The sequence below is a fragment of the Pan paniscus genome, chromosome 7 (genome assembly GCF_029289425.2).
Source record: "Pan paniscus chromosome 7, NHGRI_mPanPan1-v2.0_pri, whole genome shotgun sequence".
NCBI classification, from domain to species: domain Eukaryota; kingdom Metazoa; phylum Chordata; class Mammalia; order Primates; family Hominidae; genus Pan; species Pan paniscus.
The window spans coordinates 154,256,894-154,328,982 of record NC_073256.2 but is presented as its reverse complement, the minus strand read 5'-3'; positions in this window follow the sequence as shown (position 1 = coordinate 154,328,982).

The following is a 72,089-nucleotide window of genomic DNA, read 5'->3' as shown; positions in this document are numbered from 1 at the left end:
ATTCAACATTGCAATGAAAAGTCCGAGGGACAGAGAATAGATGGATATTGCAAAGTCAAAGCCATATTCCTGTGCTTTTGAGACACAAGAAAGAACTTGACCAGCTCCTGTGGGCGATCCAAGGAGCACCGACCCTGTGATTATTATCATCTTTCTTTTGTCCCAGTGTTAGCAAAGTCTGAGAAATAACTGACAAATATTTCATTGCATTTGTGGAATTACTGTTCTTTTTTATCTTTGTGTCTGGTAAAGCAGATTCTTGCATCTTGGCTATAGTGCAACAGTCTGTAAATCTGCCCCTGCCCTTCAGTTAATTAAGGCTGTGGTCACTTAAGTTGGCGTGGCTCAAAGTAGGTGCTCCATAAATGTTAGGTGAATGAACAAATACGAATGAATATTGTGGCTGAGGCTGCTCTATCATAGCTCTATTTGTGATAATAATAGTTGACCTGTGAAGTTGCAATCAATACAAACTCTTAGGGGCATCATATATAGATCTCTTCTCTTCTCTTCTTGAATTTATATGTTCTAAAACAGGGACTAGAAAGTTTTATTTATGTCGGTCACTAATTCATGAGGGAAAAACATCCATTGAAGTGTGAAATGACAAAACAACTTGTTATACTTAGTTTTTAAAGAGAAATATGGAGTTTCCTACTCACCTGCTTTTTTAATATAAAATAATTCAACAACTGGGCAGACATCTATTGATCATATATTGCATGCACGGAGCTATGCTATTCCAGGCTACTAGAACCAATGAGAATAGCTAAAGGAGACACATTGCTATTAGAAATTAATCCTTGTTCTAATTCTTTTGTATATGTACATGCATATATATATATATGTATGAAGGATGAAGTGATCAATGACTAAGTAAGAACATTCTTTTTTTTATAATTCACAATTCACATAAAGGAAGAAAAAGTTCAAAATCATTAGCAAAATCTCATCTAAATCTATAATTTTTTTTGCAATTCTCTCTTTCTTATTCCATACTCGAGGCATTGTGAGTCACATTACATGACAAGATCTGTACTTTGAACCTCGTTCTATGTAGTTAACTGGATATTGTTATTTAACTCACCACATAGAGAAATGCTCTATTAGACATGTACACATTCAGATCCAAATTGTGTCTACCTTCATGTGTGGTTTCAAATGTTTAGAGTATCCTTGTTTTGCTTTTTTTAAAAAAATCTTGCCAGAAACTCTTCGAACTGAGAAATGGTATCCAATTTAGTTTATACCCTCAAGCACTTACCAGTTTGATGGAACAAAAGCACAGGCTGATTAATATTTGATGAATAATTGGGAGTATAAACACAATGTCACACTTCTGTATCTCTCTCTACATAATACTATGCATATGTGTGATTTTATTTTTCTAGTCAAATCTCAATATTTATTAATATGAAAACATTAAGGGGAATAGTATTACATATTGGAAGAACAAGGTATTGAGGTGTCAAAGTTAGACACAAAGAGGTATAAGTAGAACATTTCAGGTTCTCTACTGAATAGTTTCATCCCTCACACTTCTGCCAGAATAGACTTTATAGAAGGCAAACACAATATCTGTGCAACTGCCAATAGTCTCCATGTGTTCCTGTCACTCCATGTTCTTTCCAGTATCGTTTGTCCAGCATGAGCTTAAATATATATTTTATTTATTTCTTGGTATAAATGTATTTCCCTATGATACCAAATTGTGTTTTCCTAAGTAGTAATGTTAAACCTCTTTCGGTTTTTCCATTTTTTTTTTTTTTTTTTGAGACAGAATCTCACTCTGTCACCCAGGCTGGAGTGCAGCGGAGCGATCTCACTGCAACCTCTGCCTCCCAGGTTCTAAGGAATTCTCCTGCCTCAGCCTCCACAGTAGCTGGCATTACAGGCACACGCCACCACACCCAGCTAATTTTTGTGTTTTTAGCAGAGACGGGGGTTTCACCAGGTTGGCCAGGCTGGTCTCCAACTCCTGATCTCAGGTGATCCACCCGCCTCGGCCTCCCAAAGTGCTGGGATTACAAGCATGAGCCACTGCTCCTGGCTGCTTTTTCCATTTATTTTTAATTTAAAAATATAACATACACATAGAAAAGATAAAAAATGCTGAATTAAATGCATAGAAATGAAGTGGGTGCTATGTAGCCACCACTGAGAGGGAGTAGGAGTATATTAGTAGTGCCCAGTATCCCTCCATGTGTCCCTTCTGATCACATTCCCTTCCTTATCCTGTAATATGTACATGCATATCTATATTAATATTGATATAGGTAAATATTTACAATTAAATATTATGTATAAGTAAATAAACATATTCATATATTGAAGTATGCATTACTTCAAGGCACTGATTTTATATTTATATGTATGTATGTGATTTTATTTTTATTTTTTAACCTTACATAAATGAAATAAAGTATGTGTTCTCTTGATTCTTGCCTCTTTTAGACAGCCTCATGTTTATAAAATCTGCCTAGATTTTTTAATGTAGTGCAGTTCATTCTTTTATATCACTGGATGATAGCTCATTGCATAAATACGTAAGAGTTTGTCTTTTCTACTGGTGATGGACATTGGGTTATTTCTAGTTTGGTGTTATTACATACTAATAATTCCATGTGGGCACCCATTCGCTGAATATTTATCTAGAAGTGGAATCAACTTATCACAGACTATGCAAACCTTCCCATTCTGTAGATAATGCCATTTTATTAAGTGACTATATGAAACTACATTCCCAGAGGCATTATATGAGAGTTTCTATTACTACACATTCTGAGCAATACATGGTAGTATAAGACTGTTTTAACTTTTGCAAGTATGCTGAGAAGATAATTTTATCTTATTGTGGTTCTAATTTGCAGTTCCCTGATTAATAATGAAGCTGAACAGCTTTTCATGTTTATTGATTATTTGGATAAAATATCTGCTAAAGATGTTTGCCTATTTTTCTATTGGTTTTTCCGCCTTTCTTTGTATTGATTAATAAAATAATGTATATAATTATGAAACCAGTCCTTTGCCATTACAAATATATGCAGTATATAACCCAGTAGATTTTCTCTTTTTTCAGCTTTATTAAGGTATGCCTGATAGATAGGAATTGTATATATTTAAGATGTACCAACTGATGTTTTAATGCATGTATACATTGGGAAATGATCACCCAATCAAGCTAATTAACATATCCATCACCTCACATAGTTGTTTCTCTGATAGTTTTGCCACACAAACATAACTTGGGGTATGGGATAATTTGTTGTTCCAGCTCCATTTATTGTAAAGACCATTCTTTCCCCTGATGCTCTATGATGACACTTCTGTAATACATGAGAGGTGCACATACATGCATAAATTGAATCTGTTTCTAGCATCTCCTTTACCTTCAATTACTTTGTTTATTTCTACCTGTGCAAAAACTTCACTATCCTAATGATATGGTTTTTGGCTCTGTTTCCCCACCCAAATCTCACGTTGAATTGTAATCCCCAGTGTTGGGGCAGGGACTGGTAGGAGGTGATTGGATCATAGTGGAAGATTCCCCCCTTTCTGTCTTCATGATAGTGAGTGAGTTCTCACGAGATCTGGTTGTTTAAAAGTGTGTACCACTTCCCCCTTCACTCTTTCTTTCCTGCCTGGCCATGTGAAGACATGCTTGCTTCCCCTTTGCTTTCTGCCATGTTTGTAAGTTTCCCGAGGCCTCCCAGTCATGCTTCCTGTATAGCCTGCAGAACTGTTAGCCAATTAACCCTCTTTTCTTCATAAATTACCCAGTCTCAGGTAGTTCTTTATAGCAGTGTTAGAACAGACTAATACACCTAATTAATATAATCTTTTAAATCTTGAGGGTATCTTTTAATTTTTTTTTTTTGAGACAGAGTTTTGCTTTTGTCCAGGCTGGAGTGCAATGGCTTAATCTCGGCTCACTGCAACGTCCACCTCCCAGGTTCAAGCGATTCTACTGCCTTAGCCTCCTGAGTAGCTGAGGTTACAGGTGCCCACCACCATGCTCAGCTAATTTTTTTGTAGTTTTAGTAGACACGGGGTTCACCATATTGGCCAGGCTGGTTTTGAACTCCTGACCTCAGGTGATCTGCCTGCCTCAGCCTCCCACAGTGCTGGGATTACAGGTGTGAGCCACCAACCCGGCCCTAAATTTTTATTCACAGATAATTTTCTCTGTGAGGGTTTTACTTGTCTTTTATTCCTATGTACCATTTTTATGAGATTGCAATTTTTTAAATTGTTTTATAATTATTGCTACCATGTGAATAAATATTTAATTTTTAATTATCTATCAGTCTTGCTAGATTATTAAGAATTGTAATGTTTAAATTGAAATAAAATTTATATAGAAAAATATGTTCTTTCATAATTATTATTTATTCAATTTGCTATTATTTTCCAACTCTATTTTTACAGTGATTTTAAACATCATCCAACAAATAATTACCAATCACTGACTATTCAGCAGGCACTTGGCTGCATCATGCTACAAAACAGACAAAGCTTCCTATCCTTGTGGAGCTTACATTCTAATGTGTGTAGGAAAGAATATGTACAAAAAAAACCAGGAAATAAAATATCATAAAGAATACTGGAAGGTAAAGAGGGCTATGCAATTTATAGACAAGGGCATGTGGGATTTAGATGGTATGGTACAAAGGTTTGAATTCTAAAAAGGGTGGCCATAGGAGGTTTCTAATTAGGTTGTCAAATTATTGAAAACTTTGCTGATATTTTAATAGAGAGAGAACTGATGCATCTATACCAGGGTGAAAGATATTTTAACACTATATCCAATCCAAAATCTTGGCATGTTTATCACTTCACTTGGGTTTTCCTTTTGCCCATAAATTAAGTACTAGAATTTTCTCTATGAGTGTCTCATTTGTCTCTTATTTCTTCATACTCTTTTATGAAATTGTAATTTTTAAAATTTGTTTTTTAATTATTACTACTGTGTGAATAGATATTTAATTTTTAGTTATCTATTAGTCTGCTAGATTGATAATAATACATGTTTAAATTGAAATTAAAATCTATATAGAAATCATATACTCTGTAATAGTTATTTATACCATCAGAAATGGTAACAATTCTTATACCATTTGTTTATTCACTCATTTATGATTTCCCATTTTACCTAGGACCAAAGATTTCAATATTTCACATTTAAATATAACATTTTGTGTTTAACTATAAATCTCACACACACACACACACACACACACACATATATACATATATATATATATATAGAGAGAGAGAGAGAGAGAGAGAGACAGAGAGAGAGAGGGAGACAGAGAGAAACAGTGAGAGAGAAATAGATTTTAAATAATTAACCCATGTGATTCTGAGGCTTGGTGATTCCAATAGGGCAGACCCACAGGCTAGAGACCCAGGAAAGAGTTGATGCTGTATTTCAAGTCTGGAGGCAAAATTTTCTCTCCACTGTGGGACTTCAGCCTTTTTCTCTTAAGACCTGCTACTGATTGGATGAGCTCCATCCACATTATAGAGGGTACGCTTTACTCAAATTTTACTGATGTGAATGTTAATCACATCTAAAATAAACAAACAACCTTTACAGCAACATCTAGACCTGTTTTTGACCGAACTTCCAGACACCATAGCTTAGGTAAATTGACACTTAATCTTCACATCTTCATTCCTAGTTAGCTAATAATTTTTAATATGAGTCATTGTTGAATTTTTAAAAATTTTTTTTCTGCAACTATTGAGATAAAATTATGTTTTTGCATTAATCTGCATCTGTAGGAATTGTGTTAATAGATTTTTCTAATGCTAAATCAAACTTGGATTTTGGGGTAAACCCTCATTATTATTAATTGGACCAATAGATAGTAGACAGATGAATACTTTGATTTGTCTTATCAACATTTTATTTTGGATTTTTGCCTGTAGGTTAAATGGTAACTTTGATCAGTAAAATTTCATTTTTCTTGTTCTTATGGGGTTTGGTATAAAGGCAATGTATAAATAATGTAAATTGAGATAAGAAATATTATCCCACTGAAAATGTTTATATGAACCTATAAGTATTTTTAAATTTTTGATAGAATTTCTGACAAAAATATGCAGGCTTTGAGTTTTCTACCTGGCAAAACTTTCAACTGTTCATTCAGGTTTTTTCCAAAGATTATCATGCTAAGACTGTATATTAATTTTTGAGTTGAAATTGAAATGTTATCATTTATATTATACTGTTTTAAGGTAATTTCTTTCATATATCTTCTAATTTATTGATGTAATGGTTTTATAATATTCTTTAAATATATTAATTATGTCTGTGTTATTTATAGCAATGAGAAATTTAATAATGACTAGATCCACTCGATTGCTTTACATTATTTATTGGGGAGAAGAAAGGACAGGGAGAGAATGCTTGACTTCAGGCACAGTATGCCTGGAAGTACATTTTACTAATGCTGTGTTCCGACCTTCTGTCAGAGTCCTCTGGTAATAAAAGCTGAACTTGCCCCGACACTTAGTTGTTTCCTCCTCCAGAGGAACTCACTGGTTGACCATGAGTTTATTTGATAAACTCGGTGGGTTGAAAGAACATACATTTGGGGAACAGTAATGGATGAAGCAGTTTCTTTCCTCTGAAACTTATTTCAAAGTCAACCATAACATCTCCTAACTTTTTTTTTTCTTTTTGTGGAGTATAAGAAATCCCTGAAATTTTCTGTACTGGTAGACATGAAAGGCAAACATCCGTTGAGACCTGGTTCTCTATGAAGTGGGGATGAGTATTCCAACCTCCTCTGAATCTCCTTGAAGAGCAGAACTTTAAACGGGGCAGGCTCTCATTTTGTATTCTCTGAACCTGTTTCCATACAGTGGGCATGGTGGGGTCACAGCATGAATTCTACTTATTGAATTCATATTGTAGGTTCATCTGAAGTCTAGGCCAATACCTTTAAGAAGAGAGGGTCTATAACAGCATGGTTGATTTTGTCTCTTTTGTGGTATAAATAGTACCTAGGTAGTCGCAGGCACATAGGAGACACTCAAGAAATATTGGAAGAAAATTTTAATAAACAAATATGCTGCTGACACAACATTTACGATGTATGGCCCCAAAGTTGTGGATCTGGGGAGTGATGCAAGAAGTCTATTTTGGTCTTGGATGTAATCCTTATTCTGTAATCCAGATTTGTCAGGGTAAAACAGATAGAAGGTTTAATTCCTATCAGTCTCCAGTGTATATTTCTAAAAGGATTCAAAATCTAGAGAAAGATTGATTGATGTCCAAAAATATCAATAAAAATTCCAGACTAGGCATGAAACTTATAAAAAATGAGGTTAATCCATAATATCCAGAATATGTAGTCTGTGTGAAATGTAGAGCAATAATCATTACCTCAAGAGAAAAAATCTTTCTCAAATACATAAGTGCCTTTCCTGATATTAAAACAGATACCTAGAGATATTAGTGCCATAATTGTTTTAGGTCACAGAGCTATGCAATATAAGATTTGAGACAAAAAGTTACTACAACTTACTACTACTTTATTTATCTACTTTATATTTATACTATATTTATGTTGTATGAGCTTTCACAGGATTTTTAAAACAACACATATAGACTTGTAAAAAAAAGTAGCTCAAAAGGATCCCATTTTGTTCTCAAGAAATGAAACATAACCCTATTCAAATATCTACGAAGCAGCATTAATGGCCATGGTGACAAAACCAGTCTCTGGTCTGCAGTACAATTATAAACTGAGGTATTTAGTGATATCTGGCATCAAACAGATATTTAATGATATCTGGATGTGAAACTTGAGACAAGTTATTTAATCTCTCTGAGCCTCAGTTTTCTCATTTGTAAATGGTTGTAATATTGCTTACCTTCCAGATAATGGTATAACATTCTAGGTAATGAGGTAGCATACATTCAGAATGTCAGACACACAAAGGGAGAACTTGATAGGTCAACGTTATCTCAATAAGATTCACATGAATTGTAATTAGATGTTTGCATTTTACCTTCTTTCTGTTTGCAAGAAGGACTAAACATTGGAGCATTAAAAGTGAAGGGAGCAGTCAACTGGATAAGAGAGGGCTACAAGAAGTTTATATTTTACCTGCCTAGTATTTTTCCAAATGTAGTTTATATACCACTTCCATCAATTAGAACTACCTTGGGGTTGCTTCAATAGGTATATTACTTTATTTTCTTTGTATCCATCAATCCACCCACATGGAAAAGCCTATTACATTCAGGGAAGTATTCATTCTGACTGGAGCAGGTTCTCACTGGAGCATAGAATATGATGATGGGGACATGAAAGAGTTAAACTGAAAAAAATGCAGGTAGAGCCTACTATATCATAATAGAGGAGAAGCTTTTTATCATACAAAAAAATGGAGAGTTAATTAAGGAGTTTCTAAAGTAAGGGAGTACAGGATTATATTCATAAGATCATTCAGAATTGAGCAAAAGCATATTTAATATTTCTGCCCAATCATAGTAGAGTGACAAGTCACTTATATTACAAAGACAAGAAGCACAAATGCACAGAGACACCAATGGCAAATGAAGTCCCTTGTGTCGATGCTTATGTCCTGCATTTGTATTATTTTTAGTTATGGCATGCAGGGCTCATTTGCTCAGTTAAACATACAGACCTGTATTGAATTCCACCAGGCAGCAGTTTCTCTTCTTGGCAGTGGAAATTGGAAAATTGAATTTTCCTCTGCATTCTAATCTGATTCAAAATTTATTTTGTATTTAGACCCTTTATGTAATTATTGCCATCATCATTATTTAGCAGCTTTTGCTTAATCTATTAATGAAAAATGGGTATTTTCAATTTGGGTGCTCTGCAAGGTCTATTAGGGGTAGTTATTGCTAGAAAAATGTGTAGGCGTAATAAGTAGAACTTAGGAACTGCAGCATAGTCACACGTACTGTTCTTAGCAGCCAAGGCAAGGAGTGAGAGGTGGAAAAAAAACTCCATGGAGGAGCAAAAAGAAAATTGGATCAGTATACTGAAGGTCTGACTGTTCAACCCCAGCTTTTCATTTAACTGGCTGTACGATTTTAGAAAAGAAAATTTCTGAACTTAGTTATCACATCTGCAATATAAGGAATTGGGAGAAAACAAAATATATGTTGACAGTCTCTTTCAGCTTAGGTCCTCATGAACTTAACCAAACAGAACAGCATTTTGAAGATCGTGAAACTGCCCTGGCATATACTTTCTTCCTGTTTGTGACTTGTGGCACTCTGAGGACCCACCCTGCTGCTTAATTATGCCAGCCCTAACTACTTCAGATCCCTAACTTTATAGAATCAAAAGACATTATAGAGACCTTTCGATCCAGTGCCATAAAATATAATTCTCAGTACCATTAAAGTTTCTTCTGGTGTTTCCAATTAAAAAAAAAAAGAACACTAATAAGATCTCATTATCCATGATATGATTATTTCACATTGCATGCCTGTATCAAAACCTCTCATGCACCCTGCAAATATATGCACCTACTATGTATCCACAAAAATTAAAAATTACAAAATTACAAAAAATAAGGAAAATAAATTTAGAGAATCATCTGAAGGGTGAAACTGAGGGGACATTGGGGGAACAGTTATTCTCCATTCAGCGTTGTCAGATTTAAGAAATAAAAATGCAAGATGCCCAGTTTAAATTTGAATTTCAGATAAGCCACATTTTATTAAGAATAAGTATGCCCCAAGTATAGCATAGTCAATCTCAGCTTTTATTGTACTCCACTCATCCTGTTTCTAAATTGAGCAATTCCCATTACAATAACACCCTGGGCTTCTTTCTCTCTCTCCACTCATTTCACTATAGGAACAAAAAGTGATTCATTTTACTTGGGGCTTGGGACAAGGAACAGGGGATAAGTGACGCTCAGTCCTTTCTAGTGTCTCTTATAAGCTCCTGACTGCTGATGTTCCCTATTCCATTCTAATCCATGTGGTTATCTCAGCAATAAAGACCCTGACATGATTGTGAATCTCCACTGACTAGGAGAGAATAGAGAAGTCTCTACATCTAGGATGCAGTTATATGGAAGCCTTTTTTTTGCTGCTTCGAAGGCACATTCTCCATTGGCTCAGTTAATAATAAAACATGCCATTTTTATTTCTATATGTTTACTTTTTTGTATCTCTCAATTGGTTCAGAAATTAGGTTGGAAAACCAAGAAGAATCACACACTATGAAGAAAAAAAAAACATACTTATCCCTTGAATCCTATCATCCTGCATGACAATAAGGAGGTTCATTGAGAAAGCTGTTGTGAAAATACAAATACTATAATTTTCTGAGAATAAGGTACACAGAAGAATTCAAAAATTTTAATTCATTCTTCTTGATGAGTTATTTGGAGACTGAGATTATATGAAACTTCACAAACTGAAATTGACAAGCTAAATGTATTGAATTATCTTTCAATTTTTGTTATTTTTGGATGCTATGCTTATTTAGGTAAATGCAAGGAATACCATTTCCTAAAACAGTTCACATAAAACAACAAAATAGAATGTGCTGTTATAGAGTATAAATTATGGGGCTAAATTGAAACAATATGTGCACAGATATAGCAGATGACATAGTCGAGTAACACACCTGACTTTCTGATACAAAAAGTTGATAATTCTTATGATCTATCATAAAAATATTTAAAATAAGACACTAATTCTTTCCTTTTGGGGATGCAGCTAATTAAAAACAAAATTAAAAATTAAAAACAAAAGCTAATTAAAAACAAAAAACATTTTATTTAGCTAAATCACTCTAATAGAACAGAGTTACACAGATAATTTACCTTGTGGCTACTCACAATTAGGTGAATGAGCTCACTTTGGCAAGGCATGGCCTCCATGTTCCTGTCTCTATAACTGTGAATACAGGCTAGGGCTAGGTTATAGCAAGCCAGGCACCAAGCAGACAGAATTTAAGGAGGCTATCACTCTCAGCTGCTGACCTGTGCACACAAAACACTGAGAGCGAGTGTCTCCTTAAGCACCTGGCTTGACTCATTCTAGTCCCAGCATTGCTCTGTGTGGATTAAGGTGTTAATAATAGAATAAAATTGTCAATTTTTACTCAACTTTTAACTTAAAATATGCAAAACAAAACAAACATACATCAAGAAATTCAAATAAAAGTAAATATTTGATAAAGACATCTTCAAATCGCTGATATTTTGTTTTAATTTCACTGTTGAACAGTTCACAGCATTAAACACTATCTGAAAAATGTTTTAAAGGAAACAACAAACATTTAAACTGACCATGGAAACTATTCATTAGCTTTATTCAATATTTATACTGGCTTTATGATTTGAAGAGTTTTTATATATTATTGATCATTCAAATTTAAAATAAAGGCCTACCTCATCCAAGCACCTAGAGCACTTATAAAGCAACTTTTTACAAGCAAAAATACTTGTAAGCATTTTTAATACTTCGAGCTACTTATCTACACAAAAAAAGAGAAAGAAATTATAGGATTTTTTAAGACAGAGCTGTATTATTTATAATCATCCATTGGTATATTTTTATTTAAAAAGATACCCTTTTTATTGTTTTTTAAAATTAATATTTTGACCGTATATTTATTAAATATCTCTACTTTGCAAATAGTATTGTACTGAGTGTGGTCCCTGTATATAACACTTGCACTGAGACACAGTGGGAATTAGACAATAAGGTCTATGTCCCCATAGAGTTTGCATTCTAGGGATACAAAAAGATTATAAGCAAAACAAAAAATACATGCACATTTTTATTTGTGATAAATGCTATAAAAAGCATAAACATAATAATGTGACAGAGAAGACTTGTAAAAAGTCAAATGTAAAGTCAACTCAAAAAGCCCATCTGTGGAGGTATCCTTTGAAGGAAACCTGAAGGATGAGAATAATTCAGCCACTGGACAAGCCCAGGGGAGATAATTCCAGGAAGACAGAAAATCAAATGAGCCTCATGTGTGCAAGGTCTTATTCACTACCAGTGAAGCTAGCTAGCAGTCAGTGAGTCAGAGTTGCATGACATTGGCAATGGGTAAGAAACAATTCATAAAATAGTTTGAGCACATTACAAGGAGTTTAAGTTTTATGTTATTTATTAAATTGAAAAGCCCTTTAAATGCTTTAGGTAGAAAGCAACACTATTAAATTTGCATTTATCAAGAATAACCAGAATAAATCAGATGGTAACAGAAGAGGAAAAGGAAGAGTTAGGAGACTCATGCAATATTCCTGGTGAGGGATGTGGCAGCATGAACTGCATGGTGGCAGATAAAAGAAAGGATAAAGAGAGGCAGAGGCACTCTTCTGATTTCCCCCATTCACAGATGAGTCACTCAAGGATAAAGAGTTTAGTTTCAGTGGCCTGATGACAACCTGAGCTCCCAAATGCCAGGCTGGAATTCTTGCAGGATTCTGAATCATAAAGAACAAATTTCTCTTTTTCTTTCTTAGTTATAATACTTTATGTCACATACTTTTAAATACAAGTAGAAACTCATGCATTTTTACCAATAAATGCATTTAATAAATTAAGGGACACATGAGAAATGAATGGAAGAGTTTGAAAACTTTACAACACAGCATATGATATATTTTCCTTCCACTTAACCTAAAAAGATCATTAGACAAAGTACTATGCTTCACAGATACCTTCTGGTTAAAATTTGTATTCTTTTTCATCTGAGTAACTAACTTCTGGATACATACATGTCTTTAGAGAATTCCTTTTAGAATTTTGTTTTTACTTTAAAATTCATCTTTGTAGAGCAACAAAATTACAGAGCTTCTGAATTAGAAGGAGCTGTAGAGATTACTAACCTATCCCACCCTTTATTTTACCAATGAGGAGCTTGACAGAAAATGTGCTATAGAGAAGTGTACTGAATAGTTTGAGGTCATTCTTCACTCAGCCAGTGACAGAAAGAGGAAGAAATTCCTTCCTAGTAAATACTGTGAGCACATGGAAATCTGCATAGTTTATTATAAATAATGTATCCCAGGGAGAAATAAGCTTTTCCACTCTCCTTAGCTACTTGAACTTGCAGAAGTGTAGAATAATAAATTTAAGATAAGTGCCTAGGAAAAAGTGACTTTCCAAGGCAGGCCAACATTGCAGGAAAAGAAAATAATAAAATATGAAAGAAGATGACTTTGGAATTTGGTTTTCTTAATTCTTCTTCTTTTAGAAGTTATATAAACACAAATTGAAAGTTTAAATTATTAACATATTCTTTATTGTTTTCTGGTTATTGCACACATTTATGATGATGTTAACATATAATAAAAATCTGCATACCTTGTATTCCATAATAAGTATCCAGTCATTTCTTATGCATTTTATTATTCTTATTAAATCTGGAGGTAAAAGAAAATCATGCTACTTCAGGTGCTGTTCTGGGTAAATATCTAGGCTGTGTATATAATATCTATCACAGATGACATCTGGTGCGGGATAGTAAACAGACATCTTACTATATGCAATTTTAACAAGGCCAATATCTTCCTGGGATATATTTCATACGTTAAAAGCAGTGTGAAGCAGACATGGGATAAGAGGATGGGTGCTGAGCCGAGTGTGGATTTTGTTAGAGTCTACAGTCAGCTATTAGGCAATAAAATAATAGCCACTCATTCACTTTTACCACCTTGGAGTAATTCCAAAGCAGTGAATCTAATAGAACCCCGTGCACTGATGGTTTCAGTGGTTTCATTTGGTAACGAAGAATTAGGTTGAAGAAATATGAGTTAATGGTGTTTCCTAACTCCACCAATAAAAACTCAATAGCTTTATTTTCTTCTGTGGAGAATCTGATATTCAATTTATATTCATGGGTTTCAAAGGAAAAAGAGTGAAAGTGAGGACAATCTGATATAAAAATGCTAAAAAGATTTCTTCTAGTATATCATTGAATTTTCAATGCTTCTGTCAGTCTGAGAACAGTCAGAACAAAAATATAATAATAACAAATAGCATGTCAGATGCTCAGCTGCTTTTTCCATCACAGGTGTGCCAGCCAGCTGGTGATGTTACAAAGAGCAGGTTCAGATGGTGGAGCGATTTTCAAAAAAGAAGACAGAAGGAGTAGCCAGCATTTTTTCAAACAATGGCTGCAAATTTTAATTGCTTAGGTAAATTTTTAAAAGATATGTATGTCCAAATTTCCAGAGAATCTGATTAAATAGTCTGCAAGTGGGAAATGAGTATCCTTTAAACTTTCCAAAATAATTATCTAATATATAGTTAAAGGGAGAAGAAAATATTCATATAGGAAGATGCAGATGAAAGATGTCAATTATGTTCCATTTTAAAGAAAAACTAAATTAGACATTTAAAATAATTGTAAACTCTATGTAGATCTCCTGACTGATATGAAGTAAACATGTTGGTGCAAATTAATTTACATCATTTAAAATGGCAAAATTGACAGAAAAAAATGACAAACAAATATGCCAAGAGCTTTCACATACATTGTGATGACTTGCTTGGCTTTTCAGTGTGTAGTGGATACCTACAATTCCATAATTATTTCCTATTTAAACACATTAGCAGGATAATTAAAGATGGGTTATAACAACAGTGACTGTTGTTGCTATTTTACTGACTTCTTACAACTTGAAATCATACATCCTCTCATCTCAAACTTTTAAATGTCTCAAATACTCGATTAACCTATATTAATGTCAAAACATGTGGCTGGATACATATGACGATCCAGACTGATAGGAATCTGTTATAACAAGGGGAATGTTTTGGAATGGATCCAGTTAGCCATGGAGAATCAAAGGTGAGAACATACAGGAAGCAGTGGGAAATGAGTGGGAGAAGATAATGTGGATATACAAGAAATATGTGGTCGTCCAGGCAAAAGACAATCAGGGCCTGGACTAGTTAAGTCAGGCAAGAATAAGAATGAAAGACCATGTTTAGAATAGGCTTTTGAAGTACAATTTCTAAAAAACAAAATGGTGATATCAAATATAAAGACCAAATTAAGAGGTAAGAATAATTCTAAAGGTTTTGGTGAATGCTGAAGACATTTTCCAAAATAAAAAACAGAGATTGTGATATAAGGTCATTTGTAAGACAGTGGCACAGAAAAGAGAGGGAACACAGAGAACTAGCCTACAGAGATGAGCAAAAATACAAGTCCATCCCTCATCAAACAAGGATGAGAAAGCATCCACCATGCTAAGATGCGACAAGGTCAAAGCATGAACAATATATCATTAATAAGTATATATATCCATCGTGGCTCTAGACCCAAAGTACTTTACAATGAGTTGTTATCATTCTATGATCTGTTGTTTGCAGACAGCATAGCAAGAGAAAACATTAAAGCCATAAGCAAAGAGGTCCACAGTTACAGTGTGTTTTTGGCATACTTGCGATTTTTGGGTGAACCATGAGTGACACAAACATAAAAGGTCTGTGGTGAGTTTCATTTTGAGTACCAATGTTAAGTTTGGACTAAATGTAGAATCTGTAAAATCTGTGGAAACTTATCCTATGGCAAGAACCATTAACAGAAGAAAGGATGAAAATGATACATGAAAAAAAAAACCTGCATAATTGTTGAAAAGATTCAAATTGGTTTCTGAGTAAAGAATCCCCCCAAAATTTGTAGTAATAAGCATTACAAATAATCAAATAATATAAATAAAAATATTTCTGTTAAATTCAGGAACAAGCAAGAATGCCCATTGCCAGTAAAACTCTTCAGAGTTTATCCTGGAGACCACGGATAAAGTAACAAGATGAAGAAAAAAAAAAAGGAAAGTATAAAACAATCAATTTTGGTTAAAATTAAACTTGTTAATGCATGTAAATCTTAAAATAAGCTTGTTCAGAGGGTGGCCTGTGGGTCACATGTGACCTAGGACTGCTTTGAATGCACCCCAACACAAATTCATAAACTTTTTAAAAACGTTATGAGATTTATTTGTGATTTTTAAAAATAGCGCATCAGCTATCATTAGTGTTAAGTCTATTTTATGTGCGGTCCAAGACAATTCTTCCAGTGTGACTCAGAGAAGCCAAAATATTGAACACCACTGTCTTAGAGGATTAATTCAAGAAGGACAATACATAAAAAGTGTTCAAAATTTGGATTTCTTCAAAAGCAGACACCAAAAAGAACTAGTATTTTGGTAGTTTAATTAGAGATTGATCCTAAGAAACAAGAAAAATAGCCCTTGAAGAACAAGACAGAGAAGGAAGGAAACTCAATACAGAAGCATCAGGTAGGCTGCTGCTGAGTTTGGTGGGGGCTCTATTCCACACAACCTCGGGAGGATTGTATAGAATTGATACCAAAAGAGTACACCACGAGCACAGGTGTTGGGAGCATTCATTATCAATCCCCATTCCTCAGTGGCTGAGAGCTGCTTCTGATGGTGTCATGTCCACACACTTACAAGCCAGGCACGAATCTAGGCTGTCCAAGTTCCCGTTGGCACTGTGACACTGGCAGATTCCCTAGCAAGAAGTGAAAATGCTTAAGATGGATGAAGCCTGAAGTAGGCATCATGAAGTGAGGCTGTTCCCACAAGGGACCATCCCCTCAGTGCAGGTGGAATCAGAAGTAGGGTCAAGGAGTCAGAGGCAGAGCTCCAGAGGAGTTGGGTACTATCAACAAACAAGCACCATGACTCTCCTTTACATCAGCAATACCAGTTAGAAAGTGTAGAGAACAAAGGGGAGACTTCATTGCTGTTAGCAGATGATTTATCTAAGAATAAAGATTGTATTTGCTATTGTGGTTTCCTATAAATGTCTCTTTTCTTCCTTGTTTTCCTAACCATGCTTTGAGTAATGCAATAGATTCATTTACATGGGGCATTTTTCTCACCAGTCTACACTGCCCTCCTGCCCCTCAGCACCAAAACTTTTGTCAGGACAAATTTTAAAATCCTATCCATGCTTTAAGGCTCAAGACAGAACATCTGCTTTAGGACATATTCATGATTCCCCAGTTAAAATTCATTCTCATGTTGTCTTCTCTGATAAAAGTGGTCTAGCTTAACTCACTACAGTGTATTTCTTTTCTTTTCTTTTTTTATTTTTTATTTTTGAGATGGAGTCTCACTCTGTTCTCCAGGCGGGAGCACGGTGGTGCGATCTCAGATAACTGCCATCTCTGCCTCCAGGCTTCAAGCCATTCTCATGCCTCACCTCCCAAGTAGCTGGGACTATAGGTGTGCACCACCACTCCCAGGTAATTTTTATGTGTTTTGTAGAGATGAGGTTTCACCATGTTGCCCAGGCTGGCCTCAAAATCCTGGCCTCAAGTGACCTGCCCACTTCGGCTTCCCAAAGTGCTGGGATTACAGGCGTGAGCCACTGTGCCCAGCCATGCACTGTATTTCTTTTACAGTCAGACCATCAACAACTTTAAAAGGAGTCTCATCTACATTACTTTTATACAGTGCTGGCTACATAATAATAGGGTGCAGCACAAAATGAAAATGCAGAGCTCCTTGTTCAAAAATTAGGAAAACAGAGCTGCAAAAGATACTAAGATATGAAGTTTTTCATTCCTTTCATGGTCTCTCTTGACTTGTCGTGGTGCATTTTACTTGCTATTTGATATCATTTTAAGTTTGTGAAAATAAAATTTTAAATTATTAGCCAAAATTGTAGACTCCTCTTTACATATTGTGAAAGTATAGTTTGAAAACCAAATGTAAGAACATTTGACTCATATGTGGAATCATTAAAATTACATAATTTATATTTCATAGCTTACACATACACATGTATTTTATTCTCACTAGAATAATGTAAACACTGTGCAAAATAAAATCAACTGTTTTTGTTGTATTTGATATGCACCTTTTCTGGCAACACCTCGTACTTGTGGTTTAATAATGTGGAAGACAGAACTGAAAAGAAAAGTATAGTTTGCCCTTTTCTTCTACATCATCACTTCAGCTACAGTGATTGGCTAATACAGAAAAGGAACGTGAGTAACAAAGAATAAAAAAGTTCCCTGGTCACTTCATGCTCTTAGAACACCATCGCCTTCTTTCTGCAAGTTCAGGGTTGAATAGAAAGCTAGGCTTCTTGGTGTCATCAGCAACCTGCATAGTCCTACATGGAACACATGCTTGTCTTGTACTTGCTTTGAGTCCGGTTAAACTCCTTCATGTCTTGGAGCCATTGGCATTCCATGATCAAGGTGCATTGCAAGGTAAAGCTTAACTCTGTGTTTACACACTTGCTCCCTGGACCTATGGGACTTTATTTAAGAAATGTAAGTTCAAAGATAAAATAAAAATTGTAATACAGCTACAGCAAAGCACAAACCAATTATGGAGCCTGCTGAGCACAGGGCCAGTGTGACCACACGTGCCACCTGCTCATCTGTAGAGCCAGTGCTGCTTCCATGCATGGTTCTGTAGCAGAGGCCCATTTTCCTAAAATGTCTGTTCCCTGACCCTGAGAGCAGGAGGTTGAAGAAATCCATTACATGGCCCAGCATTTTAGAGGAAAGCTTTGTCTCCGGAAAATACAAAGCAAACAACAACAACAACAACAAAACTCAAGTTGCAGATGCTGAGTTTCTGCCTAGAGTCTCCACGAATTAACGGCCAATTTGCCGAAGGCACTATTTGACCTGGGGCTACAGCTCCAGTCTCTGCCTTGATTAGTGAATGTTTTTCTCTGTTATGGTGAGTTAAACTGGACACTTGCCTTTTTCTTCTTGTTTTTCATTTGTAAGTAATTGGTATTCAAGTAGCTACTTAAATTCCTTTTGGTCAACTATTGATAGAAATTGCCAAATCTCATTAAGAAAGTCATCATTTTGCTAGATTTTCCCAAACACTTTGCTCAACTGAATACAGACCTTTCTGAGCCTTTTTTTGTGCATTTGTGTGTTCTGAGATTTTTAGTTCAAAGTGTGTTGGAGACTTTCTACGTAATAATATAAAATTGAATTCACTTCACTTCCACTTAATTAAAAATTTAAAAAGTGAGGGCCTACAATATGCTAAGTTGCCTTAGATTTGTAAGTCTTGATCATTTTCTATGAATAATGAGGATCTAATATTTAACAGAATTACCATGATAATTACTAAAAACTCAAACTATAAAAGCACCTAACACAATTGCTGACTCATGGTAAATACACACCTGAAAGGCGTGTGCAGAGGTCATAGGGCAATGCAGAGTGGATGAAGGCACTACCTCTAGTCTTGAGTGGCTTCCAATTTCAAATCTGGTCAGTGAAAAATATGGCATGATAGTGTAGTGGTATCGAGCAAATGTAACTTCATAACTTTATATGAAGGTCTGCCACTGAAAGTAGCTAAGGCTCATTTTATACATGCATGCTTACATACATGCATATATACTTCTAGTTGACCCTTGAACAATGCAAGGGTTAGAGGTGTCAACCCCCAGTGCAATTGACAATCCTCATATTGTTACAGGACCCCACCACTTACCCAAAGTTGGTGGTTTCCTCACTATAGTCCCTTCTGTGCTCACCAGAAATATGTTACAGGATCCTACCACTTACCCAAATGTAGCTGCTGGGTCGAGGTTTCTGCACTATAGTCCCTTCTGTAGTCATCAGAAATATGTTACAGGAAAGGGGTCCTGATCCAGACCTCAAGAGAGGGTTCTTGGATCTCAGGCAAGAAAGAATTCAGGGCAAGTCCACAGTGCAAAACAAAAGCAAGTTCATTAAGAAAGCAAAGTGGTGAAAGGACAGCTACTCCATAGACAGAGTAGGACGTTCCCAAAAGTAAGAAGAGGAACACACCCTCCCTAGGTACAATGCTTGTATATATGGGGAGATGTGCTCTGTTACAAGGGTTTGTGATAAAGGATTAATTTTCTTATTTACTATATTTTGCAAGAATCAATATTATTATCTTTAAAGCAAAATTAGGAATGCCTTTGTTCTCTGGATATCGGGATATCTGGACACTCCCAAGTCTGGGTCAGTTTAGTAAACATTATTAATTTGTTCCTTTACCTGTAAACATCTAGAGGCTCAGAATGCTTAACTTTCTGGGAATGCAGCCCAGCAAGTCCCAGACTAATTTTCCTAGCCCTCACTCAAAATGGAGTCACTCTGGTTTGAGCACCTCTGATAATATTACCTTTGACTTTCCAAAAAACTAAACTACTAATTGCCTACCATTGACCAGAAACCTTACAGATAACAAGGCAGCTGATTAGATACATAAGAATACATATGATACATATAAATATGTTATATTTATATGTCATATGTACTAGATACTATCTTCTTATAATAAAAATGAGCTAGAGAAAATATAATGTTGTTAAGAAAATCCTAAGGAAACATATTTACCACACATTATGTGAAAGTGAAGCAATGTTAAGGTCTTCATCCTTATCTTCACACTAAGTGGGCTGAGGAGATGGAGAAAGAAGAGAAGGTGGCAGAGGAGGAAGAAAATCCTCCTATACTTGGACCTGCACGGATCAAACCCGTGTTGTTCAAGTGTCAGAGGCATTCGAACCAGAGTGACCACATTTTGAGTGAGGGCTAGGAAAATGAGTCTGGGACTTGCTGGGCTGCATTCCCAGAAAGTTAGGCATACCTACCTCTAGATGTTTATGGTTAAGGGAACAAATTAATAATGTTTTGTTTTGTTTGAGATGAAGTTTTGCTCTTGTTGCCCAGGCTGGAGTGCAATGGCGTGATCTTGGCTCACTACAACCTCCACCTCCCAGGTTCAAGCAATTCTCCTGCCTCAGCCTCCCAAGTAGTTGGGATTACAGGCATGCACCACCATGCTTGGCTAATTTTGTGTTTTCAGTAGAGATGGGGTTTCTCCATGTTGGTCAGGATGGTCTCAAACTCCTGACCTCAGGTGATCGGCCCGCCTTGGCCTCCCAAAGTGCTAGGATTACAGGCATGAGCCACTGTGCCCAGCCTAATGTTTGCTAAATAGATGCAGACTTGCGAGTGTCCAGATATCCTGATATCTGGAGAAAAAAGGCATTCCTAATTTTGATTTATAGATAAAAATATTTATTCTTGCAAAATATAGTAAATAAGAAAATTAATCCTTTATCACAAACCCTTGTAACAGAGCACATCTCCCCATATATACAAGCATTGTACCTAGGGAGGGTGTGTTCCTCTTCTTACTTTTGGGAACGTCCTACTCTGTCTATGGAGTAGCTGTCCTTTCACCACTTTGCTTTCTTAATAAACTTGCTTTTGTTTTGCACTGTGGACTTGCCCTGAATTCTTTCTTGCCTGAGATCCAAGAACCCTCTCTTGGGGTCTGGATCAGGACCCCTTTCCTGTAACACAAGGGCCAACTGTGTATACATATAACATACACACACCCTTTTGTACCAGGCACTGTGCTAGGCATTGGGGATACACTAATAAACTAGAGAAACAAAATTGCTGCCTTCATGTACAATAAACATGTTTTTGCAATTATATTTCTCATCTGTAAAACTGATAGAATAATATGTACCACTCTCAGTTTCACTGTGCAGTTAAAACAAGAGGACTTGGGCAAAAACTTTACAAAGTGTTTTTCTTTCAAATACTCATTGATTATTTATTGTGTGTCAGTCATTATTTTAGAGACTGAGAATGCAAAACAGTAAAATATGCAACCCTTTAAGAGCTAAAACCCTAGGAAGAGAATGGGTAGATATGAAAAAAATAACTCCTATAGAATGAGATAATCAAAAGCACAGAATGCATTGACAGGTAATATGAATGTTTAGTGCTGTGTAATAGGATTTGTATTCCGAAATGCTTGACAAAGGTGTTTGATATTTGAACAGAGCTTGAAGAAAGGTTTGCCTGAGGGATCAAGGGAGAACAAGTACTACAGATAGAGGAAACATTACAAATAATCTCGTGTGTGTGTGTGTGTGTGTGTGTGTATGTGTGTACAGAAGGTCCTAGATACCTAGACAGAGTGAAAGAGTTAAAAAAGAGAACTTTTTTTTTAAAAAAGACATTAATCTCTTGTTAAATTTAAAACCTATCAGTCTCATGGATTCATTATAATGGGCATAATGTTTCCTTGTGCAACTATCTCCCTATGAAACAAGGTTGGTCTCTATTTTCTCCTATGATCAACACATATTGAGTGTCTAAGATGTCAGATGTCTTGTCAAGTGTTTGGTTACAGAGATAAGTAAGACATTGTCTTCAGTCATTCTGCCATCCAGTGGTGAGAACAATAAATAATTGATATAGAACAGTATATTTTTCAATATTGTTTTACAATTGCAAGAGAGATAATTTCAGCTCATATTAGCCTTAGCAAAACAAAAACAAAAAACAAAACAAACAAACAAAAACACAGAAAGTGTAAGTCACATGAAAGGGCAGAGTGAGGGTATCTTCAGAGAAAACTGTATCCAGGGTCTTGAAGATCAGGAATTTCTTTCTTTTTTTTTTTTTTTTTTTTTTTTGAGAGTCATCTTAATTCTCTCTAACTGCCATGGAACAAGACTATAGGAAGAAAGGCTGATACTTTCATCAAGCTCCAGTGTGGAAAGCCCAGGGAATATCTCTGATTAGCTGAATCTGAGTACATGCACAGATCATATTTATCAACCACTGCGTCCAAGGGAGATGCTTTCTCCTGGATCAAAAGCCTACCACACAGATGCTGGAAGAAGCTTCAGAATTTTTCCATATTAAAGGGATTCAGGCATAGATCCACTTAGAATCATGGTTAGAAAGAGACTGTCTTGGGAGAGGCGAGGTTAAGGGAAGTGGCTTTGCAACTCAGCATTAAGATTATGCAAGACTTAAGCAAGGGAGGTGGGGCAGAATGATGAGATTTAGGAGGTTAGGGCAGTTTGTACAGAAGTACCTAGAAATATACACCATAGGAGCTCCAACAATTGATCATAGACTGGGAATAAGATGAAAAAACTGCACCCTTGAAAAAAATGAGTAATACTATAATAAAGTTAGTAGTGCATTATTAATGTGTCTCTCCCAAATGCAGACTGAAGCTAAGACAGTATTATTAATGATATAGTTTATTAATAATCAACATTTGAAATATGCACATTCTAAATACTTTACATAATAAACTCTTCAACTTTTAATTATATTTAATGGCAATGTATGGATTTTAAATAGCAAAATTAACAACAAAAGAAAACTTAGTAATATTAATAGTGCTTTGATGTAGACTTTGTCTGCATATGATTACAGATTTGATCAGGAGTTTTCAAATCCAAATCCCATTCAAATTCTATTCAACTTCTCTGCATCACAGTAGGGTCAGAGCATAGTATTGGCAATAATTTATGAAGATACTTCCAACTGTATTGATGTTAGACAACAGCCAGGCATTCAGTTTGGAATTTCTTCCTTCTTATCCAGTCACTCTGACTCATTTTTCAGATTCAACTCAAGTAGTACCTATGCTGTAATTCTATTTTTAATCCTTTTATGCATTTTTCAACCCTCAGAACAGATGACTTTGCCTATTCTACACTTTCAAGGTAGTACTTAATGCAATAATTTCTAATTTCTTACTTACTGCATTTTATTGTCAATCTGTTGTAGCCCAATTGGTTCTTCTTGCCTACTGACCCCAAAAGCCAATACAATGAGAATAGCTGGTGTTGCAGCAAAGAAAGAGTTTAATAATATCACGGCCAGCCAAGTGAAAGGATGAGAGTTAATTCTCAAATCTACCTCCCCAAGAATTCAGAGGCTACAATTTTTCAAGGACAGTTTGGTGGGCAATGAAATAGGGAAGGTGAATGCTGATTGGTTGGGTTAGGGATGAAATCATAGGGGTCTGAAGCTGTCTTCTTGTGCTGAGTCACTTCCTGGGTTGGTTATTGGTCCTGGTGGCACCAGTTGGTCTATCAGAATGAAAGGTCTAAAAGATACCTCAAATATCAGCCTTAGGTTTTACAATAGTGGTGCTATCTGTAAGAGCAAGTGGGGAGGTTAAAAATCTTGTGACTTTTGACTACATTAATCCTGAACACTAATTCTAACCTTGTGACTAATGTGTTAGTTTTACAAAGGCAGTTTCAGTTCCTGAGCAAAGAGGTTATTCATTTTGGGAAAATAGTATTATCATCTTTGTTTTAAAGTTAAACTATAATCTAAATTCTTCCTATAGTTAGCTTGGCCTGTGCCCAGGAATGAGCAAGGAAAGCTTGCAATGTTAGAAACAAGATGGAGTCAACTGTGTTAAACTCCTCTCATTGTCATAATTTTTGCAAAGGGTTTTGAGACTAGCACTTCCTGGACATGCAATCAACTTATTTATCTCTGGATCTTATGACATAGGACAGCACCTGAAATACATTTATATAATAAATACATGTCTACAAATTCACAAATGAACAAATGAATCAGTTTTGTTCTGATTTACATGCTTTAGAGAAAAAGATATTTTTCATTGAGATAGGTTCTGCTCCCTTTCCCTCCACTACTAACACCTCCACTGTAGCTGGTATACAGAAGGGTCAGGACAGAAATTATGAGAAATAATATTATAGTTCCTAATCTAGAAGAAGAAGGTAAAATATCTACATTAGAAGGCTTTCCTGAGAGCTTTGAGTTAGTAAAATCATCAGTGAGTACCCACAGTTTCCTATGATGGACAAACAGAATGAAGTAACTGACACCTTCATCCAAGCAGAGACTGAATTGGTAGAACTTAATTTGCGGTTTTGTAAAGCTATGTCTACCTCTAGTCTCCCTAACCCTGGAGCATAGCACTTTAGGTCTTTCAACTGAAAGGATTACTAGGATCCCCCTACCCCACTCCAATCAGAGTTGGAGGAAATTCTTTGTATATTCTAGCTCTCTGAGCTTTAAACATTGTCACACCTGCCTGGACCTTCTGCCAAACATTCTACACCCCTCTCTGTCTTAGGGCAGCCTCCCTGTGCTGGTGGAAGCCCAGATACACAGTTTCTTACTTCCTCCACATGCAGCATTGGCCAATGTCTCCAGTCACAAGTCTTCTTCTAATTACAGCTTTGTCTATACTCTTCACAAGTTTAGTCATTGCTTGTGTAGCCTTCTGATATTTTTAAATGGATTTTTAAAATCCTATCCAATTTTCTGGGTGTACTCGGGTAGAGCATTTTTTATGTTGCAAGCTACTCTACCCTACCTTGAATGAGAAGCTCTCAGGTGACAGTTCATAAGTTTTTATGAAATGTCTTCAGAAGGAAGACAGCTTTCATGATACTTTAATTTTACCCCAGTGAGACCTATTTCAGGTTTCTGAACTCCAGAAGAATAAGGTAACAAATCTGCATTGTTTTCAGCAACTAAGTTTGAGGTAGTTCGTTACAGCAGCAAGTGGAAATTAATACAGGCAGACTGCATTTTCCAAAGATAATGGCAACAATTTCTCCTAAACCATGTGCTAATCTTCCAGTGATATTTCAAATCTCTTCCCATCAAAAGTTAAGTTTTCTGTACCCTCACCACTATAGTGGAAGTGATATTATACATATGAATTAACAGGCTAGGTCTTCAGAGGTGATGTAGCCTCCTCTTGGTTCTCTTGGGGACGTTTACTTTTGTTGCCCAGCTGCTATACTGTGAGGAAAGCCAAATTTACCCATATAAGGACATCAAGTGCATAGGCCATGTATAGATGCTCCAGCTGACAGTTCAGCTGAGGATCTAGAGTGCAGGTGAAATCAACTGTAATCACATGAGGGAAAACACCTCCAGATGTCTCCAGCCCGGGCTGCTGATTCACTTGCAGTCTTCACTCTCCTCAGCTGAGGACCCAGGCATGGTGACACAGAGACCCATCCTCCCTAAAATCCATGCCTAAATTTCTAAACCACTGAATCCATAAGAATAATAAAATGCTCTTTTATACCACTGCATTTTGTGAGGGTACGTTACAGAGCAACAGTAACTAATACACAAGAGAGATGATGCAAACGTGGAGAAAAAAGTAGGTACACTACAACAAAAAAATATTTTCGCGCAAATTAACAACTAGAAGATACAATTGAGGGATCACAAATAATAGTCTATCATACCTGCATCATTTAGGCATTTGGGGGTCAGAACAGACAACAGCTATGATGTCAGTTAAATCATCCCAAGCCTGGGTTCTTATTAGAAAATACAACTTGGGCCAAAGGTCCAATAATATTGTCATGCAAAAGACCACTAGGATAGCTAGAGAGTAGAAAGGAGAGCTTTTGGTGATATCAGTTTCCAAAAATGGGAAGAGACAGTCTCCATCAGGTGCTGAAAGTGCTCTCTCTTCAATAAGTGAAAGGACAGGTTGGGTTTTATGCCACATGGAACCTGCATCATATTACAGAGTAATACATAAGCAACAGGTTTAGGGAGAAAGCTATACATATTTTTAGGGAGACGCAACACATGTACAAGGGGTAAACATATACATAACATACATCACATGTTCACATTGGGGTGGGGTTTTAGCATTAAAATGAGGAGAAATTTGGCTCTTTACATCAAAAGGAGAACTATAGCACAAAAGGACCATTTGTGCACAGCCTCTATAAACTGATTGAAGCAGGCTTAACGTCTGCAGTTGCTTATCAGAAAATAATGTCTGTAAGGCTGGTCCTCTCTCCAGTCATAATTGTAGTGGTCTGGGTTGCAAATTGCAGCTAGGAGGGGTTTGATAATTTGTCTAATAGTTCCTACTGTGAGGGAGTTTAGCAAGAGTGTGATTTTTCTTATAGCCATAGGAACTTAAGAAGTTGCCATGCCAGCAACTCTGAACCTTGAACTTACAGGTGTCATTTTTGTCCTCTTAACCTTAGGGTGTGTTTTAGTGGATAAAGGGTGTCTATTTTGGTCATCTCTCAAATTACAATATGGAAAAGGCCATAGTCAGGAGATGAAACAAAGAGCTGCCACAGATTATGAATAAAGCATAAAGAAAGGCAAAGGAAATATGCTAAGACTGAAACACGACAAGGGTGCCAGTTCCTTTGGATAGAGATTTTAAGATAAAGAGAATCAAAGCTGAACAGCAGCTCTTCTACAGGAAGGATTATGTTTGTGTGCTTTTCTAAATCCACCATGTTATTCTCAGCCTTCATATTCTTAAAGATGTTTTAAGGCAGTGCTACCATCCTAGTCCACAAAGAAAGCAGTTTGTTTCCTACAAGATACAAATTAAATAAGTGAATTACTGCAAGCTCATCAAATTATTTTAAGCCACTTCTTCAAATGTCCCTTCTACCATATCCCCTCTACTTTGTGGCCATGGAGGGATTCTCATAGTATCTCATATTCTCTCTATAAGATCACAGATAATTTATTTTCACTTTCCTACAGATGTATATGTCCTATGGATGTAGGAATTTTTTCTTCACTGCTCATCTTATGCAGAGTCCTCAAGTCCTATTTTCTACATCTACCTGTCATATGGGTTCTCCCCAAAGCATTCTATACCATAACTAGATTACATACCACCTTAAGTAAAAAAGTGAGATGTGAATGGTCATTGTTTTCCCCTCCAAAAGTAAGTATCTGGGTCCCTGTAGGACCATGGAATCAATCATAAACCAATTTTGCAAAGCTAAGATAATATTCTGAAATACGGTATTTGAAACTTAGCAAAGTACCTTGCATATAGTAAGTGCTCAATGAATAATAGATAGCACTACTGATTTTTATTTTTATTACTGCTGGAACCATTGCAACCCTAAAAGTAGTCTGTCTTCACAGCTAGACTGTGAAAAGGAATCCTGTCTCATTCATCGTTAGATCTGCCTCAGAGCTCAGCACAGGGCCTGATGCGTACTCAATGGATGTTTGCTAAATATGTATCCTCAAGACATCCTGCTCTGGGCATATGTGAAAGATCTCCTTTGTACAACATGCTCACATCCACCTACAGGCAACAATCAGTAGAACAATAGCCTGGATGCAGCAGGCTGTTAAAGATCTGTCTCCAAGGAAATACTGCCCAGTACTAAAATGACTCACCACCGAAAGGTGCGTTTTATGGTGTCATTTTTCCTCTGTAATATTTTGTGCCACATTAAATTTTATCCATATCAATTGATATTCTAAATCCAAGCTTAAAGGCAGAAGGCCAGGGAGGGGGTTATCATTACCGTAATACTGGGAGCAATGATTGCATTCAGCAGTGAAATAAGGATACAGCTTCAGTGTTAACATGTGGTAATTAACTGGGGGAAAGCTGTCTCCTAGCCCCAGGTGAAACAGTTAAATTCCGAGTCAAGATGCCGGGCTGGAGAGAAGATAGAATAAAGATGCTTCTAACTCTCTTATCTATCACGTTAGCGAGTGCTCTCTGTGGAAAAAAAGTTAGAGATCATTCTTTGAGGAGCTGGAGGAGGGATTTGTTGTACTTCCTTTTTGGTTCATTCATTCATTAAATCATTTTATCTACATAGAGATGAGTATCCCCACATTAAATTTATCTCCTACCCTTGCCTATTCCCCAAAGTTTTCCCTTGAGTGCCCTGTAATGTACCACACATAACACATAACCAGCAAACTCCATTCCATTCTTCTTTTCACTTGTAAATGAAAAGCAAACACCTGGATCACTCCTGAGGACTCCACTTCTCCTATAGCCCTGGTCTGCAGAAGGGACAGGTGATTTCTTCCCTGTTAGAAATTCCAGAAGATCCCCCCTCTCCCCTAAGAAACATTCTGAAGTTGTAAATTATTTCACTCACTACCCCTCTTGGTCCCCCTCATTTATATATTTGTTGCAAATATTGCAGCTATTTCAATACTTGAGGCAAATTCTCAATTCCTTGAAGATTTCAGCATCTGCAATGATGTTCCTCCTCCCATACTGTTTTTGTCCATAATGCACAGTGATTTCAGTATCCCCATCAACAATTACTTCAGTACTTTGGCTTTTCGCTTCTTGATCTGTCGTGCAATGATCTTGCTCTCCAACTAACTACTACCCAATCCCATGGTCACACCTCAGAACTTGTTATTGCCAATAAGTGCCTAACTTCAGCTCTCCTAAATTTAGAGAGGCAGTTCTAATTCTCTCACTCTTCAACCTGCCTAAAACAATTACTTGATCATGAAGGAAATTTCCTTGAACCTACCACATTTCTGTTGTCTGTCCTTTATCATTATGTTCTCCCTTGACTCTGTATTCAGAACTTATATTTTATTTATTTTATATGATATTTGTTAGAGTAGGAAGATAGACATGAGCAGGAGCCCCTGAGAAAAGAAGGTCTGGAAAGTCTCACATCCCACAGACCAGCCAAAACATGCATACTAGATAGGAGCAGAGAGGAGGGGAAGTACCTACGCAGAAAGGAATGCCCCCAAATGCCTGATAAGATGCCCAGTAATTGCTCACCCTGTAAAACCTGTCAGAATGCAGCTAGCTACATGGTCATAAGAATAAAAGAGGACAAAGGGGAAATTCCTAAGAGATATACAGTACATAAAGTACAGATTTAACCACTATATGACCATCCAGGGGTGGTGGTAATGAGCAAAGTCACCATTAGGTAGGATTCACATCCAGCATGGGGCCTACATGTCCCATCAACTGACAGTAAGAGTGAATCCCAGGAACCTGGGACAGGACTAGGTAGGGACTAGGCAGAAACTTAGGACAGAAGTGGTAAACTGACACCAACAAAGGCAGAGACTTGAGACAGAGGCAGGAACTTCAAGACTCCAACAAAACAAAAACCTCAGTGCAGAACTCTCACGGCTGCTGGCTGGCTCTTTTCCCAGCAGGCTGCTCTGCCTCATCTTTAAGTGTACTCTCTCTGTGTCTCTTTGAATAAACTCAGCTACTACTTAACCCTTGCTGCTACTGCTGTTCCCAGCAGGGCCAGCCCACTCCTCTCTTGGAGCGGACTCTTATCACCTTAATGAGTCTTTGCTTACTTTCATAATGGGTCTCTTGGCCATATCTTTTCTCCCAAGAAGACTAGCACCAAGGACTTCACACTTCTTGGTACATACATAATCACATTTTTGAAATACATCTTTTTTTTTGAGACAGAGTCTCGCTCTGTCTCCCAGGCTGGAGTGCAGTGGCATGCAACCTCCGCCTCCCGGGTTCAAGTGATTATCCTACCTCAGCCTCCAGAGCAGCTGGGACTATAGGCGCACACCACCATGCCCAGATAGTTTTTGTATTTTTAGTAGAGACAGGGTTTCAACATATTAGCCAGGCTGGTCTCAAACTCCTGACCTCGTGATCCACCCGCCTCGGCCTCCCAAAGTGCTGGGATTACAGGCATGAGCCATCGTGCCTGGCCTGAAATACATCTTTAACACTTTTGTTGCTTCCCCTTTATCTGACTTAAGTAAGCTAATTTTTGGCCCTTGCCAAATTCAACTGTGCCTCCTCTGGATCTGCATCTGGACAACAGAATGTGGACTGAAAAAACAATCCTTAAAATCATGTTGAGTGCACCCAAATTAAAATCATGACCTCTACATAAGTAAATAAAGGTGGAGATAAAGCTATTGAAGAGGCAAATTGAATGCAGTGCTAGAATAGATCATTAACAGTCACACAAGGCATTGTCATGCTGGAACACTATTGACTCCAAAAGGGATGACATCATGTCCAAGAGGCCAAAGAAGATACCCAGAGACAGCAAACAAGACATAGCATTTATTGACAGGACTTACATTCAAGGGCAGTCCAGCAGAGGTGTGCTGGACAGGAGAACCACATTCACTTGTGAAAAGCATGCAGTTTACATCACATTTTTACTCGGCATCCTCCAACTAGAAACCTCCATTTAACTCAGAACAAAGGGCCTCGATTCCCTGTAGGGACTGGGTTCCAAGAGATGGGCCAAGAGCTCAGATGTCCTTCGTAGATACGGAGTGAATCTTCAGGTTGGCCTCTTAGCTAGGAATTCCTTAGCTCAGAATTCAAAACACGCAGTCTTCATAGACCCTGAGGTCATTCTCAAGGTATGCTTAAGTTATTGCTGTCCAGTTTGTTTGCCATATAGGCATTATGTATCAGGCATTTATTCTAATTGATTTATACATATTCACTTTTTAAATTAATACATTCACCTTATAGATAAGGAAACAGGTAAAGACCTACTCTCTGACAACAGACAGAGGAATCAAGATAGGAGCCTATAACAGAAAACACAAGTTAAAAATAAGAAACTTCATTCTCTCTGTTGTTAATAAAAATACTTCCTCCTCCCTCTCTTTTCTCAGAATATTTACTTTCGAAAATATATGTTATTTTTCTGTGACTTTGAAATGTACATCACTGTTATGAAATGGTAAGTAAACCTCTTGTCAGTGTCAAACCCCAGGAATGTCTTTCTTAAGGACCACAAAACCACCTCTTTAAAATGACATTTTCAAGGAACATAGCAGCATTATATCCCAGAGGGTGCCTCTCTTTAAGGCACAGAACTACCTTCTCTCACAAAGATGCGAGAAGTTTATATTTCCTTTGGATAATGCCAATTAACTAACAAAAATTGGCCACCCCAATTACCAAGAGAATCTAATATAAACATGTGTGACAAATGGCACCTCAAGTTTCCTTACTTGACTACTAGTTATTGCTTGAGAACATGTATGTAATAGATTCTATTTGCTGGGCTGTATAAAAGAACAAGATTTAGTTTTGGTCTTCGCAGTCTCTAAGCAGATTGCCTGTGATGTGCATTACATTCTGGTTTATTGCTTATTCAACAATAAAATTGTTTCCCATTTCTTCTCTCTTCCTGAAAAGATTTTATGGATTGGAAGAATATTTTGTTTTTAATTACATTTTCAAAAGAAAAACATTTAAAATGGGATATGATAGAATGAACAAGATTGGTAGTAAATATTCGAACCTCATTCTATATTTTTCACCATGGCTACCCCCTAAAAAATGCAGGAAATGAGAAGAGTTGTAACTTTAACTTTTGACTTTATATATCTGTCAACTGATTGATTTCTTGCAATGAGATTGATTATTTGCAGAATCCAAGATATAGAATCAATGCAAGCGTTCATCAGCAAATGTGTGGATAAAGAAAATGTGCTATATATACAGCATGATAACCATAGTTAATAATATTGCATTATATACTTGAAATTTGCTAAGTCAGTATTAAATGGTTTAACTACACACATACACATGCACACACACACATACACACACACAAACACAAAGGTAACTATGTAAGGTAATGGATATGTTATCTAGGTAGTTAATAGCAATCATTTCACAATATATATGTGTATCAAAACAACATGTTTTATACCTTAAATATATACATTTTTATATGTCACTTATAAAATTGAGGTAGTGGGGAAGGAGATCTACCAGTCAGCACAGTGAACAAACATGAAATAGCTCAAAGGCTATTTCATATTTGTGAAATATGAAAGTGCTAATTACTTTGATTGAATAACTTGTTTATTTCTATAACACTTTCTGATTTAGCTCTTATCATCTTAGTTTTATAGACAAAGATATAGACGTTTAACTGCTTGAATTATAGCCAAATAAATCAAAACTAGCAAGTGAATTTGAGCATATACCTACTGACTTCAAGTCATATTTTCTCCAGATTGCAATTAATTCCATATAATGAATATGTTGTATAAAAAAGGCAGAAAAAGTTGACTGAAAAGTCACCTAGATACAACGAAAAAGTAATATTTCATCTAGGTTTTTTAGAAGATTATAATTTATAAAACATTGGCTTCGTCAGACACTAAGTTTTTTTGGTAAAATAATATCTTAATCTTCACAAGAACTTAAAAAGGCAACTCTTGTTAATGGTTGTTTTTGTGTTGTTTTTAATATGTGAAGAAAAGTCCATAGTGGTCACCTCCTAAAGGGATTCTGGAACTGGAATTGGGAATTAGGTTCCAGGCTACAAAGCCCATGTTCATTCCATTATGCATAAATTGCACAAGCAATGATGGTGGCACAGGCAGCTCAGTCAGCATAAAAGAACACAGTGAGTCATGAAAGTATAGTTATAATCAAGGTGTATGAGGAGTTTTACTGGAAGGACCACAGAGATTTGGAGCATAAAGGAAAAAATGCAAAAAAAATTAAACTTGGAATTAGGAAATGCAAAGGTCCTAGCCTTTTGTTTTTCACCAGGTACTTATTAATTATTTGTGGGTTTTTTTTTGATCTTCAAATTTCTTATTTATTGAACTCTCCAGGCACTGAAAATACAAATGTGAACAAGACAATATGGTCCCTGGTCTTTTGAAACTTACATCCTACTTGGAGAAACAACGTTAATACTAATAAAGAGACTCACGGTCAAAACAGTTATAGATTGTACCAACGATCATGAAGGCAGCATATAAAGTGAAGACAGGAGTGGGAGAATACTTCTGTAGGATTGCAGAAAGGACTTTCTGACATTGGAGCTGGAATGTTTATTAATTTCATATTGCTGCTTTAGAATATACACTCTAAACTTAATGCTTCAAACAACAACAACAAGACAACAAACACATTATCTTGCAGCTCTGGAGGTCAAATGTATGAAATGGGTTAGCAGGGCTATACTCATAATATGGTTTGGATCTGTGTCCCTACCCACATCTTATGTTGGTGATCTTCATTATTGAATGAGGGGCCTAGTAGGAGGTGATTGAATCATGGGAGTGGACTTTGCTTTTTCTATTTTCATCAGAATTTTCACAAGATCTGGTTGTTTGAAATTGTGTGGTGCTTCCCACTTTGTACTCTCTCTCTCTCTCCTGCTCTTCATGCTAAGGTGTGCTTGCCCCTCTTCACCTTCTGACATAATTGTAAATTTTCAGAGTCCTCCCAGTCATACTTTCTGTACAGCCTGTGAAACTGTGAGTCAATTAAATATCTTTTCTTCAGAAATTACCCAGCCTCAGGTGGTTCTTCATAGCAGTATGAGAAGAAACTAATGCAATGCTCTTCTGGAAGCTTGAGAGGAGAATGTGTTTCCTTGTCTTTCCAGCTTCTGGAGGCTGCTCAAACTTCATGGTCTGTGTTCCCTTCCTCCATCTTCAAAGACAACAGTATAGTATCTTCAAATATTTTTCTCTCTATGATCTCTGCTTCAATCATTGATAGTGGCAGGAGGCAAACAAATCCCAAGGCAGATAGGGGCAGGTCCCTGGTGAAACCCTACCCTGAAGCCTGAAGACTGGATGTTGGTTCCAGAAGAAGCCTGCAACCCAGAGTGAGAACTTCTAATCCTGTTTGCCTAGTATTTCCTGATTGGTTTTTGCTGAATAATGCTTTTTAATCATCAAATGTTGCCTTTTTCAATGCTATCTATGGCCCACACCTCCCCAATTCTGTGCCTATGAAAAACCCCAAACTCAGCTACACTTGAGAGCTACCCAACTTCAGATAGTGGGTTGCCCAGTACAGGTCCTCTCTCTGCTGAGAACTATTCCATTGCTCAAGAAAACTCTACATCCTGCTCACCCTCTGGTTGTCAGTGTAACCTCATTCTTCTTGGACATGGGACAAGAACTCAGGACCCACCAAAGGTGGATATGAAAAAGCCTGTAACACTGTAGCCCTGTGCCAGCACCGGACTGCTGCTTCATGTAACAGGAAGCAATGGCAGGGCCAGGCCAGCCCAGGAGCCATGAGCCACAGTGGGACAGTGAGATTGAACAAGCTGTAATGCAAATGGACTGAAATATGCCCCTTTCCCCCTATTCACTGAGCTGTGAGTGGTAGGAAGGAAAGAAGACCTATGACTCTTCTGGGGCCCCAGACCTCGGGGCTCCCTGAGACAGAGCTGTGACACACTGTAACACCCTTTTTGGAGTTCCACGGTTTCTGACGTGTCTTGAGTTTTTTGGGCACTTCCTTATTCCATTTGTCCAGATGCTGGTTCCCAAGGCAGAAGCAGGTCATGGCATCCCCAGCCCAGCCATAGACTGAATATGGATTCCACAAGGAGTGTGGGATCTGGGACAGGGCACAAGCCAATGGCAACCTGCTGGACAAGTGGGCAGGGTAACTTGAGCAGTGAGACCAGAGCCAAGCAAGGCCCTGGGCAGAGGCATTGCTGGTTTCAGAGGTCTGCAGCTGGTGAAGCAACACCCCCAAAATCCTGCATTACTTTTGGGGGCTTGTCCAGGATCTGTGGAAGGGTGAGTAAGTGTGAACCTAAAACACTTTCACTTTAATTTCTAAGGCGTCTTGTCCTCAGACTTTTTTCTGAAGGCAGATAAAGCACCAGATCTCTGTCAGCCAATTAAGGCTGAATGATGCAGCTGCAGAGGACAGGCTTGCTGGGGAGAATTTTGTTAACCCCCCACACCCCCATCAACCCTGGCTATTGGGGATAATGGCTTCGTTTCAATCCAGTCTCCTTTTGAAGGAGGTCTAGCTGTCATGTTGGAATGGAAGGAGGTCCTGGGGCAACTGAGGGTATCTGGTATCTTGCCGAGGCTACATCTCCATGTTATCCATAGGCACATCAACTGACTCCAGTCCCCAATCACCCATTAGGGTGTCAGCATCAAGACCCCCAGTGTTTTCTATCACACTTTCCAACTTGTTTTTGTGTGGCTGTCATGCTTTCCATCTCTTCTTTACATACAATGTTAAGGGTGGTGTTGCAAACCACAGAGATAATATTACTGGTGAAAATGAGTACTTGGCTCAGTCATCAGGGATGAAATCCCCAACAATGTGGTTTACGTATATTTTTAGAAGACAGAAGAATATAACAATCAAGAGCTTTCTTTTTCCTCTTGAAAGAATCTATTTGCAAACCATAAAAACCCTAGAAGAAAACCTAGGCATTACCATTCAGGACATAGGCATGGGCAAGGACTTCATGTCTAAAACACCAAAACCAATGGCAACAAAAGACAAAATTGACAAATGGGATCTAATTAAACTAAAGAGCTTCTGCACAGCAAAAGAAACTACCATCAGAGTGAACAGGCAACCTACAAAATGGGAGAAAATTTTTGCAACCTACTCATCTGACAAAGGGCCAATATCCAGAATCTACAATGAACTCAACAAATTTACAAGAAAAAAACAAACAACCCCATCAAAAAGTGGGCAAAGGACATGAACAGACACTTCTCAAAAGAAGACATTTATGCAGCCAAAAAACACATGAAAAAATGCTCATCATCACTGGCCATCGGAGAAATGCAAATCAAAACCACAATGAGATACCATCTCACACCAGTTAGAATGGCAATCATTAAAAAGTCAGGAAACAAAAGGTGCTGGAGAGGACATGGAGAAATAGGAACACTTTTACACTGTTGGTGGGACTGTAAACTAGTTCAACCATTGTGGAAGTCAGTGTGGCGATTCCTCAGGGATCTAGAACTGGAAATACCATTTGACCCAGCCATCCCATTACTGGGTATATACCCAAAGGACTATAAATCATGCTGCTATAAAGACACATGCACACGTATGTTTATTGCGGCATTATTCACAATATCAAAGACTTGGAACCAACCCAAATGTCCAAAAATGACAGACTGGATTAAGAAAATGTGGCACATATACACCATGGAATACTATGCAGCCATAAAAAATGATGAGTTCATGTCCTTTATAGGGACATGGATGAAATTGGAAAGCATCATTCTCAGTAAACTATCGCAAGAACAAAAAACCAAACACCACATATTCTCACTCATAGATGGGAATTGAACAATGAGATCACATGGACACAGGAAGGGGAATATCACACTCTGGGGACTGTTGTGGGGTGGGGGGAGCGGGGAGGGATAGCATTGGGAGATATACCTAATGCTAGATGACGAGTTAGTGGGTGCAGTGCACCAGCATGGCACATGTATACATATGTAACTAACCTGCACAGTGTGCACATGTACCCTAAAACTTAAAGTATAATTAAAAAAAAAAAAAGAATCTATTTGCATAAAGTAAGAGGCTTTTTCCCCTCAGGCACCTTCCCCTCCCCTGGAGATAAGTTGTTTCTTTTTCTCCACCATGTCATGAGTTAACATAGTCCTGTGAAGAAAGTGAGTTTTTCTATGTGAGAGGTTAGTTATTTTTCCTCTTGAGAGGGATTTTACTAGGCCAGGTCCCCAATTCCTGGGACTCCCTTTCTCTCCCTTGTTTGTTGAGTACCTGGTTTCACAGCTTCACCTTAGCATTCTGCTTATGATAGGGAAGCAACAGAGGAGTTATCTCAGTGGTTGCTGGCTGCAACTTGGCAAGGGCCTCTTGGGACTAATTTAACAGGTCCATACACCCTCCTGAGGCACCATTTGTTCCAAATTCAATTTCAAGCTTCAGTTTGAATACCTAAACACAAAGACTAGATCTGAGGGACCCAGAGGCAGACGACAGTGGAAGTCTAGGGGCACAGTGCAGGGGAGCATAACTTTTTCCTGCCGAATAGGCCCTCCACTTCATGGTTAGAGGTCATGCTAGCATCCATAGAATAGATGAGGTCTAGGGAAGTGAAAGGTTACTGACAGCGGGAGGCTTAGGAACCAAGTAGATGAGTGTGAATATTTCTCTACATAGGCCTCGCTGTTTCATGGGTGAATGTCACACTGGCACACATAGTTGGCACCCGATAGTGGCTGCCAGGACTCAGGGAAGGAAAGAACAGAGCAAAAAAAGAAATGACATTTTTCTCTCCCTCATGTACCCCAGGTTTTCTCTGAAAAGAGAAAGGAACAAAAAGCCTCTTTTTTCCCATCTTTCTAGATGCGTAACCAACTGTCTTCAGCCTGCACTCCTCTCAAGTGCACCGTGAGTCACCGGGAATCATTTGACCCACAGACTCTGGGACATAAAAATAAAAATAATAATAATAATAATAATAAAACCTTTTTCTTTTTCCTCCTCTGTTCTCTCTTCACAGATGGTAACTGCATCTCTGTACCACAGGACACTCCTCAGATGCATCCCCCAAACTGAGGGAAGTTTGATTTCCCCAAACATAAAACTGCTTGGCTTAAAAATGAACTAGAAATAATTTACAAATCTAACTGAACAATCTCTTGAGGAGGGACAACTTTTACAGTATGCAGATAACCTCTTTGACTGCTCTGCCTTCATAGGACTCCAGGGTCAATAGGGCCCAGGGGGAGGGAACCCAGAAGCCTGACATATCCACAAAAGGGTAAAAATTCTTACTAGTTGGACTTCTGGCTTCTCTTTTTTCTGTGCAAACTGGTTGTAGGAATGATAAAAATCACTGTAGTCTCTTCCCCTCCATGATCAACTCCCAATCTCACTTCTTGAATTTTCCTTTCTCTGAGCTATTTTTGTAGATTCTAAATCTTGTAGAAGCTGCTTACTTCCTCCTTGAAAATACCACATACACTTGTAGTTAAGTCATAACCTTTGTTTAATGCTTATCAGTTTTATCTGTGAGGTTACTTTTGGTAAAGTTCAAAAGCCAGAAGCACTGGCCATTTGATGTGTCTAAGGTCGGGTAACATATTAAAAAGGATTTTTTTTTTTAAAAAAAGAGTGCTCTGATTAAAAGTCAGATTAATAAAAAGTTGATATTCAAACTATAGTTGTATTTAAAAGGTCTTCCTTTCTTTTCTCTTTTTGGATCTTATTTTTCTGGAAAAATATTATTATTTTTTCTTCTCAGTCAACTACATTATTTTTCTCCATTTTGTCTTGCCACTCTTAATGTACACGAGAGGCCCTAAGATAATTTCTGATAGCCTGGGACTCCTTAGGAAAATGGGGGAGGTTCCAGAGACCCTGTTTTGGAAGAAAAATAACTCTGTTTTCTTCATGGAGCCCCATGAAGGAATTGAAATTGGATAAATCCCACTCAAAATTGAAGGCAAATGAAAGCTCTTACAACTACTGGATCTTCTTCTGTATGTCTGTGTTGTTTTATATGTGTTATGTGTGCAATGTTTATATAAAAGAGTTCTAATTAATTGGCTTAAAAAATAAGTGATGAGATAAAATATTTTTAAAGGAATAATTAAAGATTTATTGCCTTTTAGTTATGTGACTTTAATCTTTGAGAAATAAAAACAGCTGTAAAGATTATTGGTAAAATAAAAATCTCTTCAAAATGTAGACATGTGGTCCAAATTATGCAGGTCAGACACTGGGTTTGCTAAATGATTTAAGGTCATAAACTGATTCTTTGACTTTCAAAAATTGTTCAAATTGCCTGCTTTACAGTTTCATTAAGCCTTTGGACATGTGGAGTTAACCATGTCTCTAGGCTGGAAAGTATCAGACGTGATGTGTACCTAGTACACATTTAAAAAACTTAACAGGGTTCACACCAAAATTAAAAATTGTTAAGAGTTACCATTATATCATGTAATTGAGACTACTGAAAATAGATTTACATGTGATGTTTGTAAGGAAAATAAAATGTGTTTTTTGTAAAAGATTATGAGAATACATGACAATGTAAATTTTTGCCTTATTTAGAGGGTTAAAGGATTGTTTTAAATTAGATAACATAAAGCTAAAAGTTTAAACAAGTTGTGGAAGGTTTGTAAAAATTAATCTTGTAAAAGAAATTCTGTGTGTGAACATATTGACTAAAAACAAAGGGGATTACTTGTTCTTTCCATAAATTGTGCATTAGAATAAAAGCACAAAAATGTTTTCTTAAGGCACTGATTTGCTCTTTAACAAAAATTTGTAAAGAGTTATAAAAAGTTTACAAGAATCTCACCTTATGGTCAAAGTGATTAAAATTAGATTTGTCTATAAGGTTTCATTTAAAAATCTGGGTTGACATTAACAGTAGACTAACGCAAGGGTGAAATGTGGCATTCACTATCTTGAAAAATATTTTTATGTAATATTACAGGATAATGAAAAGTTTTTGTTTGCCTTGAGAATAACCTAACAAAAAGGAAGGGAAAGAGAAGGGACAGATTCTTTGGAAAGCTAAGTCTTCCCTCTTCATAAGTAAAGGTTTTGACTTTTTAAAAGTTTTTGAGTCATCATTTTGGCTAAATAAATGATTTATGGTAATGTGGAATTCTATTTAATAACAGCATGCATTTTAAACCTTTAACATGTTTGATAGGTTTCCAACAATCAAATTTCAGCTTCGAAATAGTATTTTCTGACCCCAAAATTTGGGATACTACAGAGGGCCATTGGAGCATCCAAAAGAGAAGTAAACAGGATTATTTGACATGTTTAGTTACATGACACTGTCAAAATAAAAATAATGTTTAATCCTCTCAGGTTATATTTTAGTGAATAATAATATATGTTCCAAAATTGTTTGGGATTTCTAAGATTCTAATATCTGAGTATATGCTATCAATCATAGTTAGAGTTATTAGGTTAACTTATTGCACACCACAAAAAATAACCAGATTTCTTTGTCAATTATGTTTCTGACTGTGACTACCCTAAGACATTTTATCTTTCACAGACAATTGTTGTCTTGTGTTGATCCTCTTCAAAACATGGTTTATAATCAGCCACAAGACTTTGACCGGTGTTTTCTAATGCGGGTTTCTGGTAACTTTAGAGACTGTGACGTTAGAGTAGGGGAAAAATGTTCAGGACTCATGAAGAGCTGAAATATTCATGAATATCAAGCAGAACAAGTATTGACTGAATAGATTGAGCTAATAGAAGATGAAGTAATCTTTCTTAACTTTTTTCCTAAAACATTGCTGATCCTTTATTTTTCAGAGTCAGGAAAACTTTTATTTTTGAGCTATTTACAGCTTTTGACAATTGAGTAAAATATACTCCTGTGAACAAAATGTGTAGCATATTTGTTTCTCTCTGCCTGCTTCCTCCAGAATTTCAAAACTATTTGTGAGTATTCTTAACTTACGGCAATATAGTTATTTGCATAAGTGCAATAAGAATTCATTTTCTTTTGCAACAGGATGCAACTGCAGAAACTGGTTATTTTACTAAGGCTTTGACTATAAGGATGTGCTTCCTTTTAAGGAATCAACCTTGACTTATAAAGCCAATAAAAGCCCTTAGGAAAACTGGCCTCACACCTTGTCTACACAGTCCTTGTACAGGGTTCCTAACCTGTGTTGAGTAAAGAATGTCACTTTCTAACAGGTGCGAGGGCCCCAAGTTATTTTGGAACCTCAAAAGGAGAGGACTTTACCCAACTCATAGGTAGTTGAGAATACAAACCTATGGCTGGGCTCAGTTTTAAAAAGTCTTATCTGAGATTCCTTATGGAACAGAGTTCCATCAAAGTCAATTTAAAAAGCCAATGTGAAAACAATTATTCTTCTTTGCTTTATGCTAATAATCAGGCCAAGTATAATAAGACCTCAGTTAATTTGGAAACAAATCAGTCCTATCATGATTTGTTTTTAACAAAAATGAGAACAGGAGAGAAAAAAATTATGTTTCAAATGTTATGGTACATCTACTATTAGACTGTAGTCTCATTAGTTGTTTTAAACTTTTTGTCTACAATGTATACTAATGTTGGGAACAAGCCCCCCAAAATCTGGCCATAAACTGGCCCCCAAACTGGCCATAAACAAAATCTCTGCAGCACTATGACATGTTCATGATGGCCATAACGCCCACACTGGAAGGTTGTGGGTTTACGGGAATGATGGCAAGGAACACCTGGCCTGCCCAGGGTGGAGAACCGTTTGAAGGCATTCTTAAGCCACAAACAATAGCATGAGCGATCTGTGCCTTAAGGACATGCTCCTGCTGCAGTTAACTAGCCCAACCTATTCCTTTAATTCGGCCCATCCCTTCATTTCCCATAAGGGATACTTTTAGTTAATTTAATATCTGTAGAAACAATGCTAATGACTGGTTTGCTGTTAATAAATACGTGGGTAAATCTCTGTTAGAGGCTCTGAACTCTGAAGGCTGTGAGACCCCTGATATACCACTTCACACCTCTATATTTCTCTGTGTGTGTCTTTAATTAATCTAGCGCCACTGGGTTAGGGTCTCCCTGACTGATCTGGTCTCGGCAAGTGGTGTCCATTGTGGGGGCTCAAATCCAGGTCAAAGGGTCACTGGAGCGAAGGTTGGAGAACGTGGAACTAGCTGGAGGACACCCGAGCACTCTTAAAGCAATCCCCATGGTAACACGGGGAGCTCAGAAACATCAGGGTAACAATGGGACAAGTGTGGGGTCTAGTTTGTTCCACCTTGGGACTTTTTCACACTGATGATGAGGAGGGACAGTATAACGAAGTAACAGAAGAGGTTACAGAGTATGTTTATTTGCCAGCTAAAGCTAAAGCGGCAAAGGAGGGAGAGGTTCATCCCTACCCTTCTGCACCCCCTCATTATTATTTTAAAGAAAAAGACCCTCCAGATCTTTCTTTTCCAGAGGGCACTGGGTGAAAAGCAGTTGCCCCAGTGACTGTTTGAGCAGTGTCTCGAGCGACTGCTCTTAGTTCTATTCAGGCAGGAATTCAGCAAGTTAGACGAGAGGGTGATTTAGAGGCTTGGCAGTTCCCTGTCAGAATACACCACCGCCCCCCCCAGATCAACAGGGAAATATTATAGCTACATTTGCCTTTTCCTTTTAAATTACTCAAAGAATTTAAACAAGCTATTCATACTAAAAAAGAATGTAGAAATAATCAGAGAGTCAGGCTGCCAGATAGGGGAAAAAAGAAAACTGCTGAGCCTGAAATATGTCCAAAATATAAAATGAAAACATTGGGCTAATCAGTGTCACTCTAAGTTTGATAAAGAAGGGAACCTGATTTTGGGAAACATCATGAGGGGCCTGTCCCAGGTCCCATTCTAAATTGGGGCATTTCCAGCTCAGGCCATTCCCTCACCCCTGTACAATGCCTGTCTCCTGCCACAGCCGGTAGTGCCGCAGTAGATTTATGCTGCATGAAAACTGTGGGCCTTCAGCCTGGGGAACCCCTGCAAAAGGTCCCAACAGGAGTCTGTGGACCCTTGCCAGTGGAGACAATAGGATTACTTCTACGAAGCTCTAGTTTAAGTTTAAAAGGGGTACAAATACATACAGGAGTCATTGATTCAGATTATAATGGGGAAATTCAAATTGTTATATCTACTTCTGTTCTCTGGAAAGCAGAGCCAGGAGATAGTATAGCACAGCTCCTGATTGTGCCATATATGGAAATGGGAAAAGTGAAATTAAACGAACAGGAGGATTTGGAAGCACAAATAAACAAGGCAAAGCAGATTATTGGGTAAATCAAATTACTAATAAATGTCCTACCTGTGAAATAACTATTCAGGGAAATAAATTTAAAGGTTTGGTAGATACAGGAGTGGACATTTCAATCATTTCTCTACAGCACTGGCTGTCCATGTGGGCAATTTGACACACTCAATTTAACATAGTTGGAGTTGACAAAGTCCCTGAAGTATATCAAAGTAGTTATATTTTGCATTGTGAAGGGCCCGATGGACAACCTGGGACTATTCAAACAATTACAACTTCTGTACCTATAAATTTATGGGGAAGAGATTTATTGCAACAATGGGGAGCACAAGTTCTAATTCCAGAACAATTATACAGCCCTCAAAGTCAACATACAATGCATGAAATGGGACTGGTATGGGACTAGAAAAAAATTTGCAAGATTTGAAAGAACCGCTTCAAGTGGAAAGACAAAATTCCCACCAAAGATTAGGATATCATTTTTGATGGCAGCCATTGTTAAGCCTCCAGAACCTATACATTTAAAATGGTTAACAGATAAGGAATTTTGGATAGAACAATGGCTGCTAAGTAAAGAGAAACTTGAGGCTTTAGAGAAAGTAGTTACTGAACAATTAGAAAATGGGTACATAGCTCTAACATTTTCCCTTTGGAATTCTCCAGTTTTCGTAATTAAGAAAAAATCAGGCAAACGGAGAATGTTAACTGACTTAAGAGCTACCAATTCAGTTATACAACCTATGGGAGCATTACAGCCAGCATTGCCTTCCCTGCTATAATTCCAAAAAATTGGCCTTTAATAGTCATAGATTTAAAAGACTGTTTCTTTAATATCCCCTTAACTGAGCAAGACTGTGAACGGTTTGCATTTACAAATCCTGCAGTAAACAACCTACAGCCTGCTAATTGTTTTCATTGGAAAGTGCTGCCACAAGGCATGTTAAACAGTCCAACAATTTGCCAGATGTATGTAGTGCAAGCAATTGAACCTAGCTCTCTTTGGCAAATGGATATAACACATATTCCCTCATTTGGGAGACTATCTTATGTACAAGTATGTGTGGACACCTTTTCTCACTTTGTCTGAGCTACATGCCAATTAGGAGAGTCTTCTGCCTGTGTTAAATGTCATCTTTTGCAGTGATTTGGGTGATGGGCATTACAGCTTCTATTAAAAAAGATAATGCCCCAGGCTATACTAGCCAAACTCTAGCTCCATTTTTCTCTATGTGGAATATTAAACACATTACTGGTATCCTATAGAATTCTCAAGGACAAGCCATAGTGGAAAGAATGAATCTTTCCCTAAAAGAGCATTTGCAAAAGCAGAAAGGGGGAAATAGAGAATATGGAACCCCACTGATGCAACTGAATCTAGCATTATTAATTTAAATTTTTTGAGCCTGCCCAAAGGCCAGATGTTATCAGCAGCTGAACAGCATCTACAGAAACCAGCTGCAAAGACAGAAGCGGAACAACTGATTTGGTGGAAATATCCAATAACAAAAAAGTTGGGAAATAGGTAAAATAATAACTTGGGGTAGAGGTTATGCTTGTGTATCTCCAGGCCAAAATCAACAACTGATTTGGACACCATCAAGACACCTGAAACCTTATCATGAGCCAGATGTCAAGGAAGAGATTCTGGGAGGATCCCAAGGACCCCCCGGTTGCAGTCATGTTGAGACTGACACTGAGGAGGACCCCAACTGTCACAAGCAACACCCGTTGAACACAGCCACTCACCTGGCGACAGATCAAGAAGCTGTCACAGATGGTGGAAGAAAACCTGAGGAAAGCAGGACAACCAGTCACAATGAGTAATTTAATGGTAGCTATGATAGCGATGATCACCATTGCCATGAGTATTCCTTCAACAAGGGCTGACACAGAGAACAATGATACTTATTGGGCATATTTATCAATCTTGGCTGGCAAGAATACCTAGATGTAATCACTCTGACACAGTTACACATGCTTTCTGATCTCAGTATTTATCATAATAAATTTGCTCCTATAATTGAGGCATATTGCCCTCAAAAACCTATTTGTAAACAAAATTGAAACTGGCCAGTAAAAATGAACATGTTTGTTTAGGAAGATTGCATTGCAGAACAGTCAGAGGTGCTACACAATGATTCCTATGGAATCATTATTGATTGGTCCCGTAAGGGGAAGTTTAGCTTAAATTGCACCTCTCAGACTGCATGCTATGGCCACGCTATGTTCAGCTGGTCTGAACACAACATTCAGATGGTAGAAATGGCAAGAAGTATGGCAAGAGTTCCTGTTATCTGGAACCATGGTGGTATAGTGGTATCTCAATCTCAAATGATATGGCCCGCTCTAGGAGCTTAACATAAGGATTTGTGGAAACTAGTAAAAGTTCTTAATAAGATCAAAATTTGGGAAAGAATAAAAAAAGCATCTAGAAGGACACTCTACAAACTTGTCGTTGGATATTGCAAAATTAAAAGAACAAATGTTTAAAGCATCCCAGGCACACCTGACCTTAATGCCAGGAACTGGAGTGCTTGGAGGAGCTGCAGACAGATTAGCAGCTAGTAACCCATTAAAATGGATATGAACACTTGGAAGCTCTGTGATTTCAAAGATTGTGCTTTTAATTTGTGTTGTTTGTCTTTGTATAGTCTGCAGATGCAGATCCTGACTCCTGTGAGAAGTAGCTCACCATGACAAAGCTGCCTTTGCTTTTATCAATTTGCAAATCAAATAAGGGGGACATGTTGGGAACAAGCCCCCCTCCCCCCGCAAAATCTGGCCATAAAATGGCCCCAAAACTGGCCATAAACAAAATCTCTGCAGCACTGCAACATGTTCATGATGGCCATAATGCCCACACTGGAAGGTGGTGGGTTTACCGGAATGAGGGCAAGGAACACCTTGCCCGCCCAGGGCAGAGAACTGTTTAAAGGCATTCTTAAGTCACAAACAATAGCATGAGCGATCTGTGCCTTAAGGACATGCTCCTGCTGCAGTTAACTAACCCAATCTATTCCTTTAATTTGGCCCATCCCTTCGTCTCCCATAAGGGATACTTTTAGTTAATTTAATATCTATAGAAACAATGCTAATGACTGGCTTGCTGTTAATAAAACAATGCTAATGACTGGCTTGCTGTGAATAAATACGTGGGTAAATCTCTGTTCGAGGCTTTCAGCTCTGAAGGCTATGAGACCCCTGACTTCCTGCTTCACACCTCTGTATTTCTCTGTGTGTGTCTTTAATTCCTCTAGCGCCACTGGGTTAGGGTCTCCCCGATTGAGCTGGTCTCAGCAGACTAACCCTGCTTATTCCTGTGAACCAATCAGTGATCTTTGGCTGCAGCTCAGAAGAAACAAAAGTGATGGGTAATGTAAAAATCGGGATCAATATTCTAATTCTGGGCAATTATCCTGCAAATCCTGCTAGGTGATGGGGGTAAATGGAGTGGTCCATACGCAGAGGATTTTTTGAGGGGGAAATAAGACCAAGGTAGCTAACCAAAGCCAAGCTCCATGCACCAAAGTCTTAGCAGGAATAAGTATAGCCACCAGTTATCTGGGCATTCTGGCAGCCTCAGGATTTTTGGGCTGTCCTTACCTGCTTGTTTCCTTTGATCCCTGTTTCCTAATAACCGGTTTGTCTCTTCTCACCTTCAGGCCATCAAACTTCAAACAGTAATGCAAATGGAGCCTCAGACAAAAGCTTCCTTGACTGGGAACCCTTGGATAAGCCTCTGAGATATCTGAATGTCATCTTCCCAAAACAATGGCCCCCGTCAGCATGGAGCGGTTAAGAGCTGTCAACATTCCTACTCCAGTGGGAGTTAGATATACCTCTTCAGAGGAGCAATTGATAGCAGCAGGAGGCAGACACTTCCCTAGATACATAGGGATGGGTCCTCAGTGAAACCCCATCTTCCAGCCAAAAACAGCCTGAAGCCCTGAAGGTTGGACTGCTGGCTCCAGATGAAGCCTGCAACCCAGAGTGAGAACACTTTTATCCTGTTTGCCTGCTCTTTTCTGGTTGGTTCCTTCTGAATAATGCATTGTTTTTCTTTGTTTGTTTGTTTGTGTTTGTTTGTTTTGAGACACGGTTTGACTCTGTCACCCATGCTGGAGTGCAGTGGCACAATCTTGGCTCACTGCAACCTCCACCTCCCAGGTTTCAGTGATTCTCTTGTGTCAGCCTCCAGAAGAGCTGGGATTACAGACACGTGCCACCACGCCCAGCAATTTTTTTTTTTTTTTGTATTTTTAGTAAAGATGCAGTTTCACCATGTTGGCCAGACTGGTCTCAAACTCCTGGCCTCTAGTGATCTGGCCTTGGCCTCCCAAAGTGCTGGGATTGCAGGCTTGAGATACTGCACCTGGTTCTGAACAATGCTTTTTAATCCATTGAATGTTGCCTTTTCCAATGCTACCTATGGCCTGCACCTCCCCTATTCTGTGCCTTTAATAAAACCCCCAAACTCAGCCACACTTGAGAGCTACCCGACTTCAGGTAGGGGGTTGCCCACTCCAGGTCCCACCTCCACTGAGAACCATTTTCTTGCTCAGTAAAACTCTCCACCCTGCTTACCCTCTGGTTTTCAGTATAACCTCATTCTTGAATGGAGGATAAGAACCCAGGAACTGCTAAATGCGTGTGCAAAAAAGGCTGTAACACTGTAGCCCTCTGCCCTCTGCCAGTGCCAGGCAGCCATGCCACACAATGGGAAGCAGTGGTGGAGTTGGGCCAGCCCAGGAGCCGCAGGCTGGAATGGGATAGTGGAATTGAATGAGCTGTAACTTGTACAACAAATGGGGTGAAACACTTCCCCCATTTACTGTGCTGCAGGCAACAGGAAGGAGAGAAGAGCTACTACCTTTCTGGGGGCCCAGACCTCAGGGTTCCCTGAGCCAGAACAATAGCACAACATAACACCCTCTTTGAAGTTCTATGATTTCTAGCATTTGCAAGTTTTTTGGGTGCCATTGTGTTCCTCTCGTCCAGATGCCAGCAACCAAGGCAGAAGCAGGTTACAGCACACCCAGCCCAGCCATGAGCTGATCACGGATTCCACAGCAAGTGCAGCTTGCTGGGCCAAGTGGTTAGGGTACCTCCAGCAGCAAGCCTGGAGTGGGTCTCCAGCTGGTGAAGTGGCACAGAAAAAAATCCTGCCTCATCATTACTTCTCCTCCTCTTACTCTGATACTCTTGACTCCCTCTTTTAAAAGCCCTTGTCATTGTATTGAACCCGCCCATATAATACAAAGTAATCTTTATCTCTCAAAATTCTAAATTTTAATCATATCTGCAAAGTCCCTTTTGCCAAGTAATGTAAAATATGTTCTAGGGATTAGGGTATGTACATCCTTGTGAGGGTGATTATTCTACTACATGAAAGTCTTGGTGTTAATACTGGGGATGTGGGAAGAACAGATTGTAGAGCTTAGTAATGAAAATGTGGAAACAGATATCCAACAGCCCTGAGACTGTAAGTAACTGGGGGTTCCTTATAATTTGAGAGATTACTGTTAGTCCAGTGCCCTAAGTGTGGAGGGAAAGCAGTACAAATGAAATGTCATAATTTCAAAGAAATACACACAGGGACTGAGGTTTTTCAATTATTTAGTAGTGGCATTCAGTTATATGGTTTCTCATGTTACTTGTCACTGTTTGTTTCAATGATTCCATGAAATGGTGAACAGAATCAGAAAGCCTCAGGGCTCACCTGGGAGTATAATAAACGTGGCAAGAAGAGACAGATGTATTTTAGGAACAGTCATGGTATTTGTAAAGAATATAGTTTTGTCAGAATTTAGCTGAAAATGCTCTAGGAGTTGGTAAGTTGCCAGTTTTAAGAACAATTTGGACAAAAATGTTGGTAATTAATCTTAAAAAATAGATTATTTTCATAGATAGCTGATGAGTTTTGCACCTATATGGCTTAATGAGACTTCCACATGTCTTGGCATATATTGTTTTCACAATCATGAGATAGCCATTGATACCCATATTTAACTGGTAAAGAACTTAGATTCAGAGAAGTTACTTCAGATTCAGATGAAGCAGTTACTTGATCTGCATCAAAGTTTCCCACTCCACATTTCTGTCCTTTTCTGTAGGGCTCTTTAGGTAGCAAATGATAAATACAAATGCATAAGATTCCAGTCAGAATTTCATTTAAATCAAAGTTGAATATTTTTCCTTCGTATTTCCCTTTATGTCCTACAGAGGAGGCAGGCTCATTCCCACAATTCTAGGAAGCCAACTTCCTACAATTAGTGAACTCTAGTTCTAGTCCACAGCATGCTTATGTGTAACTGGATAGTTTTAGGAATGTCAATGTGTGACTGAAATCTCAAGCTTGCGTGACAACACAGTATTCTTGTGTTTGGCGACTATCTGAAAAAGCATATGGTACAGAGGAAGGCTAATGAACACAGAGACCACATCTGCCTCTTCCAAGCTGTGCAACTGTGGACAACTCTTGGAGCCTTTGTGTCCTCACATGTTAAATAGGGATAATATCTACCTTAAAGGATTAAATATATTTGAGGTAGGAGGCAGGACTCAGATGCCAGACCACAATGAGGACTAGCTAAAACAGGGCTGGGGTGACAGCAGCTTTCAATCAAACAAACCCACTAAGAATAACATGGCAATTTACTGTTGCCATGGCAACACCTGGGTGTCACCACCCCTTTCCATAGCAATGACCCAATGACCCAAAGGTACTATCCCTTTCCCCCAAGTTTCTGCATAAACCACCCCTTAATCTGTACACAGTTAAATGTGGGTATAACTATGACTCCAGAACTGCCCTGAGCTGCTGCTCTCTTCCTACAGGGTAGCCCTTCTTTGCAGGAGCAGTTACAGAGCTGTAACACTGCTTCTTCAGTAAAGTTATTTTCTTTTACCTCTGGTTTGCCCTTGAAAACTTTCCAGGGCAAAGCCAAGAACCCAGTGGGCTAAGCTCCACTTTGGGGCTTGCCTTCTCTGTATCATATTAAACAAGACTTTAAAACATGGAGCCCTGTCACATAGTAGACACCTAGAGAACACATTTTATGTTAACCTCCTCTGTCCCTTCTCCCTTTGCAAAAATGGAGTAACTATAGATCAAAAAGTTATTCTTTGTTCTAATCATCCTGACTTTTTGCAATTTCCCAAGAACTGAATGTTCTGTTTGATTTGGAACATGGTACATGAGTCTCTCTCCTTATATATTATCTTTATCTTATTCTTTGCCTACTAAATTCTTTTCATTTAACCAGGCTCATTTCACACAATATTTCTGACTCACTCTATAGCAAGATGTTCATTGGATTCCCCTCACACCTGCAGCTTCTTTCTCACTTTGCTGTAGTCACATTGGATTTTACCAACTCTGACCCAGGCTGTCCTGCGGGCTTCTTGGACAGCATTAATTCTTCTCTGTTCCCTCATTCTCAGTGCAATGCTTGCCACTCATTACCAGTCCAGTCCTCTGAGAGATCAAATGAATGAAACAACGTCATCCCTGTCTTCAAATAGCTCACAGTCTAAAACGGAGATAGGTAAAACACAAACACTAAATCAAAGTAGATGAAATTATATTTAGGCAACTTGAATAAAACGCTATGAGAACACAGAGGAGAATGATTTATTCTCATAGTGGGGAGAATTGCCCCTAGAAGATTCAATGTATGGATGTAGGTGTAAGTGCACAGAGATGAAGCAAAGTCCATCTCTACAAGGATAACAGCACTGAAGACTTAGATTCATAAGCAAATAAACAAAAGATGGCAACCTGCATAAGAAGATAAGGGAACTGGTGTGGCTGAAGATCAGATGTTTGGGCAGTTGGGAGAATAGGAGGGGATGCATCTGAGAGCTTCTTGAGAAGACTGGAAATACCTGAGTATTATCGGCTAAGTGAGTGGAGAAAACAATGGCATAAGAACTGAAGATCCTCATCCCAACCCCTCTCTCTCCTTCCTCTCTCCCTTCTTGACTCTCTCTGTCCCGCTGCCTACCAGCCATCTTTCTCTGTCTGTTTCTGTCTCTGTTTTTGTCTCCGTGCCTCATTTTCTATTTGTCTGTCTCTCTTTCTCTCTGTTTTCTCTCTGTATGTGTCTCTATGTCTCTGTCTTTATCTCCCATCACTTTGCAGGCAAGGAAGATAGTGGAGAGATGGTATAGGTTGAGTAGGTTGGTAAAATTGAAGTCATTCAATTTAGCTCATAAATTTTATCTCCAAAAAATTATCTTATTTAGCATCTGCTGAGTGTTTTTCTGCCCAGAGACGATACACAGAACCTTTAACTGAGCCTGGGTCTGATCCTAGTCACATCTTGGACTATTGCCTAAACCTCCAAACCCCATTTATATGGGATTTTAGAAGAGCAGATTGGAATCCAACACTCAGAAATGAACACGTTAAACTCCTCTGCTGCTGAGTCAACCACAAGCCAAACTTACTTTGCAGCTAACACTTTATAATAGTTATGTGCTCAATAAATGTCCATCCCGAATATGGATTTCACAAAAATGCAACACTATAGCCACCCCAAGGGTTTATGATCCATAATTCATTTTGGAAAATGGCTTGATTCACTCGAAGCAGTAAAATCTGAGAACTTCATGGCTCATAATAATGTCAGAGGAAGCAATCTCCCATGCTAACTGTGTGCACAGAATTAAAGCCACACTGTCTAAACACTGCACTAAACTTGTCCCCACACAAATCAAGAGGGACCCACCCCTGAACACTCTGAGGAGTAATAATCAAGGCCAATTCATATTTTGTCATCTGAAAACCAGGAAATGTGCTGATATGAGCCTTCCATAGGAAATAAGCCATCAAAGAAAAATGGATTCTAGGTTCAATTTTTTGTGACCCTAATTGGGTTCCCATTTGACCTCAACTTATTTTCCAGCCACAGTTCTTGACACTTTTATTTTATACCCACATCATTTGTTTCCCTAAGAAAAGAGCTTCTCAGATTTCGTAGAATGAAGTGTGTTTCTACTCATTTCCAAGCATTTACACAAATGAATACCCCTCCCTACAATACACTTATTCATTCTTCAAAGTCAAATTTAATGCTACTTCCTACAGGAACTCTTACCATATGATATTATAATTAGTGGTCTTTTGAGGGCAGGAGCTGTCTATTAAACTTATTGGTACATAATAGCTGCTTACGTATTTTTTTATCTTGGTTTTATTTGATGTGCTGTAAGTGTGAGACACATAGGTAATATAATTTTGTAGTATATAAGACTTTAACCCAACAACACTATTTGATACATTTGAAAGAAGAGGCAAGAAAAATCAAGACATTTAACCAAGATAAGTGGTAGAAGAGACATAACCAAACTGTCCACCTCTTTTTGGCCAAATGCCTGACTCTCAGTTAAGTATTTAGCTCTACCATGGCATTCTGCATTCTTTCAGAAGGATAAAATGAGATAATGATGCAAAGTGCTTACTATTGTGCCTGGCACATCTTTAATGCATCTACTAGATGATACTTATTGTTTGTATGTTATATTATTGCTATCACTGCCAATAGCTGGGCAACTGCCTTATACTTCAAAATTTTACATCTTCTTTTCATAAAAACACTACAAAGTAAATATTATCCTTAACTTATATACAAGAGAATAGAGGCTTATAGTTTTAAAAACTCTTGCAAAGGTCACCCTGTTACATAGGCAGTATTCAAACCTCATTAACTTTTATTGTTTTTTACTCTAATGTCCTTTCTTCATTTCCCCTAGCTCACATTGCCTTCGCATCCAGAGGAGAGTTTGGGCTGAATATCTAATCTCTGGGGAGATTTGTGGTCCTGCATTCTATAATGCTATTGTCTTCCTGGGTAAAGGAATGTTTCCTGAATCAAGGAGCTTTGCCTAGGGATTGGACAATGGCTGCTTCCAGGGCACTGCACATTTGTTAAAGAGCTCAGTTGCAGAGCAGGTCATTTATCTGGTTCCAGTTTTGATCAGTCTAATTATTCATGATATGATTCGTCACAAAAATAATGTATTAGGATGAAAACATTCTTAAAACAAAGCAAAACAAAACATCAAGCTTCAGCAACTGCAGTTGCCAAGGTTGCCTTCTTGATGGTGCTCCTGCAGTGCCTTTGGATGCAATGAAACCAGTCTCACCATTTGGTCAGATATTTTTCTCACGAGGGGAGAGGAATCGCATGAGCTCTTCGACAAATATTTAGTGAGCACCTGCTAAGTAAAGCATATGGAATGCATGATAGATGATACAAAGAAACAATGCAAATCTCTTGCCTTCAAAGACTTCGAACCCCTAGCACTGTAAAACATTGCTGAAGGGAGAATAATTTGTTATATTTACTTTGGGAAATTGGCAGAAACTACTGAATCTAAGCATAATCTACCCCTGGATCAGGAACTGCACTCTGAAATATATGTCCAGGGGCAATGAGTGCACATGCCCCCAAAGACTTAAGAACATCTGAAGCAGCTTTGTTTATAACAGCCAAAAACAGGGAGGGAGGAAATCATCAACACTAGAATTGTGAATAAATTGTGATCTAGTCATACAGTGAAAAATAATCAGAAGCAAACAAAACACTACTGCTACACATATCAACATGGATAAATTTTTCAGTCTCAATATTGAGGAAAACAAGCCAGGTATTAAGAAGCACATATTTTATGATTCTGTTCACATGAAATACAAGGAAAAGCAAAACTAATCTAATAGAAGTCAATATAATACTTACCTCAGTGTAGTGAAGTGTTAACTGGGAAGGTGAATGAATATTTCAGGGATACTGCAAAAGTTCTGTGTCTTGATCTCCATGCTACATAGAAAGTATTCAAACTTCATTCTATATGTATGCAAATCTCTATCCAGAAGATACATTGAGCCATACCCTCAATATCTGAGCACTTTGTATATATGTATGGTATACCTCAATAACAAAAAGAAAGAAAAAAGCAAACAAGGCCAGGCACAGTGGCTCATGCCTGTAAATCACAGCACTTTGGGAGGCTGAGGCGGGCGGATCACGAGGTCAGGAGATCGAGACCATCCTGGTAACACGGTGAAACCCCATATCTACTAAAAATACAAAAAAATTAGCCGGGCATGGTGGCGGGTGCCTGTAGTCCCAGCTACTCAGGAAGCAGAGGCAGGAGAATGGCGTGAACCTGGGAGGTGGAGCTTGCAATGAGCTGAGATCATGCCACTGCACTCCAGCCTGGGTGACAGAGCAAGATTCAGTCTCAGGAAAAAAAAAAAAAAAAAAAAAAAAAGCAAGCAAACAAACAAACAAAACATTTGGATGTCCAGATGCTTACAAGATCAGAAACACTGAGATCTGCTAATTCTCTCATGTATTTTATATATGATAATTTTTTGAAAACAATTTATGGTTGTAATCATTGTATGATACGCTTTACTAATCAACTACTTATTTCATTTATTTAATTCTTGAAAATATCTATAGAGGCCTGCACCATATACAGTTGGAATAAAGAGAAGATATGACTCAAATGCCACTCTAGATGACATTGGAAGTCAGATTGGGCAGTTACAAAAATGTTACCAGAAGCACGGGGGGTAGAGGTGCACAGTTAATGGGGTAATAGGGCTGTTAACACAAGAGCTTAGCTTTTAGGAGGAAAATTGTTATTTTACAGACATGGTGTGATTCACCTAGCCTAGGAAATCCAGAAGTATTTCCTAATAAGGTGAGTGTGCTGCTTTTGAAGCCAAAAACCTGTGGATATTCTTGATCCGTGTTTCTAATCTTGACAGGCAGCATTAAGTTATGCCAGTACAGGGACTTGAGGGAGCTTTGGGACTTAAACGAATGGTGTTTGCATTGTAGTCCCATAAGCACTTTTAGCATATGTGGCCTGTAAACCTGAACATTCTGAGATCCACCTTCTATAGCTGTGGAATGAGAACAAAACTGCCTGCAAAATTGTTTCCCAAGACATAAAGATATAAACTCAAACAACTTAGTGTGATTTATATGAACTTTTATGAGTTTCTCTCAAGGATTTTCCAACTTCATTTTTTGTCTGTGCTTCTCAATTATTTATTGAGGGCTCTTATATAGCCAACACCCTGCCAGAAGCCAGAGATTGTGAGAAGGACAGAATGGAGCTATGTTCTGGTGGAAGGTAGACAGATGATAGTTAAATAAATAAGAAAATATTGTAATTCCAAAGAGGGCTAAATGCTACGAAAATTTTTAAATGCAGGACTTGTGAAAGGGGGCAGAAGCGTGGTTGACAATATTTTAGGTTGGGTAGTTGAAGAAGGCCTCTCTAAGAAAGTAGTATTTGAGCTGAGCTCTTCAGTGGATATCTTTTGAACCTCACCCCTCATTCTCTCCATCTCTCTCACTAAAGCTTTAGCAATCAGCTTCAAAGACTGCAAGCCAACATTTCCTTGCCTCAGTTACACCTAGTACCTCTTCTATTCTACTCAGTATGTCTCTGAATTTGCAGTGTAAAATGCCTGCAGAAAACCATTATACCTTCACAGATGTACAAACCAAGAAGGACAAGAGAATTAACACACCAAGGCCAACGCTTGACCAATGGCAGATGTCATTCAGAAGATTAATGTTCCTTCTTTTTATCCTTTGGGTGGACAAGTGGAAGGTTCATTCTACGTGGCTTTTCAACAGTCACTGAGCCCAAACTGCCACAGCAGAAACCAGCTTAACAGTGTTCTTCCTTCTTCCCTGTCTCACACTTAGCATTTACTAAGCTCTTCAGATAACACATCCAGGCTAAACGACCTGCATGAAAGCTGTGTCTGAGGCGCTGTTTTCTGGCAAATGAAAAACGTTAATATTAAGAAAGAGCCAGCAATGCATAAATGAGGGGAGAAAGTTGTCTAGGAGGAGGAAACAGCAATTAAGAATGTCTTGAGGCTTACTTTGCCGATCAAAAACCTGACCTTTCTCACTGCCCGGGGGGCTCCACAACTACGGATGGAATAGAATAATGAATTTTATGACATGAAGGAATCAGGGACCCCCAGTCCTTGGCATATTGGAGGAAAAGAAGGCCATAGTAGCCTAAGTGAAGGCGAAGGAAGGTGAAAGAGTATATGGAGAATTCAGCAAGAAGCAGCTCACACAGTCTTACAGGCCCAAGTAAGAAATATGAAAAGCCAGAATATTCTCCCTTCACTGGACTTCTCATTAGTTCTAAATATTCCACCTTCTTTGGTTCCTTCACATGGCTCATTAGGGCCCTTCCTGTATGTAAAGTCTCATGTTAGCCCCTCTTCCCCACATCCTCTTTGTTCTGCCCACCTTGGATATATTTGCTGTCTTTTAATTTTTTTAAATGTTTTTGATCATAGTCTATAACTTTGCATATGCTGTTTTCTATTCCTTGAGTATCCTGTTCTCCTTGCAAACATATTTGCTGGATAATGGCTATTATCTTTCAAGTGTCTTCTCAAAAGCAACTTTTTCAGGAAAGAATCCAATGATCCGTCTCTCACAAAAACTATTATATATTCTTGCTAGGAATCAACATATTTTCCTGAATGTTTTCATTATTTCATAATCTTTTGACTTTAAAAAATGTTTGACATTCTTCTTTTCTATCACATTACAAACTCTCTGAGTGATAATGTTTTCTTAATCACTGTTGTGAATCTGAGTACTGAGTTCACTGTAGGTACCTGTCTTTGTCCATTCGGGTTGCTGTAAAAAAACACCATAGACTGATTGGCTTATAAACTACAGAAATTTATTTCTCACTGTTGTGAAGGCCGGGAAGTTAAAGGTCAAGGCAATGAAAGACTCAGTGTTGGTAAGGGCCCACATTCTGCTCCATAGAGGGCCTTCCTTTCACTGTGCCCTCACATGTTGGAAGAGACTAAAGAATACTCTGAAACTTTTATAGAAAAGCACTAATCAGAGGCCACACAATCCTAATACCATCACCTTAGGGGGCAGGGTTTCAGCATACGTATTTGGGAGGGACACGCACATTCAGATCATAGCAGTATTTATCTGTATCTCATATGATAAAGATAAGTACTGATACGGTCTGAATCTTTGTGACCCTGCCAGACACAATGTATTATATCGTATATATGTAATTGGTTATATATGTGACTTCATTGTTGTCTCTGTTCCTTTGCACTTGTTGCTATTTCTGCCTGAAAAGTCCCTTTCCCTTCTAACTGTGACAACACTCCATGAAGGCCTAACTGAAATTCTGCCTCTTAGTGAGATCTTTTCTTACCCATAGGTATGTTAGCTTCAGTGGCAGACTCTGTAATTTGGCCATCGGATCTCTGCTTCCAATCCCAGTCTCCATTTTCTGATTCTTCTTTAAAGTCTGTAAAGAGTGAAAATTCCATTTATCCAATCCCCTCTCCATGAGGTCAAATAAACATAAATGGAATTCTTCTTATATTCCTTTCTTCTTGATCTCTTGCTCCTGTCTCAGTAGGGACCTGAGGCATTAAGCATTAGCCACTCTGTAAGCAAGAGGTGAGAAGCATGAAGATTAAGCCAACATGCCAATGATAGAAGAGAAGAAATATTGAAAGAGCATCAGTTCTTGATGGTAGTACCAAACATCTGCATCAGTCCTAAATTGCCTGTATCTGGACTTCTTTTTGGGCCAGAAAAATACCCCACCTCCTTATTTTTGTGAAATATAAGAGATAAATATGTTGTCTATATTGAAATTCCACCACACGTAAAGGCATTCAGAACTGAATACTTTAAAACATCTTGGAGACCATGTGAAGCATTAATAAATAGAGGATTATTTAGTGAAGCAATAAGAAATAGAGGATGAACTACAAAAAGAAGCAGTAATGTAAGAAGCTGAAGAGTTTTGGGGTAGACCTCTGGGGTCTACAGTAACAAGAGAAGATTGATGGAAAATAAAGAGGCAAACCCAAAGTTAGCAATTCATTTCAATGTACATTTTTCACAACAGAGATTCCTTACCAATATGCCACAGATATTTGAAATATAGGCTAGGCACAGTGGCTTATTCCTGTAATACCAGCACTTTCAGAGGCTGAGGCAGAAGGATCACTTGAGTCCACAGATTTGAGACTAGCCTTGGCAACATGGCAAAACCACATCTCTACAAAAAATATAATAAGTAACTGGGCATAGTGGCATGTGCCTGTAGTCCCAACTCTCAGGAGGCTGAGGTGGGAGGATCAACTGATCCTGGCTCGAAGCTGCGGTAAGCTGTGATGGTACCACTGCACTCCACCCTGGGTGACAGAGTGAGACCCTGTCTCAGCCAATAATATATTAATTATGTAAAAGTAATCTTCATGAATAAAATTCATTGCAATCCATATGTTTCATGATTCTCAGCTAATTTAATATTAAGTTCCAAGCCTGCTAACAGAAGGAGGAATCTCCTCTGCTATATTTTTGCACAATATACTCAGTAAAGCAAATAGTTTACCTAAGTGGTATTGGCTTAACAAATTCCATAAGCATCATTTGCTGTTGGTGCTTTGATTCTTGGGGAAGAATCAAAGCACCAACAGCAAATGATGCTTATGGTTTCTTGGAAATTTTGAACATTTCTAGACAAAGCAAAAATATGTTAAAACTCTACCAAACATAGATGGTGTTTATAGAGACATGGAGTTTCATTCTAGGCTCAATTAATTATAAGGACTTTTCTGCCCTCATGAAATGACATTCAGCTGTTGTGAAGGATGCTGACCAGTCTTCTATGGGTCAATGACTAGCCTCTCACTTTCTTGAGTGAAGAGGCCTGGTTTTATCGTCAAATTTATGCCAGTTTAAATCACAGCTCCTCCACTGTGTAATGCATGTTAAGCTCCTTGAGTCTTAAGTCCCCTCAAACTGCAAAAAATGGGATAACGAAAATCCAATGAGATAAAACATATCAAGCAGCGCATATAGCTTCACATTGTGAATTAAATGGCAGATTTCTATCTCTGGATGAGATCCTTGTGGCCTAGCAACGCCAACAGAATGCAGCAGGTCTAAATATCATGGCTTGATGCACATTCCTTGACTGTATTGCAGCCTGACTTGAATCATCACACCACAGTTAGGAGTGATGGTGCAGTGATGAGGACCACCTAAATCACCCTGAAAAGTGCCTAAGCATAAGAGAGCAGAATGTAATTATGAAACTATTGGGGTTGATGAAGAGAAAGGAATGCTTAATAGAAAAACTCAAATGTTGTTCATTATTCAAGGGAGTCTAATTAACGAAGATTTACTGAGGCAATGCTGCATGCCAGGCTCAGTCCTGGGCTCCAGGATATAGAAACTCATAAAGGAGACCCAGACATTGGCTTTAAGGGGCTTCATCCAGGTGGAGTAAGAATAAGATAAATATATACACAAAGTAAAGGGAGCACACGTTGTTTGTGATGTGGGCACTACTTTCAGAGAGTGATCCTTTCTGAGAAGTAACATTTGAGTGGTAACATAAGCAATAAGAAAAGGGCAGTCACAGCAACATCTAGGGCAGAGCCCTTCTGCAGAGGGATTAGTGATCCTGAGAACTTGGCATGATCTGGAGTCAGAGAAAAAGCACTAATGTGGCTGGAGCCAAGTGAACAAGGGGAGCCCAGAGGAGATGAGCTCCCAGAGATGAGAGGACATGGTTCTCTATGATTCTTATGGTCACATTAGGGGACTTGGACATTATTCTGAGTGTAATGGAAAGTTTTAGAAGGGCTCAGCAGAGGTGATAAAATTTATACTCTGAAGTTCAGGTTGATGAATGGAGAAGAGTGTAGTGGGAAAGGAGGCTGTGACAGAAATTGTTTCTCCAGGTCAAGACATAATAACAACCACTAAGGAGATGCAGGGTAACCCTATGAATTAAAGTTACTTAAGGGACAAATCAACCAATTCCTGTTTGGATACAAATTTAATAAACACACTATATATTACATGCACATCTACATTTATATTTATTCATATGTATATTTATATATGTCTATATTTATATCTATATATTTATATTTTTCTCTATATTTATAGATATAGCTATATCTATCTATCTATCTATCTATCTATCTATCTATCATCTATCCATCCTTCTATCCATACAGTCGGCCCTTGGACAACTTGGGGGTTAGGGTACTATATCTTCACACATTTGAAAATTCGTGTATAACTTTTGACTCCCCAAAACTTAACTACTAATAGCCTACTGTTGACAGGAAATCTGACCAATGAATAATCAGTTAACACATATTTTGTATGTTATATATATTTTATATGATATTCTTACAATAAAGTAAGCTAAAGAAAAGAAAGTGTTATTAAGAAAATCATAAAGAAGATAAAATATATTTACTGTTTATTACATGTAATTAGATTATCATAAAGGTCTTTAGTTTCGCTGTCTTCACATTACATAGGCTGAAGAAGAGGAGAAAGAGACGAGGTTGGTCTTGATGTCTCAGTGACAGCAGAGGCAGAAGAAAATCATATATGAGTGGATCTATGCAGGTAGTTCAAACCCATGTTGTTTAAGAGTCAACTATACATAAAAATATACATATGGCTTAGTCAGTTTGGGGCTGCTGTAACAAAATATTGTAGACTGGATAATTTATAAACAACAGAAATTTATTGCTCATGGTTCTAGAGGCTGGGAAGTCCAAAGTGGAGGTGCCAGCAGATCTGGTTTCTGGTAAGGGCTCACTCTCTGCTTCAGAGACAGTGCCTGCTTGCTGTGTCCTCACATGGTCAGGGCCAGACAAGTTCCCACCAGCCTCTTTTATAAAGTCACTAATCTCATTCTCAAGGGAAACCCTCATGACCTAGTCACCTCCCAAGGGCTCCACCTCTTAATACCAACAGATTGGGGATTACATTTTAAAAAAATGAATTTCAGAGGGACATAAACATTCCGACCATTGCAATGTACACTTACATATATATCCATGTGCATGCATGTGCCATTTATAAAAATGCGAGCACTGCCTCAATGTATGGCAATATTAAAATGGTGGGTTTTTAGATGTCAAAATGCCTTTGTAATTATGCTTTTTAAGAGTCCTTATCTTTTAGAGAAATATACTGATATTCTTTTCTAGGTGGGACAATATAATATCTGGGTTTAATCCAAATGAAAGTATGAGGAAGGGGGCGAGTGTGGATATAAATAAATAATGTTGGCTATAAAATATTCATCATTAAAGTTGAGTGATGGAGACATCAAGTTTTTTATTGTGTCTAATTTGGTATCTGTTTAATATATTCCATAATAAAAACAGAGAGAGAAAAAAGTATGTGTCTCTCACCCTCATCTCTGTCTCTATGGTATGTGAATGAGGGGAGAGGATAAAGAGAGAGAGAGAGAGAGAGAGAGAGAGAGAGAATGGTACAGTGGTAAGTGGGGTTTTGAGTACTTGAATGGCACCTTAGGTTATGATAAGACGTGGTTAGAGTCTAGAGTGTTTTAGAGGCAGAGTGAACAGAAATTTCTGTTGGATGTCTAAGTCCCTGAGATTTTGGGACAACTATTTTACTCTGTAGGCTGTGCTGAGCCACTGAAAGTTTTTTGATCAGGAGACCCCTATGATCAGCTATGTTCGGGGCTGCAGCTGACAGCGCAGGATTAAAGCCAAGAGCTCTGGCACTTTTTCAACATAAGATGGCAACTTTGAGGAGTACCACGCTTTAGTTCTAAAAGTGTGTTTTGATCCCAATATGCCAGGAGCTTGCCTACCTCAGCTTGCCCATAATGTAACGTCTGTGATTAGCAATCAAGCACAAGATGAGGAATCCAGCTTCCTAAATGGATTAATACGCTAAAATTTTCATCAGCTATGAAAGCCTTGACCTATTCAGGCATTGTTAAACAAAGGCACTCTGTGGTTGCCTGCCTTTCCATTTAAGGTCCAGTGTAATCTGCTTTTCACATTCACTTACCCAAAGTATATAAAATATCCTAGACAGCAAAATGCTTCCCTAAAGAGTGTTAAGTATCAACCTTCATCATTTGCCTATTTTTGGAGAAATTTGAGCTGCACTCTGGACAGAAATTGTAAACTCCTGGGATCCCAGACATTTCTTTGATTTTCTCCTTTAATTTCTTACTGCTTCTCTCAGATCCATTAATGAAACACTCTATGTACATCTAAAGAAGAGATCATTTAGATGATGTGTTAATAAGCACACCTTACAGAGACTCTCCTGTATTTCTTTTAACATAAGACTTGTTCGACTGAGGTAGCCTCTCTTGCACCTCAGATAACCTCCAGTGAAATACAGCTTTAGGCATATTACTCTTTTTCCACTGCCAGTTTGTAAAAGCCTCAAAAAGAAGCAACCGAAAGAACTAGCTAAAAATTAGTTTTTGAGGCTGGGACAGTTGTAAGTCTAAAACTCAACCGTGGTACTTAGAATTAATGCAATGTTTTAAAGACTCATCTTATTCATCTCTAACATAGGGATAATAGGACGTTTTCATAAAATTGTTGTCATCAGCAGTGAAAGCCTTGACCCATCCAGAAATTGTTTAAAAAAAGGCACACTTGAGGTGCCTACTTTTCCACTTAAAGTCCAGTGTAATTTGCTTCATAGGTTGAAGTCTGGTATAATCATGCTTCATATGTTGCATGATATGAAGCATGTAAAGTAGTTACCAGGGAATCCGGCCTGTGGTGAGCAGTCAATAAATGTTATAATTGTCAGCTATTATTTTTATCAGCCAATGTCACAATGTCACATATTCATGTCAATGATCTGCATAAGTTGAACTGCATTAGTTAAAATAATCAATAAGTATTTACTGATTACTATGGCTATGTTACTAGCTCTCAGACCATGCATTCAATAGCAACAGTCTTTCCCACGTTTGTCAAAGATCAGATAGTTGTAGATATACGGTGTTATTTCTGAGGGCTGTGTTCTGTTCCATTGATCTATATCTCTGTTTTGGTACCAGTACCATGCTGTTTTGGTTACTGTAGCCTTGTAGTATAGTTTGAAGTCAGGTAGCGTGATGCCTCCAGCTTTGTTCTTTTGGCTTAGGACTGACTTGACGATGAGGGCTCTTTTTTGGTTCCATATGAACTTTAAAGTAGTTTTTTCCAATTCTGTGAAGAAAGTCATTGGTAGCTTGATGGGGATGGCATTGAATCTATAAATTACCATGGGCAGTATGGCCATTTTCACGATATTGATTCTTCCTACCCATGAGCATGGAATGTTCTTCCATTTGTTTGTATCCTCTTTTATTTCATTGAGCAGTGGTTTGTAGTTCTCCTTGAAGAGGTCCTTCACGTCCCTTGTAAGGTGGATTCCTAGGTATTTTATTCTCTTTGAAGCAATTGTGAATGGGAGTTCACTCATGATTTGGCTCTCTGTTTGTCTGTTATTGGTGTATAAGAATGCTTGTGATTTTTGTACATTGATTTTGTATCCTGAGACTTTGCTGAAGTTGCTTATCAGCTTAAGGAGATTTTGGGCTGAGCCAATGGGGTTTTCTAGATATAGGGGAAAGGATTCGCTATTTAATAAATGGTGCTGGGAAAACTGGCTAGCCATATGTAGAAAGCCAAAACTGGATCCCTTTCTTACACCTTATACAAAAATCAATTCAAGATGGATTAAAGACTTAAACGTTAGACCTAAAACCATAAAAACCCTAGAAGAAAACCTAGGCATTACCATTCAGGACACAGGCATGGGCAAGGACTTCATGTCTAAAACACCAATAGCAATGGCAACAAAAGCCAAAATTGACAAATGGGATCTAATTAAACTAAAGAGCTTCTGCACAGCAAAAGAAACTACTATCAGAGTGAACAGGCAATCCACAAAATGGGAGAAAATTTTTGCAACCTACTCATCTGACAAAGGGCTAACATCCAGATCTACAATGAACTCAAACAAATTTACAAGAAAAAAACAAACAACCCCATCAAAAAGTGGGCGAAGGACATGAACAGACACTTCTCAAAAGAAGACATTTATGCAGCCAAAAAACACATGAAAAAATGCTCACCATCACTGGCCATCAGAGAAATGCAAGTCAAAACCAGAATGAGATATCATCTTACACCAGTTAGAATGACAATCATTAAAAAGTCAGGAAACAAAAGGTGCTGGAGAGGATGTGGAGAAATATAAACACTTTTACACTGTTGGTGGGACTGTAAACTAGTTCAACCATTGTGGAAGTCAGTGTGGCCATTCCTCAGGGATCTAGAACTAGAAATACCATTTGACCCAGCCATCCCATTACTGGGTATATACCCAAAGGACTATAAATCATGCTGCTATGAAGACACATGCACACGTATGTTTATTGCAGCACTGTTCACAATAGCAAAGACTTGGAACCAACCCAAATGTCCAACAATGATAGATTGGATTAAGAAAATGTGGCACATATACACCATGGAATACTATGCAGCCATAAAAAATGATGAGTTCATGTCCTTTATAGGGACATGGATGAAATTGGAAATCATCATTCTCAGTAAACTATCACAAGAACAAAAAACCAAACACCGCATATTCTCACTCATAGGTGGGAATTGAACAATGAGAACACATGGACACAGGAAGGGGAACATCACACTCTGGGGACTGTTGTGGGGTGGGGGGAGGGGGGAGGGATAGCACTGGGAGATATACCTAATGTTAGATGACAAGTTAGTGGGTGCAGTGCATCAGCGTGGCACATGTATACATATGTAACTAACCTGCACATTGTGAACATGTACCCTAAAACTTAAAGTATAATAAAAAAAATAGCAACAGTCTACATCTCAAGTATTGTGGAGAATTATTTAAACATAAAAAAGTAACTTTTGGAGTAGTGGAGTTTATGATTTGTATTATACTGAGGCATTATGTTAATAACTATTGGACCATCAGTTTTGTGTACAGTCTTTATTTATCCAGTTATCATCAGGACACATAAGAACTAGTATTAAAGTTAGAGAGTACTAGTTCTCTGGCAAAATGGGGGGAGGTGAAAAAGCAGTGATTCAGGGGAGAATACAGGGATTTTATGAAAAACATAATGGAAATGCCTGGTCATGGCAGTAGCCGTGTCATCTCAGGCCATACACTAACCTATGGAGCCTAGCTTTTCTAGGCTGTAGAATGTGGTTAATAAAGTCTGTATCATAGAGCATTCATGATGAATCAATGGATGCCTCTGGAAGGTACTAGCACTGGTACTGAGATAGAAATCACTTAAGACATCATATGCACACGTATGTTTATTGCGGCACTATTCACAATAGCAAAGACTTGGAACCAACCCAAATGTCCAACAATGATAGACTGGATTAAGAAAATGTGGCATATATACACCATGGAATACTATGCATCCACAAAAAATGATGAGTTCATGTCCTTTGTAGGGACATGGATGAAGCTGGAAACCATTATTCTCAGTAAACTATCACAAGGACAAAAAACCAAACACCGCATGTTCTCACTCATAGGTGGGAATTGAACAATGAGAACACATGGACACAGGAAGGGGAACATCACATACTGGGGCCTGTTGTGGAGTGGGGGGAGCGGGGAGGGATAGCATTGGGAGATATACCTAATGTTAAATGATGAGTTAATGGGTGCAGCACACCAACATGGCACACGTATACATATGTAACAAACCTGAGCATTGTGCACATGTACCCTAAAACTTAAAGTATAATAAAATAAGTAAATAAATAAATACATATGACTAAGAATACAAAAAAAAAAAAAAAGAAATCACAGCTTACACCCCCTGCCTCCTCACCTATTCTATCTACCTCTGACAAGAGCATTTCAAGAATTTCAGCACAGCCCAAACCACCCTTGACTATCTGAGGGAGAGCATAAAGTAGAATATAACTAAGAAGACAAAAGAGAACGCAGCTCATTGCATCCCTAACATTTACAATGGGCTTGCCAAGTGCTGGGCTCCAAAGATGCAAAGCCCTATGCGGGCCTTCAAATGGTCTGTTGCATTGTCTGCTTTTCATTCCTGTATCCCAGTGAGGCCAGGTGGTGTGGTGCTTGGGCACATACCGTCTCTGAGTCCTAGGGTAGCCAGAATGGCCTTCTCCTTTCTCTTCTCCAGTGTCCGAATTCAGCGTGACCTTCAGGAGAAAGACAGGGAAAATAGAGACATCCTGCCCAGTTTGCAAAATTTTCTATTTTGTGACTCATAAAATCAATCAGTTTCTCACATTTTTTTAAATCATGATTATAAAATCAGTGCATATTTATTGCATAAAAGCAGAATGTTCAAAGTAAAAATTGCCCATATTAAAGATTTAGACATATGGAAGTGTGTGTGTGTATATGCGTATGTGTGTGTGCATATGTATGTGTTCTCTTAGTCTAAGAATACACTTTCACATTATGATTATCTATGTCTTTAATGCAGAAGGAATATATTGTCTTTGTTAAAAATACGTACTTCAAAGTTAGGCAGATCTGAGTTAACATTCCTGCTTTATCACTTTCTGTCTATGCAACTTTGAGCAAGTTGCTTAATAAATCTAAGCCACAATTTTGTGGATTTAATAAAATGTATGTGAAACATTTTATACACATAATTACAAATAAAAAATTAAATATATGCTGCATATTGTCATTTTTATTAACAGTTCTTCTGTATTTCTTCATATCTCTAGAATTCTTTAAAATCACATTGTCACTGGCTGTACAATATTCTTTTCTGAGCCCAGCACAAAATCAGCACCATGTAAAAAGCTACAAATAAGTAAGTGTATGATAATTTACTTAAACATCAATTTCTAAAAGCTTTCCCAGTATTATAGCTAAAAATAATTCATTGTTTCAAATTCTATTATTTATTTACATTTGCATTTTCTTTCATTTAGTTTTCTGCTCATATCCTTGGCTCATTTTTGTCAGTCTTAATTTTCATCATAATGTATATTTTTATATTAACTTTTAAAGGTTCCAAATATTTACACTGATTTTATGGTATGAATCAGAAACATTGCATGACACACAATGAAGCTCTCCTTTTGGAATTCAGGAATCTGGAATTTAGACCTGGTTGTACCATTTACTATTTGTGTGACCCTCAAGAATTCCCCTAAACACTTGTTCTTTATTATTATTTTTGTTTGCACCCTTCCCTTTCTTGTTCACGGCAAGTCTATACAACTTGGGTGAGAAAGAAATTCTACAATAAAACGTTGAATGATTTTACTTCAAATTCAAGCTACTAAGTCTTATATATCTAGGCCTTATCTTCCCTTGGGTGATGTACTTCCTATAAATCTCAGTGGTTTTTGAAAAGGCCCCTGCTAGGACTTTTCAAGACCTACCTATATGGAGTAGTTATTTTTCCTTATTTGCAGAAGACAATAGACTATATGTTGACTAGAAGAAGGTTAGCTAAATGTATGTATGAGCCAGAATAAAATAATATACTGCAATCAATTTATTGCTAATACATTTCCTATTAATTATGTTTACTCCACAAATACATTTAGGTCAAATGTCATCAAATATAAATAGCCATCCGGCATTATAATCCCTTAAAATAAACAAAATATATAATTTCTATGAGGGACAGCCATATTTCTGCTTTAATTTATGTATCTGAGTACTATCCTGAAAAAGCAAAACCAACTCAATAATTTAAATATAGTCCAGTGCCTTGACTGGTTTTCAACATAGCAAAGACAAAAGCTGTAGTCATGATTGGTGGCCTAGCCCTTCCCATTCAATAACCACTTTCCTTTTTCTCTTCAATGCTTTTGGATTGATGCAAATACATGAAGAAACTGTATGAAGAGAAAATAAACAAAGAGAATTACAAACAAAGAGAAGGAAATTGTTATTATGACAAAGGAAACAAATGCAATAGATTTAGCCATATCGGAAGTTCATAGTAAATACGAAAGAAGAATTATGTTTCATGGTGGCAGTAAAACAAAGTAAGAACTCAAAAGAAATAAACGCCTCAGTGAACTTTTCCTTTTCCCTTTCTGTTCAACTGAATACTCCATGATTCATTCACTTCGAATATGTGTGCTCCAGCACTGGCCATATATAAAACCTAACATTCCTGCTATTTACGCTCTTTCTCATTTCGAAGTGAGAAACCTCTGGAAGCTTCCCTAACTCCTCAGGCCATCAGAGAAGTTCTAACTGCAAAATGCTCAGCATAGCTTTCCAGAATCATTTCCATCTTGTGGATGCTCACAGAGTCTGTGCACACACACTAATTTTGTGGTGTGAATCTGAAACATTGCATGACACACAGCAAAGCTCTCCTTTTGGAATTCAGGGATCTGGACTTTAGAGCTGGTTGTACAATTTACTATTTGTGTGACCTTCAAGAATTCCCTTAAATTATTTCAATGGTCTGATTTAAAAGAGAGAAGGAACGCTCTTTTAGGTGAGCAAAAGTATTATATCTAATAATGTATGTGTGCATTGTAATTTTGTGACACATAAACTGCCTCATAACATTTATAACTAACTTATTGACAAAAGTATATATGGATGTGCATACTTGCTAATTGTCTTAATTCTATTGAATTGATTCTACTTTTAGTTACTGATCACCCTATGAATTATCAAACAAGCTATGCATGTGTGGAGGAGAAATACAGTTTAGATTACAACCTTCATGCCATACATCCTTGAATGTCATAGTGTCAATAAGAGTTTGCATGTTGTAAATACCTAATAAATGTTTGCTGAAAGTATATGTATTGAGTCTACAAATGAATAAAATTATTTGGAAGGTCTGAGAGAGAAAGCTACATGCTTGCAAATAAATAAAAATGTTAAACAGATTTCGACTTATTTCATTTTCACCTAGACCTAGACACTTGCTCCAAAACATATTCATACCTGGTTCAGGGTTCATGTCCAAAATATAGAAGGAATTTGTACAACCCAAAAGGAAAAAACTCTGGTCAAAAAATGGACAAAGAATTTGAACAGATATTTCTCGAAAGAAGACATACAAATAGCCAATGGGTATATGAAAAGATGCTCAACGTCATTAACTATCAGAGAAATACTTATCAATGCCACAAATAAATATCATGTCACATCTGTTAGGATGGCTATTGTTAAGAAAATAAGAGTTGGCAAGGATGTGAAGAAACTGGGACTCTTGTACACCGTTGGTGGGAATGTAACATGGTGCAGCTGCTGTGGTAAACAGTATGGATTTTTATCAAAACACTAAAAATAGAGCTACTTATGATCCAGCACTCTGATTTCTGAATATTCATTAAAAAATTAAAATCAGGATCTGAAAAAGATTTTTGCACTCCCATGTTTATTGCAGCATTATTCACTATAGCCAAGATATGGAACCAAACTAAATATCCGTCAATGTATGAGTGCATAAGGAAAATGTGGTAAATACATACAATGAAACATTATTCAGCCTTAAAAGAGAAGGATTTCTGACATGTGTGATAATGTGAATGAACCTTAATGATATTATTTTAAGGTAAATAAGCCAGTCATAGAAGAACAAATACTGCCTGATTCCACTTACATGAAGCATCTGTAATAGTCAAACTCCCAGAAGCGGAGAGTAGAATGTTGATTGCCAAGAGATGGGGAAAGAGGAAAATTGAGAGTTGTTGTTTGATTGGTGTGAAGTATTGATTTTTCAAGAAGAATGAGTTCTGGAGATCTACTGTATAATATTGTGCCTATAGTTAACAATATACTTAAAAATTTATATACTTAAAAGTTGTTTAGAGGGTAGACTCCTGTTAAATGTTCTTAGAGCAGTATAAATAAATAAACAAGTAAATAAATAAAAATTAAAACAAAAACACTAAAATGATATCTGATTGAAGTTAACGTCAAAACGTAATTTTATTTGGAATTTACATAGCTGAAATAACATACTTGTATGTATTAATTAATAATATAGCAAAGAACGAATAGTATTATTTTAATCCCCTAAACCAAAGTCTCAGAATTATAATACCAAATTCATAAAAAAATCTTATATTTACCCACAAATGTGGATCTTAAAGGGGGAAATTTTTTGGTACCATGGGATTATTAAAAAAATAAATAGACATTGGTGAAGATTCTTATTAGGTTTAGGGTTAGTCTCAAATATCTCAGGTTGAGAAAAATGAAACGTGGTTCTGTTTCTTCAAAGATCCTAGGGAATCCTGAACAATATTGTGTGTTGTTTGGTTCAGAAATAGAATTAAAATGTCTAACAGAAAAAATAATAAAAATTTGAACTTTTATATGTGAAACAAATAAAAATTTTCCTAAGTTAAATCTAATGAAGCTACATGGAATAAAATAATAAATGTTTTAAAAAGAGGAAAACACTATAAAGCATTGTCTCCATGAAATAATAACAAATAAACATTATCTGAAATCCATATCCTTAGTCAACTCATTAGATGAAGAATACCCAAGAATGGGTGAAAAGAAGGTAATATTAATACGTATGGGGTTTTTCATACTCAATTCATAACATCTTAATGAGCACTTATATTTCCAAGAGAATATAGAGGACTATGTCTTTGAGGAGAGCTCAGCTTTAATTACCATGTGTCAGAAGCTGTTTAAATGGCTCACAAGTTTAGAAAGTTAAAAATTCCTAGACCTATCCAAATGAATAGTTATCATTTGTTACACTTTGGAAAGGATTCTGAAGAAATTAACAGAATCATAGCCTGATAAAACTCTTCTACCCAAATCAGAATTTCTATTCCTATTACAAAAATGCCTTTCTGACCCTGAGTAAAGATTCAAAACTACTTTTCTTATTATAAATACAATTTTCATCATTTCTGATTTTCAATGATCAGTGTATTTTTTTCCTTAAGTGCAAATATTTATACTTTGTCTTAAATGGAAAGTTCATCCAACCAACACTGTCTTCTAGTCATGTGTTTGTGTTTTTTAGAGACATGCAGCCCATTTGGCAGAATAAAATGTAAATGAAATATTCTTTCTTTTTTTCTCCATATACAAACAGAGCGTTTTGTGTTCATTCATTGTAACATTTCTGTTGAAGTGCTGTCATTTGCTTATACCAATCTTTGGCACATAAAGTGCTTATCAGATGCCTTCTGCATAAGTGATCCAAATTTAAAATAAAAGATGGAACTGAAACTTTTTATTCAGAAAATATATCCCCCCGTTTTTAAGGTGATTTAGGTTTGATGTCGAGATATATTGTATCATGGTGGACTAGAAAAGTGTTCAGTGTCTGATGTATGATTTTGTGTTAAGTCATGTATAATCAAGTATAAGTTTTCAAAATTAATGTGTTTTTCTTTCTCACCTGTAGTGTCACGGAGTTTTGTAAAATTCACGCATTTGTCTAACTCTGCCATCCCTTAAAGGTCAGGCAGTTCTTGGTTCTTGATGGGGTTCTCATTACTGGTCAGCATATTTTATCTATGAATCGCCAGTGATAAGGAAAATTGGCACATGATAGATATTCAATTAAATATATTAAATTGAATTGAGATAGAGCCTCTGACTGTCTTTCAGAGCCTTTTTTCTTTAAGAGGAAATATTATATACAGAAGGCAGTTTTTAAAAATTACACTTGAGACTGTTTCAAACATAAATACTTTATGAATACCAACATAGCTTTTTCATTAACAACACATGTCACGTGTGAGCTACAGAGTCCAGGAAACAGGTTTGGGTCTCAGTTTCCCTATCAGTGAATTAAGAGAATTCGATAATTGTACAGTAATCTCTGGCTCTAAAATCTGATGTTCCTTTGAACAGCAAGAAAATATCTGGGATGTGATAGATTGTACAACTTGGCAGCAGCTAGGCTGACAGTAACAGAATAATAGATGTCTACAATGTCTTCCAAACCAGGCTGAGCTAGGGAGCCAACAAGGGTGGCATACAGGAGGTCCTTTCTAAACAGATTCAATACAGCTCCTAGTGCTACTCTGAGCTAAGCTATGCCTTTATTAAGCATGTGGCATCAATTACAGCAGTCTTCTTCCACCTATAGTGCAACCCAAGAGAAGCAC